At 46.1% G+C, this 71059-nt stretch overlaps 10 non-coding genes across 10 annotated transcripts; all 10 read left to right on the top strand.

The window, feature by feature from the left end:
* The first annotated feature begins 24135 nt into the window (after positions 1-24135).
* Trnai-aau (transfer RNA isoleucine (anticodon AAU)) lies at positions 24136-24207 on the top strand. The gene has a single exon. It is a non-coding gene; the product is annotated as a tRNA-Ile (tRNA).
* Positions 24208-29961: 5754 nt separating this feature from the next.
* Trnai-aau (transfer RNA isoleucine (anticodon AAU)) lies at positions 29962-30033 on the top strand. The gene has a single exon. It is a non-coding gene; the product is annotated as a tRNA-Ile (tRNA).
* Positions 30034-31206: 1173 nt separating this feature from the next.
* Trnai-aau (transfer RNA isoleucine (anticodon AAU)) lies at positions 31207-31278 on the top strand. The gene has a single exon. It is a non-coding gene; the product is annotated as a tRNA-Ile (tRNA).
* Positions 31279-32451: 1173 nt separating this feature from the next.
* Positions 32452-32523, top strand: Trnai-aau (transfer RNA isoleucine (anticodon AAU)). The gene has a single exon. It is a non-coding gene; the product is annotated as a tRNA-Ile (tRNA).
* A 1174-nt stretch (positions 32524-33697) lies between these two features.
* On the top strand, positions 33698-33769 carry Trnai-aau (transfer RNA isoleucine (anticodon AAU)). The gene has a single exon. It is a non-coding gene; the product is annotated as a tRNA-Ile (tRNA).
* Positions 33770-45627: 11858 nt separating this feature from the next.
* Positions 45628-45699, top strand: Trnai-aau (transfer RNA isoleucine (anticodon AAU)). Its single transcript has one exon. It is a non-coding gene; the product is annotated as a tRNA-Ile (tRNA).
* Positions 45700-46873: 1174 nt separating this feature from the next.
* Positions 46874-46945, top strand: Trnai-aau (transfer RNA isoleucine (anticodon AAU)). Its single transcript has one exon. It is a non-coding gene; the product is annotated as a tRNA-Ile (tRNA).
* A 10309-nt stretch (positions 46946-57254) lies between these two features.
* Positions 57255-57326, top strand: Trnai-aau (transfer RNA isoleucine (anticodon AAU)). Its single transcript has one exon. It is a non-coding gene; the product is annotated as a tRNA-Ile (tRNA).
* A 4479-nt stretch (positions 57327-61805) lies between these two features.
* Positions 61806-61877, top strand: Trnai-aau (transfer RNA isoleucine (anticodon AAU)). The gene has a single exon. It is a non-coding gene; the product is annotated as a tRNA-Ile (tRNA).
* A 4488-nt stretch (positions 61878-66365) lies between these two features.
* Positions 66366-66437, top strand: Trnai-aau (transfer RNA isoleucine (anticodon AAU)). Its single transcript has one exon. It is a non-coding gene; the product is annotated as a tRNA-Ile (tRNA).
* The last annotated feature ends 4622 nt before the right edge of the window (positions 66438-71059 follow it).

The raw sequence follows: 71059 nt of genomic DNA on the forward strand, positions 1-71059 counted from the left end.
ATTACATTTTATAGATGTATTTCCCACATATCTCAGAGCCTCTCGCGATATTCGTCGTCGTCGTCGTCGTCGTCGTCGTCGCCGCCGCCGCTTCTGCAGAAGTAGCAAATGGCAATCGTAGCAAATGCGGCGAGGGACGCCCTGCCTTCGATTCCGAATGCACAAAGTGTGTGGCTTGTTTCTCAGTCTACATTTGGTCGGTCTCGTCAGAGGTTGAATGTAACGAATGGGTGGGAAAGAGCAAGGAGCAGCGGCTGTGTAGAACGAAAGCACAAATCCTCAGGGGTGTGAGCGTTTTGAGATGAGTCGTATACATGTAAATGTTGGTCGTCAGTGATCGTGTGGCCTAATGGATAAGGCGTCGGACTTCGGATCTGAAGATTACAGGTTCGAATGCTGTCACGCTTGTGTATTTCCAGTTCTGAAAAAGAAACATAACGTTTTAATCTAGCAATTGAGCAGTACGAAACCGTCTGAATGTTGCTGTTGACCATTTTTTGCTTGGAGATGCTCTTGAGCTTGAAACACACACAACAAGACCGGTGTTAACTAGCGAAATGGTCGGCAGAATGCCGACACAGCGAGTTTTGACTATCACTTGCACATCTAAAACAACGTCGGGAAGTGACTCGTTCGGCTTTTGAGTCACATAAAGTATGTGTGTTAATTTTGACGCCACTAGCTCTGCATGTTGTCATGCAATTTCTTTACCTCTCAGAAATGATTATGACATAAAAGTGAAGTACGTGACGAGTGTGACGTTAGGAAAACATTAGGCATCATGGAGAGATTCTGTATGGGACCACCCAACCCAAACGAGTACTGTGTAACGTGCTACCCGGCAGGTATTCACCGAGGTAGCCGGCTAGCTCCGTCGGCAGAGTGTCAGACTCTTAATCCCAGGGTCGTGGGTTCGAGCCAGACGCTGGGCGGAATGGAATTTTGTTCCGCTGCAAGTGTAAATTACCGTTTTTCTCATTAACGAGATTTAATGGAAATAGCAACTTTAAACTTTGCCTACGTCTCTGTCAGTCGCAAGGAAACTGTATTTGAAGGTGAAGGTGATTTTGTAGACATGTGTGAAAGACATAATCTGAAATGCAAGTGTTGTTGTTTGGAGAGCACATCGGCTACGTGTCAGATGTGTAGCCAAGCAGTAATTTGTCGCCATAGCTGCAAATATTAGCCGGTAATATGAAGTGTTGTCAGCTAAAGTCTGATGATGCAGACGACCGTAAGGACGAAGTACCCAAGAGTACCGCTAGGCCGCGCCTCTTTAGCTCAGTGGTAGAGCACTGGTCTAATAAACCAGGGGTCGTAAGTTCCATCCCCACAGGAGAATGATGAATTTTGGAAATCAGTTGCGCGTCGTGGCCGTATAGCAAACAGTATCTGTGATGACGAACAATTAGCGACAGGCGTTTTTTTAAGAATTACTCTCAGATGCGATTAAGGCGAATGGCGCAGATAAAGCATTTGCCAAAGCGGTACAGCATAAGGTGGGACGAGGCAGTCTGAATTACATTTTATAGATGTATTTCCCACATATCTCAGAGCCTCTCGCGATATTCGTCGTCGTCGTCGTTGTCGTCGTCGTCGTCGTCGTCGTCGCCGCCGCCGCCGCTTCTGCGGAAGTAGCAAATGGCAATCCTAGCAAATGCGGCGAGGGACGCCCTGCCTTCGATTCCGAATGCACAAAGTGTGTGGTCTTGTTTCTCAGTCTATATTTGGTCGGTCTCGTCAGAGGTTGAATGTAACGAATGGGTGGGAAAGAGCAAGGAGCAGCGGCTGTGTAGAACGAAAACACAAATCCTCAGGGGTGTGAGCGTTTTGAGATGAGTCGTATACATGTAAATGTTGGTCGTCAGTGATCGTGTGGCCTAGTGGATGAGGCGTCGGACTTCGGATCTGAAGATTACAGTTTCGAATGCTGTCACGCTTGTGTTTTTCCAGTTCTGAAAAAGAAACATAACGTTTTAATCTAGCAATTGAGCAGTACGAAACCGTCTGAATGTTGCTGTTGACCATTTTTTGCTTGGAGATGCTCTTGAGCTTGAAACACACACAACAAGACCGGTGTTAACTAGCGAAATGGTCGGCAGAGTGCCGACACAGCGAGTTTTGACTATCACTTGCACATCTAAAACAACGTCGGGAAGTGACTCGTTCGGCTTTTGAGTCACATAAAGTATGTGTGTTAATTTTGACGCCACTAGCTCTGCATGTTGTCATGCAATTTCTTTACCTCTCAGAAATGATTATGACATAAAAGTGAAGTACGTGACGAGTGTGACGTTAGGAAAACATTAGGCATCATGGAGAGATTCTGTATGGGACCACCCAACCCAAACGAGTACTGTGTAACGTGCTACCCGGCAGGTATTCACCGAGGTAGCCGGCTAGCTCCGTTGCTAGAGTGTCAGACTCTTAATCCTGGGGTCTTGGATTCGAGCCAGACGCTGGGCGGAACGGAATTTTGTTCCGCTGCAGGTGTAAATTACCGTTTTTCTGATTAACGAGATTTAATGGAAATAGCAACTTTAAACTTTGCCTACGTCTCTGTCAGTCGCAAGGAAACTGTATTTGAAGGTGAAGGTGATTTTGTAGACATGTGTGAAAGACATGTTCTGAAATGCAAGTGTTGTTGTTTGGAGAGCACATCGGCTACGTGTCAGATGTGTAGCCAAGCAGTAATTTGTCGCCATAGCTGCAAATATTAGCCGGTAATATGAAGTGTTGTCAGCTAAAGTCTGATGATGCAGACGACCGTAAGGACGAAGTACCCAAGAGTACCGCTAGGCCGCGCCTCTTTAGCTCAGTGGTAGAGCACTGGTCTAATAAACCAGGGGTCGTAAGTTCCATCCTCACAGGAGAATGATGAATTTTGGAAATCAGTTGCGCGTCGTGGCCGTATAGCAAGCAGTATCTGTGATGACGAACAATTAGCGACAGGCGTTTTTTTAAGAATTACTCTCAGATGCGATTAAGGCGAATGGCGCAGATAAAGCATTTGCCAAAGCGGTACAGTATAAGGTGGGGCGAGGCAGTCTGAATTACATTTTATAGATGTATTTCCCACATATCTCAGAGCCTCTCGCGATATTCGTCGTCGTCGTCGTCGTCGTCGCCGCCGCCGCTTCTGCAGAAGTAGCAAATGGCAATCGTAGCAAATGCGGCGAGGGACGCCGTGCCTTCGATTCCGAATGCACAAAGTGTGTGGTCTTGTTTCTCAGTCTATATTTGGTCGGTCTCGTCAGAGGTTGAATGTAACGAATGGGTGGGAAAGAGCAAGGAGCAGCGGCTGTGTAGAACGAAAACACAAATCCTCAGGGGTGTGAGCGTATTGAGATGAGTCGTATACATGTAAATGTTGGTCGTCAGTGATCGTGTAGCCTAATGGATAAGGTGTCGGACTTCGGATCTGAAGATTACAGGTTCGAATGCTGTCACGCTTGTGTTTTTCCAGTTCTGAAAAAGAAACATAACGTTTTAATCTAGCAATTGAGCAGTACGAAACCGTCTGAATGTTGCTGTTGACCATTTTTTGCTTGGAGATGCTCTTGAGCTTGAAACACACACAACAAGACCGGTGTCAACTAGCGAAATGGTCGGCAGAGTGCCGACACAGCGAGTTTTGACTATCACTTGCACATCTAAAACAACGTCGGAAAGTAACTCGTTCGGCTTTTGAGTCACATAAAGTATGTGTGTTAATTTTGACGCCACTAGCTCTGCATGTTGTCATGCAATTTCTTTACCTCTCAGAAATGATTATGGCATAAAAGTGAAGTACGTGACGAGTGTGACGTTAGGAAAACATTAGGCATCATGGAGAGATTCTGTATGGGACCACCCAACCCAAACGAGTACTGTGTACCGTGCTACCCGGCAGGTATTCACCGAGGTAGCCGGTTAGCTCAGTCGGTAGAGTGTCAGACTCTTAATCCCAGGGTCGTGGGTTCGAGCCAGACGCTGGGCGGAACGGAATTTTGTTCCGCTGCAGGTGTAAATTACCATTTTTCTGATTAACGAGATTTAATGGAAATAGCAACTTTAAACTTTGCCTACGTCTCTGTCAGTCGCAAGGAAACTGTATTTGAAGGTGAAGGTGATTTTGTAGACATGTGTGAAAGACATGTTCTGAAATGCAAGTGTTGTTGTTTGGAGAGCACATCGGTTACGTGTCAGATGTGTAGCCAAGCAGTAATTTGTCGCCATAGCTGCAAATATTAGCCGGTAATATGAAGTGTTGTCAGCTAAAGTCTGATGATGCAGACGACCGTAAGGACGAAGTACCCAAGAGTACCGCTAGGCCGCGCCTCTTTAGCCCAGTGGTAGAGCACTAGTCTAATAAACCAGTTGTCGTAAGTTCCATACTCACAGGAGAAAGATGAATTTTGGAAATCAGTTGCGCGTCGTGGCCGTATACCAAACAGTATCTGTGATGACGAACAATTAGCGACAGGCGTTTTTTTAAGAATTACTCTCAAATGCGATTAAGGCGAATGGCGCAGATAAAGCATTTGCCAAAGCGGTACAGCATAAGGTGGGACGAGGCAGTCTGAATTACATTTTATAGATGTATTTCCCACATATCTCAGAGCCTCTCGCGATATTCGTCGTCGTCGTCGTCGTCGTCGTCGTCGTCGTCGTCGTCGCCGCCGCCGCTTCTGCAGAAGTAGCAAATGGCAATCGTAGCAAATGCGGCGAGGGACGCCCTGCCTTCGATTCCGAATGCACAAAGTGTGTGGTCTTGTTTCTCAGTCTATATTTGGTCGGTCTCGTCAGAGGTTGAATGTAACGAATGGGTGGGAAAGAGCAAGGAGCAGCGGCTGTGTAGAACGAAAACACAAATCCTCAGGGGTGTGAGCGTTTTGAGATGAGTCGTATACATGTAAATGTTGGTCGTCAGTGATCGTGTGGCCTAATGGATAAGGTGTCGGACTTCGGATCTGAAGATTACAGGTTCGAATGCTGTCACGCTTGTGTTTTTCCAGTTCTGAAAAAGAAACATAACGTTTTAATGTAGCAATTGAGCAGTACGAAACCGTCTGAATGTTGCTGTTGACCATTTTTTGCTTGGAGATGCTCTTGAGCTTGAAACACACACAACAAGACCGGTGTTAACTAGCGAAATGGTCGGCAGAGTGCCGACACAGCGAGTTTTGACTATCACTTGCACATCTAAAACAACGTCGGAAAGTAACTCGTTCGGCTTTTGAGTCACATAAAGTATGTGTGTTAATTTTGACGCCACTAGCTCTGCATGTTGTCATGCAATTTCTTTACCTCTCAGAAATGATTATGACATAAAAGTGAAGTACGTGACGAGTGTGACGTTAGGAAAACATTAGGCATCATGGAGAGATTCTGTATGGGACCACCCAACCCAAACGAGTACTGTGTAACGTGCTACCCGGCAAGTATTCACCGAGGTAGCCGGTTAGCTCAGTCGGTAGAGTGTCAGACTCTTAATCCTGGGGTCGTTGGTTCGAGCCAGACGCTGGGCGGAACGGAATTTTGTTCCGCTGCAGGTGTAAATTACCGTTTTTCTGATTAACGAGATTTAATGGAAATAGCAACTTTAAACTTTGCCTACGTCTCTGTCAGTCGCAAGGAAACTGTATTTGAAGGTGAAGGTGATTTTGTAGACATGTGTGAAAGACATGTTCTGAAATGCAAGTGTTGTTGTTTGGAGAGCACATCGGTTACGTGTCAGATGTGTAGCCAAGCAGTAATTTGTCGCCATGGCTGCAAATATTAGCCGGTAATATGAAGTGTTGTCAGCTAAAGTCTGATGATGCAGACGACCGTAAGGACGAAGTACCCAAGTGTACCGCTAGGCCGCGCCTCTTTAGCTCAGTGGTAGAGCACTGGTCTAATAAACCAGGGGTCGTAAGTTCCATACTCACAGGAGAAAGATGAATTTTGGAAATCAGTTGCGCGTCGTGGCCGTATAGCAAACAGTATCTGTGATGACGAACAATTAGCGACAGGCGTTTTTTTAAGAATTACTCTCAAATGCGATTAAGGCGAATGGCGCAGATAAAGCATTTGCCAAAGCGGTACAGCATAAGGTGGGACGAGGCAGTCTGAATTACATTTTATAGATGTATTTCCCACATATCTCAGAGCCTTTCGCGATATTCGTCGTCGTCGTCGTCGTCGTCGTCGTCGTCGTCGTCGCCGCCGCCGCTTCTGCAGAAGTAGCAAATGGCAATCGTTGCAAATGCGGCGAGGGACGCCCTGCCTTCGATTCCGAATGCACAAAGTGTGTGGTCTTGTTTCTCAGTCTATATTTGGTCGGTCTCGTCAGAGGTTGAATGTAACGAATGGGTGGGAAAGAGCAAGGGGCAGCGGCTGTGTAGAACGAAAACACAAATCCTCAAGGGTGTGAGCGTTTCGAGATGAGTCGTATGCATGTAAATGTTGGTCGTCAGTGACCGTGTGGCCTAATGGATAAAGCGTCGGACTTCGGATCTGAAGATTACAGGTTCGAATGCTGTCACGCTTCTGTTTTCCCAGTTCTGAAAAAGAAACATAACGTTTTAATGTAGCAATTGAGCAGTACGAAACCGTCTGAATGTTGCTGTTGACCATTTTTGGCTTGGAGATGCTCTTGAGCTTGAAACACACACAACAAGACCGGTGTTAACTAGCGAAATGGTCGGCAGAGTGCCGACACAGCGAGTTTTGACTATCACTTGCACATCTAAAACAACGTCGGGAAGTGACTCGTTCGGCTTTTGAGTCACATAAAGTATGTGTGTTAATTTTGACGCCACTAGCTCTGCATGTTGTCATGCAATTTCTTTACCTCTCAGAAATGATTATGACATAAAAGTGAAGTACGTGACGAGTGTGACGTTAGGAAAACATTAGGCATCATGGAGAGATTCTGTATGGGACCACCCAACCCAAACGAGTACTGTGTAACGTGCTACCCGGCAGGTATTCACCGAGGTAGCCGGCTAGCTCCGTCGGTAGAGTGTCAGACTCTTAATCCTGGGGTCGTGGGTTCGAGCCAGACTCTGGGCGGAACGGAATTTTGTTCCGCTGCAGGTGTAAATTACCGTTTTTCTGATTAACGAGATTTAATGGAAATAGCAACTTTAAACTTTGCCTACGTCTCTGTCAGTCGCAAGGAAACTGTATTTGAAGGTGAAGGTGATTTTGTAGACATGTGTGAAAGACATGTTCTGAAATGCAAGTGTTGTTGTTTGGAGAGCACATCGGCTACGTGTCAGATGTGTAGCCAAGCAGTAATTTGTCGCCATAGCTGCAAATATTAGCCGGTAATATGAAGTGTTGTCAGCTAAAGTCTGATGATGCAGACGACCGTAAGGACGAAGTACCCAAGAGTACCGCTAGGCCGCGCCTCTTTAGCTCAGTGGTAGAGCACTGGTCTAATAAACCAGGGGTCGTAAGTTCCATCCTCACAGGAGAATGATGAATTTTGGAAATCAGTTGCGCGTCGTGGCCGTATAGCAAGCAGTATCTGTGATGACGAACAATTAGCGACAGGCGTTTTTTTAAGAATTACTCTCAGATGCGATTAAGGCGAATGGCGCAGATAAAGCATTTGCCAAAGCGGTACAGCATAAGGTGGGGCGAGGCAGTCTGAATTACATTTTATAGATGTATTTCCCACATATCTCAGAGCCTCTCGCGATATTCGTCGTCGTCGTCGTCGTCGTCGTCGTCGCCGCCGCCGCCGCTTCTGCAGAAGTAGCAAATGGCAATCGTAGCAAATGCGGCGAGGGACGCCCTGCCTTCGATTCCGAATGCACAAAGTGTGTGGTCTTGTTTCTCAGTCTATATTTGGTCGGTCTCGTCAGAGGTTGAATGTAACGAATGGGTGGGAAAGAGCAAGGGGCAGCGGCTGTGTAGAACGAAAACACAAATCCTCAAGGGTGTGAGCGTTTCGAGATGAGTCGTATGCATGTAAATGTTGGTCGTCAGTGACCGTGTGGCCTAATGGATAAAGCGTCGTACTTCGGATCTGAAGATTACAGGTTCGAATGCTGTCACGCTTCTGTTTTTCCAGTTCTGAAAAAGAAACATAACGTTTTAATGTAGCAATTGAGCAGTATGAAACCGTCTGAATGTTGCTGTTGACCATTTTTTGCTTGGAGATGCTCTTGAGCTTGAAACACACACAACAAGACCGGTGTTAACTAGCGAAATGGTCGGCAGAGTGCCGACACAGCGAGTTTTGACTATCACTTGCACATCTAAAACAACGTCGGGAAGTGACTCGTTCGGCTTTTGAGTCACATAAAGTATGTGTGTTAATTTTGACGCCACTAGCTCTGCATGTTGTCATGCAATTTCTTTACCTCTCAGAAATGATTATGACATAAAAGTGAAGTACGTGACGAGTGTGACGTTAGGAAAACATTAGGCATCATGGAGAGATTCTGTATGGGACCTCCCAACCCAAACGAGTACTGTGTAACGTGCTACCCGGCAGGTATTCACCGAGGTAGCCGGCTAGCTCAGTCGGTAGAGTGTCAGACTCTTAATCCCTGGGTCGTGGGTTCGCGCCAGACGCTGGGCGGAATGGAATTTTGTTCCGCTGCAGGTGTAAATTACCGTTTTTCTGATTAACGAGATTTAATGGAAATAGCAACTTTAAACTTTGCCTACGTCTCTGTCAGTCGCAAGGAAACTGTATTTGAAGGTGAAGGTGATTTTGTAGACATGTGTGAAAGACATGTTCTGAAATGCAAGTGTTGTTGTTTGGAGAGCACATCGGCTACGTGTCAGATGTGTAGCCAAGCAGTAATTTGTCGCCATAGCTGCAAATATTAGCCGGTAATATGAAGTGTTGTCAGCGAAAGTCTGATGATGCAGACGACCGTAAGGACGAAGTACCCAAGAGTACCGCTAGGCCACGCCTCTTTAGCTCAGTGGTAGAGCACTGCTCTAATAAACCAGGGGTCGTAAGTTCCATCCTCACAGGAGAATGATGAATTTTGGAAATCAGTTGCGCGTCGTGGCCGTATAGCAAACTGTATCTGTGATGACGAACAATTAGCGACAGGTGTTTTTTTAAGAATTACTCTCAGATGCGATTAAGGCGAATGGCGCAGATAAAGCATTTGCCAAAGCGGTACAGTATAAGGTGGGGCGAGGCAGTCTGAATTACATTTTATAGATGTATTTCCCACATATCTCAGAGCCTCTCGCGATATTCGTCGTCGTCGTCGTCGTCGTCGCCGCCGCCGCTTCTGCAGAAGTAGCAAATGGCAATCGTAGCAAATGCGGCGAGGGACGCCCTGCCTTCGATTCCGAATGCACAAAGTGTGTGGTCTTGTTTCTCAGTCTATATTTGGTCGGTCTCGTCAGAGGTTGAATGTAACGAATGGGTGGGAAAGAGCAAGGAGCAGCGGCTGTGTAGAACGAAAACACAAATCCTCAGGGGTGTGAGCGTTTTGAGATGAGTCGTATACATGTAAATGTTGGTCGTCAGTGATCGTGTAGCCTAATGGATAAGGTGTCGGACTTCGGATCTGAAGATTACATGTTCGAATGCTGTCACGCTTGTGTTTTTCCAGTTCTGAAAAAGAAACATAACGTTTTAATCTAGCAATTGAGCAGTACGAAACCGTCTGAATGTTGCTGTTGACCATTTTTTGCTTGGAGATGCTCTTGAGCTTGAAACACACACAACAAGACCGGTGTCAACTAGCGAAATGGTCGGCAGAGTGCCGACACAGCGAGTTTTGACTATCACTTGCACATCTAAAACAACGTCGGAAAGTAACTCGTTCGGCTTTTGAGTCACATAAAGTATGTGTGTTAATTTTGACGCCACTAGCTCTGCATGTTGTCATGCAATTTCTTTACCTCTCAGAAATGATTATGACATAAAAGTGAAGTACGTGACGAGTGTGACGTTAGGAAAACATTAGGCATCATGGAGAGATTCTGTATGGGACCACCCAACCCAAACGAGTACTGTGTACCGTGCTACCCGGCAGGTATTCACCGAGGTAGCCGGTTAGCTCAGTCGGTAGAGTGTCAGACTCTTAATCCTGGGGTCGTGGGTTCGAGCCAGACGCTGGGCGGAACGGAATTTTGTTCCGCTGCAGGTGTAAATTACCGTTTTTCTGATTAACGAGATTTAATGGAAATAGCAACTTTAAACTTTGCCTACGTCTCTGTCAGTCGCAAGGAAACTGTATTTGAAGGTGAAGGTGATTTTGTAGACATGTGTGAAAGACATGTTCTGAAATGCAAGTGTTGTTGTTTGGAGAGCACATCGGTTACGTGTCAGATGTGTAGCCAAGCAGTAATTTGTCGCCATAGCTGCAAATATTAGCCGGTAATATGAAGTGTTGTCAGCTAAAGTCTGATGATGCAGACGACCGTAAGGACGAAGTACCCAAGAGTACCGCTAGGCCGCGCCTCTTTAGCCCAGTGGTAGAGCACTAGTCTAATAAACCAGTTGTCGTAAGTTCCATACTCACAGGAGAAAGATGAATTTTGGAAATCAGTTGCGCGTCGTGGCCGTATACCAAACAGTATCTGTGATGACGAACAATTAGCGACAGGCGTTTTTTTAAGAATTACTCTCAAATGCGATTAAGGCGAATGGCGCAGATAAAGCATTTGCCAAAGCGGTACAGCATAAGGTGGGACGAGGCAGTCTGAATTACATTTTATAGATGTATTTCCCACATATCTCAGAGCCTCTCGCGATATTCGTCGTCGTCGTCGTCGTCGTCGTCGTCGTCGCCGCCGCCGCTTCTGCAGAAGTAGCAAATGGCAATCGTAGCAAATGCGGCGAGGGACGCCCTGCCTTCGATTCCGAATGCACAAATTGTGTGGTCTTGTTTCTCAGTCTATATTTGGTCGGTCTCGTCAGAGGTTGAATGTAACGAATGGGTGGGAAAGAGCAAGGAGCAGCGGCTGTGTAGAACGAAAACACAAATCCTCAGGGGTGTGAGCGTTTTGAGATGAGTCGTATACATGTAAATGTTGGTCGTCAGTGATCGTGTGGCCTAATGGATAAGGTGTCGGACTTCGGATCTGAAGATTACAGGTTCGAATGCTGTCACGCTTGTGTTTTTCCAGTTCTGAAAAAGAAACATAACGTTTTAATGTAGCAATTGAGCAGTACGAAACCGTCTGAATGTTGCTGTTGACCATTTTTTGCTTGGAGATGCTCTTGAGCTTGAAACACACACAACAAGACCGGTGTTAACTAGCGAAATGGTCGGCAGAGTGCCGACACAGCGAGTTTTGACTATCACTTGCACATCTAAAACAACGTCGGAAAGTAACTCGTTCGGCTTTTGAGTCACATAAAGTATGTGTGTTAATTTTGACGCCACTAGCTCTGCATGTTGTCATGCAATTTCTTTACCTCTCAGAAATGATTATGACATAAAAGTGAAGTACGTGACGAGTGTGACGTTAGGAAAACATTAGGCATCATGGAGAGATTCTGTATGGGACCACCCAACCCAAACGAGTACTGTGTAACGTGCTACCCGGCAAGTATTCACCGAGGTAGCCGGTTAGCTCAGTCGGTAGAGTGTCAGACTCTTAATCCTGGGGTCGTTGGTTCGAGCCAGACGCTGGGCGGAACGGAATTTTGTTCCGCTGCAGGTGTAAATTACCGTTTTTCTGATTAACGAGATTTAATGGAAATAGCAACTTTAAACTTTGCCTACGTCTCTGTCAGTCGCAAGGAAACTGTATTTGAAGGTGAAGGTGATTTTGTAGACATGTGTGAAAGACATGTTCTGAAATGCAAGTGTTGTTGTTTGGAGAGCACATCGGTTACGTGTCAGATGTGTAGCCAAGCAGTAATTTGTCGCCATGGCTGCAAATATTAGCCGGTAATATGAAGTGTTGTCAGCTAAAGTCTGATGATGCAGACGACCGTAAGGACGAAGTACCCAAGTGTACCGCTAGGCCGCGCCTCTTTAGCTCAGTGGTAGAGCACTGGTCTAATAAACCAGGGGTCGTAAGTTCCATACTCACAGGAGAAAGATGAATTTTGGAAATCAGTTGCGCGTCGTGGCCGTATAGCAAACAGTATCTGTGATGACGAACAATTAGCGACAGGCGTTTTTTTAAGAATTACTCTCAAATGCGATTAAGGCGAATGGCGCAGATAAAGCATTTGCCAAAGCGGTACAGCATAAGGTGGGACGAGGCAGTCTGAATTACATTTTATAGATGTATTTCCCACATATCTCAGAGCCTTTCGCGATATTCGTCGTCGTCGTCGTCGTCGTCGTCGTCGTCGTCGCCGCCGCCGCTTCTGCAGAAGTAGCAAATGGCAATCGTTGCAAATGCGGCGAGGGACGCCCTGCCTTCGATTCCGAATGCACAAAGTGTGTGGTCTTGTTTCTCAGTCTATATTTGGTCGGTCTCGTCAGAGGTTGAATGTAACGAATGGGTGGGAAAGAGCAAGGGGCAGCGGCTGTGTAGAACGAAAACACAAATCCTCAAGGGTGTGAGCGTTTCGAGATGAGTCGTATGCATGTAAATGTTGGTCGTCAGTGACCGTGTGGCCTAATGGATAAAGCGTCGGACTTCGGATCTGAAGATTACAGGTTCGAATGCTGTCACGCTTCTGTTTTCCCAGTTCTGAAAAAGAAACATAACGTTTTAATGTAGCAATTGAGCAGTACGAAACCGTCTGAATGTTGCTGTTGACCATTTTTGGCTTGGAGATGCTCTTGAGCTTGAAACACACACAACAAGACCGGTGTTAACTAGCGAAATGGTCGGCAGAGTGCCGACACAGCGAGTTTTGACTATCACTTGCACATCTAAAACAACGTCGGGAAGTGACTCGTTCGGCTTTTGAGTCACATAAAGTATGTGTGTTAATTTTGACGCCACTAGCTCTGCATGTTGTCATGCAATTTCTTTACCTCTCAGAAATGATTATGACATAAAAGTGAAGTACGTGACGAGTGTGACGTTAGGAAAACATTAGGCATCATGGAGAGATTCTGTATGGGACCACCCAACCCAAACGAGTACTGTGTAACGTGCTACCCGGCAGGTATTCACCGAGGTAGCCGGCTAGCTCCGTCGGTAGAGTGTCAGACTCTTAATCCTGGGGTCGTGGGTTCGAGCCAGACGTTGGGCGGAACGGAATTTTGTTCCGCTGCAGGTGTAAATTACCGTTTTTCTGATTAACGAGATTTAATGGAAATAGCAACTTTAAACTTTGCCTACGTCTCTGTCAGTCGCAAGGAAACTGTATTTGAAGGTGAAGGTGATTTTGTAGACATGTGTGAAAGACATGTTCTGAAATGCAAGTGTTGTTGTTTGGAGAGCACATCGGCTACGTGTCAGATGTGTAGCCAAGCAGTAATTTGTCGCCATAGCTGCAAATATTAGCCGGTAATATGAAGTGTTGTCAGCTAAAGTCTGATGATGCAGACGACCGTAAGGACGAAGTACCCAAGAGTACCGCTAGGCCGCGCCTCTTTAGCTCAGTGGTAGAGCACTGGTCTAATAAACCAGGGGTCGTAAGTTCCATCCTCACAGGAGAATGATGAATTTTGGAAATCAGTTGCGCGTCGTGGCCGTATAGCAAGCAGTATCTGTGATGACGAACAATTAGCGACAGGCGTTTTTTTAAGAATTACTCTCAGATGCGATTAAGGCGAATGGCGCAGATAAAGCATTTGCCAAAGCGGTACAGCATAAGGTGGGGCGAGGCAGTCTGAATTACATTTTATAGATGTATTTCCCACATATCTCAGAGCCTCTCGCGATATTCGTCGTCGTCGTCGTCGTCGTCGTCGTCGTCGTCGTCGTCGCCGCCGCCGCCGCTTCTGCAGAAGTAGCAAATGGCAATCGTAGCAAATGCGGCGAGGGACGCCCTGCCTTCGATTCCGAATGCACAAAGTGTGTGGTCTTGTTTCTCAGTCTATATTTGGTCGGTCTCGTCAGAGGTTGAATGTAACGAATGGGTGGGAAAGAGCAAGGGGCAGCGGCTGTGTAGAACGAAAACACAAATCCTCAAGGGTGTGAGCGTTTCGAGATGAGTCGTATGCATGTAAATGTTGGTCGTCAGTGACCGTGTGGCCTAATGGATAAAGCGTCGTACTTCGGATCTGAAGATTACAGGTTCGAATGCTGTCACGCTTCTGTTTTTCCAGTTCTGAAAAAGAAACATAACGTTTTAATGTAGCAATTGAGCAGTATGAAACCGTCTGAATGTTGCTGTTGACCATTTTTTGCTTGGAGATGCTCTTGAGCTTGAAACACACACAACAAGACCGGTGTTAACTAGCGAAATGGTCGGCAGAGTGCCGACACAGCGAGTTTTGACTATCACTTGCACATCTAAAACAACGTCGGGAAGTGACTCGTTCGGCTTTTGAGTCACATAAAGTATGTGTGTTAATTTTGACGCCACTAGCTCTGCATGTTGTCATGCAATTTCTTTACTTCTCAGAAATGATTATGACATAAAAGTGAAGTACGTGACGAGTGTGACGTTAGGAAAACATTAGGCATCATGGAGAGATTCTGTATGGGACCTCCCAACCCAAACGAGTACTGTGTAACGTGCTACCCGGCAGGTATTCACCGAGGTAGCCGGCTAGCTCAGTCGGTAGAGTGTCAGACTCTTAATCCCTGGGTCGTGGGTTCGCGCCAGACGCTGGGCGGAATGGAATTTTGTTCCGCTGCAGGTGTAAATTACCGTTTTTCTGATTAACGAGATTTAATGGAAATAGCAACTTTAAACTTTGCCTACGTCTCTGTCAGTCGCAAGGAAACTGTATTTGAAGGTGAAGGTGATTTTGTAGACATGTGTGAAAGACATGTTCTGAAATGCAAGTGTTGTTGTTTGGAGAGCACATCGGCTACGTGTCAGATGTGTAGCCAAGCAGTAATTTGTCGCCATAGCTGCAAATATTAGCCGGTAATATGAAGTGTTGTCAGCGAAAGTCTGATGATGCAGACGACCGTAAGGACGAAGTACCCAAGAGTACCGCTAGGCCACGCCTCTTTAGCTCAGTGGTAGAGCACTGCTCTAATAAACCAGGGGTCGTAAGTTCCATCCTCACAGGAGAATGATGAATTTTGGAAATCAGTTGCGCGTCGTGGCCGTATAGCAAACTGTATCTGTGATGACGAACAATTAGCGACAGGTGTTTTTTTAAGAATTACTCTCAGATGCGATTAAGGCGAATGGCGCAGATAAAGCATTTGCCAAAGCGGTACAGCATAAGGTGGGACGAGGCAGTCTGAATTACATTTTATAGATGTATTTCCCACATATCTCAGAGCCTCTCGCGATATTCGTTGTCGTCGTCGTCGTCGTCGTCGTCGTCGTCGTCGCCGCCGCCGCCGCCGCTTCTGCAGAAGTAGCAAATGGCAATCGTAGCAAATGCGGCGAGGGACGCCCTGCCTTCGATTCCGAATGCACAAAGTGTGTGGTCTTGTTTCTCAGTCTATATTTGTTTGGTCTCGTCAGAGGTTGAATGTAACGAATGGGTGGGAAAGAGCAAGGGGCAGCGGCTGTGTAGAACGAAAACACAAATCCTCAGGGGTGTGAGCGTTTCGAGATGAGTCGTATGCATGTAAATGTTGGTCGTCAGTGACCGTGTGGCCTAATGGATAAAGCGTCGGACTTCGGATCTGAAGATTACAGGTTCGAATGCTGTCACGCTTCTGTTTTTCCAGTTCTGAAAAAGAAACATAACGTTTTAATGTAGCAATTGAGCAGTACGAAACCGTCTGAATGTTGCTGTTGACCATTTTTTGCTTGGAGATGCTCTTGAGCTTGAAACACACACAACAAGACCGGTGTTAACTAGCGAAATGGTCGGCAGAGTGCCGACACAGCGAGTTTTGACTATCACTTGCACATCTAAAACAACGTCGGGAAGTGACTCGTTCGGCTTTTGAGTCACATAAAGTATGTGTGTTAATTTTGACGCCACTAGCTCTGCATGTTGTCATGCAATTTCTTTACCTCTCAGAAATGATTATGACATAAAAGTGAAGTACGTGACGAGTGTGACGTTAGGAAAACATTAGGCATCATGGAGAGATTCTGTATGGGACCACCCAACCCAAACGAGTACTGTGTAACGTGCTACCCGGCAGGTATTCACCGAGGTAGCCGGCTAGCTCCGTTGCTAGAGTGTCAGACTCTTAATCCTGGGGTCTTGGATTCGAGCCAGACGCTGGGCGGAACGGAATTTTGTTCCGCTGCAGGTGTAAATTACCGTTTTTCTGATTAACGAGATTTAATGGAAATAGCAACTTTAAACTTTGCCTACGTCTCTGTCAGTCGCAAGGAAACTGTATTCGAAGGTGAAGGTGATTTTGTAGACATGTGTGAAAGACATGTTCTGAAATGCAAGTGTTGTTGTTTGGAGAGCACATCGGCTACGTGTCAGATGTGTAGCCAAGCAGTAATTTGTCGTCATAGCTGCAAATATTAGCCGGTAATATGAAGTGTTGTCAGCGAAAGTCTGATGATGCAGACGACCGTAAGGACGAAGTACCCAAGAGTACCGCTAGGCCACGCCTCTTTAGCTCAGTGGTAGAGCACTGCTCTAATAAACCAGGGGTCGTAAGTTCCATCCTCACAGGAGAATGATGAATTTTGGAAATCAGTTGCGCGTCGTGGCCGTATAGCAAACAGTATCTGTGATGACGAACAATTAGCGACAGGTGTTTTTTTAAGAATTACTCTCAGATGCGATTAAGGCGAATGGCGCAGATAAAGCATTTGCCAAAGCGGTACAGCATAAGGTGGGACGAGGCAGTCTGAATTACATTTTATAGATGTATTTCCCACATATCTCAGAGCCTCTCGCGATATTCGTTGTCGTCGTCGTCGTCGTCGTCGTCGTCGCCGCCGCCGCCGCTTCTGCAGAAGTAGCAAATGGCAATCGTAGCAAATGCGGCGAGGGACGCCCTGCCTTCGATTCCGAATGCACAAAGTGTGTGGTCTTGTTTCTCAGTCTATATTTGGTTGGTCTCGTCAGAGGTTGAATGTAACGAATGGGTGGGAAAGAGCAAGGGGCAGCGGCTGTGTAGAACGAAAACACAAATCCTCAGGGGTGTGAGCGTTTCGAGATGAGTCGTATGCATGTAAATGTTGGTCGTCAGTGACCGTGTGGCCTAATGGATAAAGCGTCGGACTTCGGATCTGAAGATCACAGGTTCGAATGCTGTCACGCTTCTGTTTTTCCAGTTCTGAAAAAGAAACATAACGTTTTAATGTAGCAATTGAGCAGTACGAAACCGTCTGAATGTTGCTGTTGACCATTTTTTGCTTGGAGATGCTCTTGAGCTTGAAACACACACAACAAGACCGGTGTTAACTAGCGAAATGGTCGGCAGAGTGCCGACACAGCGAGTTTTGACTATCACTTGCACATCTAAAACAACGTCGGGAAGTGACTCGTTCGTCTTTTGAGTCACATAAAGTATGTGTGTTAATTTTGACGCCACTAGCTCTGCATGTTGTCATGCAATTTCTTTACCTCTCAGAAAAGATTATGACATAAAAGTGAAGTACGTGACGAGTGTGACGTTAGGAAAACATTAGGCATCATGGAGAGATTCTGTATGGGACCACCCAACCCAAACGAGTACTGTGTGACGTGCTACCCGGCAGGAATTCAACGAGGTAGCCGGCTAGCTCAGTCGGTAGAGTGTCAGACTCTTAATCCTGGGGTCGTGGGTTCGAGCCAGACGCTGGGCGGAACGGAATTTTGTTCCGCTGCAGGTGTAAATTACCGTTTTTCTGATTAACGAGATTTAATGGAAATAGCAACTTTAAACTTTGCCTACGTCTCTGTCAGTCGCAAGGAAACTGTATTTGAAGGTGAAGGTGATTTTGTAGACATGTGTGAAAGACATGTTCTGAAATGCAAGTGTTGTTGTTTGGAGAGCACATCGGCTACGTGTCAGATGTGTAGCCAAGCAGTAATTTGTCGCCATAGCTGCAAATATTAGCCGGTAATATGAAGTGTTGTCAGCTAAAGTCTGATGATGCAGACGACCGTAAGGACGAAGTACCCAAGAGTACCGCTAGGCCGCGCCTCTTTAGCTCAGTGGTAGAGCACTGGTCTAATAAACCAGGGGTCGTAAGTTCCATCCTCACAGGAGAATGATGAATTTTGGAAATCAGTTGCGCGTCGTGGCCGTATAGCAAGCAGTATCTGTGATGACGAACAATTAGCGACAGGCGTTTTTTTAAGAATTACTCTCAGATGCGATTAAGGCGAATGGCGCAGATAAAGCATTTGCCAAAGCGGTACAGCATAAGGTGGGGCGAGGCAGTCTGAATTACATTTTATAGATGTATTTCCCACATATCTCAGAGCCTCTCGCGATATTCGTCGTCGTCGTCGTCGTCGTCGTCGTCGCCGCCGCCGCCGCTTCTGCAGAAGTAGCAAATGGCAATCGTAGCAAATGCGGCGAGGGACGCCCTGCCTTCGATTCCGAATGCACAAAGTGTGTGGTCTTGTTTCTCAGTCTATATTTGGTCGGTCTCGTCAGAGGTTGAATGTAACGAATGGGTGGGAAAGAGCAAGGAGCAGCGGCTGTGTAGAACGAAAACACAAATCCTCAGGGGTGTGAGCGTTTTGAGATGAGTCGTATACATGTAAATGTTGGGCGTCAGTGATCGTGTGGCCTAATGGATAAGGTGTCGGACTTCGGATCTGAAAATTACAGGTTCGAATGCTGTCACGCTTGTGTTTTTCCAGTTCTGAAAAAGAAACATAAAATTTTTAATGTAGCAATTGAGCAGTACGAAACCGTCTGAATGTTGCTGTTGACCATTTTTTGCTTGGAGATGCTCTTGAGCTTGAAACACACACAACAAGACCGGTGTTAACTAGCGAAATGGTCGGCAGAGTGCGGACACAGCGAGTTTTGACTATCACTTGCACATCTAAAACAACGTCGGGAAGTGACTCGTTCGGCTTTTGAGTCACATAAAGTATGTGTGTTAATTTTGACGCCACTAGCTCTGCATGTTGTCATGCAATTTCTTTACCTCTCAGAAATGATTATGACATAAAAGTGAAGTACGTGACGAGTGTGACGTTAGGAAAACATTAGGCATCATGGAGAGATTCTGTATGGGACCACCCAACCCAAACGAGTACTGTGTGACGTGCTACCCGGCAGGAATTCAACGAGGTAGCCGGCTAGCTCAGTCGGTAGAGTGTCAGACTCTTAATCCTGGGGTCGTGGGTTCGAGCCAGACGCTGGGCGTAACGGAATTTTGTTCCGCTGCAGGTGTAAATTACCGTTTTTCTGATTAACGAGATTTAATGGAAATAGCAACTTTAAACTTTGCCTACGTCTCTGTCAGTCGCAAGGAAACTGTATTTGAAGGTGAAGGTGATTTTGTAGACATGTGTGAAAGACATGTTCTGAAATGCAAGTGTTGTTGTTTGGAGAGCACATCGGCTACGTGTCAGATGTGTAGCCAAGCAGTAATTTGTCGCCATAGCTGCAAATATTAGCCGGTAATATGAAGTGTTGTCAGCGAAAGTCTGATGATGCAGACGACCGTAAGGACGAAGTACCCAAGAGTACCGCTAGGCCGCGCCTCTTTAGCTCAGTGGTAGAGCACTGGTCTAATAAACCAGGGGTCGTAAGTTCCATCCTCACAGGAGAATGATGAATTTTGGAAATCAGTTGCGCGTCGTGGCCGTATAGCAAGCAGTATCTGTGATGACGAACAATTAGCGACAGGCGTTTTTTTAAGAATTACTCTCAGATGCGATTAAGGCGAATGGCGCAGATAAAGCATTTGCCAAAGCGGTACAGCATAAGGTGGGGCGAGGCAGTCTGAATTACATTTTATAGATGTATTTCCCACATATCTCAGAGCCTCTCGCGATATTCGTCGTCGTCGTCGTCGTCGTCGTCGTCGCCGCCGCTTCTGCAGAAGTAGCAAATGGCAATCGTAGCAAATGCGGCGAGGGACGCCCTGCCTTCGATTCCGAATGCACAAAGTGTGTGGTCTTGTTTCTCAGTCTATATTTGGTCGGTCTCGTCAGAGGTTGAATGTAACGAATGGGTGGGAAAGAGCAAGGAGCAGCGGCTGTGTAGAACGAAAACACAAATCCTCAGGGGTGTGAGCGTTTTGAGATGAGTCGTATACATGTAAATGTTGGACGCCAGTGATCGTGTGGCCTAATGGATAAGGTGTCGGACCTCGGATCTGAAGATTACCGGTTCGAATGCTGTCACGTTTCTGTTTTTCCAGTTCTGAAAAAGAAACATAACGTTTTAATCTAGCAATTGAGCAGTACGAAACCGTCTGAATGTTGCTGTTGACCATTTTTTGCTTGGAGATGCTCTTGAGCTTGAAACACACACAACAAGACCGGTGTTAACTAGCGAAATGGTCGGCAGAGTGCCGACACAGCGAGTTTTGACTATCACTTGCACATCTAAAACAACGTCGGGAAGTGACTCGTTCGGCTTTTGAGTCACATAAAGTATGTGTGTTAATTTTGACGCCACTAGCTCTGCATGTTGTCATGCAATTTCTTTACCTCTCAGAAATGATTATGACATAAAAGTGAAGTACGTGACGAGTGTGACGTTAGGAAAACATTAGGCATCATGGAGAGATTCTGTATGGGACCACCCAACCCAAACGAGTACTGTGTAACGTGCTACCCGGCAGGTATTCACCGAGGTAGCCGGTTAGCTCAGTCGGTAGAGTGTCAGACTCTTAATCCTGGGGTCGTGGGTTCGAGCCAGACGCTGGGCGGAACGGAATTTTGTTCCGCTGCAGGTGTAAATTACCGTTTTTCTGATTAACGAGATTTAATGGAAATAGCAACTTTAAACTTTGCCTACGTCTCTGTCAGTCGCAAGGAAACTGTATTTGAAGGTGAAGGTGATTTTGTAGACATGTGTGAAAGACATGTTCTGAAATGCAAGTGTTGTTGTTTGGAGAGCACATCGGTTACGTGTCAGATGTGTAGCCAAGCAGTAATTTGTCGCCATAGCTGCAAATATTAGCCGGTAATATGAAGTGTTGTCAGCTAAAGTCTGATGATGCAGACGACCGTAAGGACGAAGTACCCAAGTGTACCGCTAGGCCGCGCCTCTTTAGCTCAGTGGTAGAGCACTGGTCTAATAAACCAGGGGTCGTAAGTTCCATACTCACAGGAGAAAGATGAATTTTGGAAATCAGTTGCGCGTCGTGGCCGTATAGCAAACAGTATCTGTGATGACGAACAATTAGCGACAGGCGTTTTTTTTAAGAATTACTCTCAAATGCGATTAAGGCGAATGGCGCAGATAAAGCATTTGCCAAAGCGGTACAGCATAAGGTGGGACGAGGCAGTCTGAATTACATTTTATAGATGTATTTCCCACATATCTCAGAGCCTCTCGCGATATTCGTCGTCGTCGTCGTCGTCGTCGTCGTCGTCGCCGCTTCTGCAGAAGTAGCAAATGGCAATCGTAGCAAATGCGGCGAGGGACGCCCTGCCTTCGATTCCGAATGCACAAAGTGTGTGGTCTTGTTTCTCAGTCTATATTTGGTCGGTCTCGTCAGAGGTTGAATGTAACGAATGGGTGGGAAAGAGCAAGGGGCAGCGGCTGTGTAGAACGAAAACACAAATCCTCAAGGGTGTGAGCGTTTCGAGATGAGTCGTATGCATGTAAATGTTGGTCGTCAGTGACCGTGTGGCCTAATGGATAAAGCGTCGTACTTCGGATCTGAAGATTACAGGTTCGAATGCTGTCACGCTTCTGTTTTTCCAGTTCTGAAAAAGAAACATAACGTTTTAATGTAGCAATTGAGCAGTATGAAACCGTCTGAATGTTGCTGTTGACCATTTTTTGCTTGGAGATGCTCTTGAGCTTGAAACACACACAACAAGACCGGTGTTAACTAGCGAAATGGTCGGCAGAGTGCCGACACAGCGAGTTTTGACTATCACTTGCACATCTAAAACAACGTCGGGAAGTGACTCGTTCGGCTTTTGAGTCACATAAAGTATGTGTGTTAATTTTGACGCCACTAGCTCTGCATGTTGTCATGCAATTTCTTTACCTCTCAGAAATGATTATGACATAAAAGTGAAGTACGTGACGAGTGTGACGTTAGGAAAACATTAGGCATCATGGAGAGATTCTGTATGGGACCTCCCAACCCAAACGAGTACTGTGTAACGTGCTACCCGGCAGGTATTCACCGAGGTAGCCGGCTAGCTCAGTCGGTAGAGTGTCAGACTCTTAATCCCTGGGTCGTGGGTTCGCGCCAGACGCTGGGCGGAATGGAATTTTGTTCCGCTGCAGGTGTAAATTACCGTTTTTCTGATTAACGAGATTTAATGGAAATAGCAACTTTAAACTTTGCCTACGTCTCTGTCAGTCGCAAGGAAACTGTATTTGAAGGTGAAGGTGATTTTGTAGACATGTGTGAAAGACATGTTCTGAAATGCAAGTGTTGTTGTTTGGAGAGCACATCGGCTACGTGTCAGATGTGTAGCCAAGCAGTAATTTGTCGCCATAGCTGCAAATATTAGCCGGTAATATGAAGTGTTGTCAGCGAAAGTCTGATGATGCAGACGACCGTAAGGACGAAGTACCCAAGAGTACCGCTAGGCCACGCCTCTTTAGCTCAGTGGTAGAGCACTGCTCTAATAAACCAGGGGTCGTAAGTTCCATCCTCACAGGAGAATGATGAATTTTGGAAATCAGTTGCGCGTCGTGGCCGTATAGCAAACAGTATCTGTGATGACGAACAATTAGCGACAGGTGTTTTTTTAAGAATTACTCTCAGATGCGATTAAGGCGAATGGCGCAGATAAAGCATTTGCCAAAGCGGTACAGCATAAGGTGGGACGAGGCAGTCTGAATTACATTTTATAGATGTATTTCCCACATATCTCAGAGCCTCTCGCGATATTCGTTGTCGTCGTCGTCGTCGTCGTCGTCGTCGTCGCCGCCGCCGCCGCTTCTGCAGAAGTAGCAAATGGCAATCGTAGCAAATGCGGCGAGGGACGCCCTGCCTTCGATTCCGAATGCACAAAGTGTGTGGTCTTGTTTCTCAGTCTATATTTGGTCGGTCTCGTCAGAGGTTGAATGTAACGAATGGGTGGGAAAGAGCAAGGGGCAGCGGCTGTGTAGAAAGAAAACACAAATCCTCAGGGGTGTGAGCGTTTCGAGATGAGTCGTATGCATGTAAATGTTGGTCGTCAGTGACCGTGTGGCCTAATGGATAAAGCGTCGGACTTCGGATCTGAAGATTACAGGTTCGAATGCTGTCACGCTTGTGTTTTTCCAGTTCTGAAAAAGAAACATAACGTTTTAATGTAGCAATTGAGCAGTACGAAACCGTCTGAATGTTGCTGTTGACCATTTTTTGCTTGGAGATGCTCTTGAGCTTGAAACACACACAACAAGACCGGTGTTAACTAGCGAAATGGTCGGCAGAGTGCCGACACAGCGAGTTTTGACTATCACTTGCACATCTAAAACAACGTCGGGAAGTAACTCGTTCGGCTTTTGAGTCACATAAAGTATGTGTGTTAATTTTGACGCAACTAGCTCTGCATGTTGTCATGCAATTTCTTTACCTCTCAGAAATGATTATGACATAAAAGTGAAGTACGTGACGAGTGTGACGTTAGGAAAACATTAGGCATCATGGAGAGATTCTGTATGGGACCACCCAACCCAAACGAGTACTGTGTGACGTGCTACCCGGCAAGTATTCACCGAGGTAGCCGGCTAGCTCAGTCGGTAGAGTGTCAGACTCTTAATCCCAGGGTCGTGGGTTCGAGCCAGACGCTGGGCGGAACGGAATTTTGTTCCGCTGCAAGTGTAAATTACCGTTTTTCTGATTAACGAGATTTAATGGAAATAGCAACTTCAAACTTTGCCTACGTCTCTGTCAGTCGCAAGGAAACTGTATTTGAAGGTGAAGGTGATTTTGTAGACATGTGTGAAAGACATGTTCTGAAATGCAAGTGTTGTTGTTTGGAGAGCACATCGGTTACGTGTCAGATGTGTAGCCAAGCAGTAATTTGTCGCCATAGCTGCAAATATTAGCCGGTAATATGAAGTGTTGTCAGCTAAAGTCTGATGATGCAGACGACCGTAAGGACGAAGTACCCAAGAGTACCGCTAGGCCGCGCCTCTTTAGCTCAGTGGTAGAGCACTGGTCTAATAAACCAGCGGTCGTAAGTTCCATCCTCACAGGATGCAGAAGTAGCAAATGGCAATCGTAGCAAATGCGGCGAGGGACGCCCTGCCTTCGATTCCGAATGCACAAAGTGTGTGGTCTTGTTTCTCAGTCTATATTTGGTCGGTCTCGTCAGAGGTTGAATGTAACGAATGGGTGGGAAAGAGCAAGGGGCAGCGGCTGTGTAGAACGAAAACACAAATCCTCAGGGGTGTGAGCGTTTCGATATGAGTCGTATGCATGTAAATGTTGGTCGTCAGTGACAGTGTGGCCTAATGGATAAGGCGTCGGACTTCGGATCTGAAGATTACAGGTTCGAATGCTGTCACGCTTCTGTTTTTCCAGTTCTGAAAAAGAAACATAACGTTTTAATGTAGCAATTGAGCAGTACGAAACCTTCTGAATGTTGCTGTTGACCATTTTTTGCTTGGAGATGCTCTTGAGCTTGAAACACACACAACAAGACCAGTGTTAACTAGCGAAATGGTCGGCAGAGTGCCGACACAGTGAGTTTTGACTATCACTTGCACATATAAAACAACGTCGGGAAGTGACTCGTTCGGCTTTTGAGTCACATAAAGTATGTGTGTTAATTTTGACGCCACTAGCTCTGCATGTTGTCATGCAATTTCTTTACCTCTCAGAAATGATTATGACATAAAAGTGAAGTACGTGACGAGTGTGACGTTAGGAAAACATTAGGCATCATGGAGAGATTCTGTATGGGACCACCCAACCCAAACGAGTACTGTGTGACGTGCTACCCGGCAAGTATTCACCGAGGTAGCCGGCTAGCTCAGTCGGTAGAGTGTCAGACTCTTAATCCCAGGATCGTGGGTTCGAGCCAGACGCTGGGCGGAACGGAATTTTGTTCCGCTGCAAGTGTAAATTACCGTTTTTCTGATTAACGAGATTTAATGGAAATAGCAACTTTAAACTTTGCCTACGTCTCTGTCAGTCGCAAGGAAACTGTATTTGAAGGTGAAGGTGATTTTGTAGACATGTGTGAAAGACATGTTCTGAAATGCAAGTGTTGTTGTTTGGAGAGCACATCGGTTACGTGTCAGATGTGTGGCCAAGCAGTAATTTGTCGCCATAGCTGCAAATATTAGCCGGTAATATGAAGTGTTGTCAGCTAAAGTCTGATGATGTAGACGACCGTAAGGACGAAGTACCCAAGAGTACCGCTAGGCCGCGCCTCTTTATCTCAGTGGTAGAGCACTGGTCTAATAAACCAGGGGTCGTAAGTTCCATTCTCACAGGAGAAAGATGAATTTTGGAAATCAGTTGCGCGTCGTGGCCGTATAGCAAACAGTATCTGTGATGACGAACAATTAGCGACAGGCTTTTTTTTAAGAATTACTCTCAGATGCGATTAAGGCGAATGGCGCAGATAAAGCATTTGCCAAAGCGGTACAGCATAAGGTGGGACGAGGCAGTCTGAATTACTTTTTATATATGTATTTCCCACATATCTCAGAGCCTATCGCGATATTCGTCGTCGTCGTCGTCGTCGTCGTCGTCGTCGTCGTCGTCGTCGCCGCCGCCGCTTCTGCAGAAGTAGCAAATGGCAATCGTAGCAAATGCGGCGAGGGACGCCCTGCCTTCGATTCCGAATGCACAAAGTGTGTGGTCTTGTTTCTCAGTCTATATTTGGTCGGTCTCGTCAGAGGTTGAATGTAACGAATGGGTGGGAAAGAGCAAGGGGCAGCGGCTGTGTAGAACGAAAACACAAATCCTCAGGGGTGTGAGCGTTTCGAGATGAGTCGTATGCATGTAAATGTTGGTCGTCAGTGACCGTGTGGCCTAATGGATAAGGCGTCGGACTTCGGATCTGAAGATTACAGGTTCGAATGCTGTCACGCTTCTGTTTTTCCAGTTCTGAAAAAGAAACATAACGTTTTAATGTAGCAATTGAGCAGTACGAAACCGTCTGAATGTTGCTGTTGACCATTTTTTGCTTGGAGATGCTCTTAAGCTTGAAACACACACAACAAGACCAGTGTTAACTAGCGAAATGGTCGGCAGAGTGCCGACACAGCGAGTTTTGACTATCACTTGCACATCTAAAACAACGTCGGGAAGTGACTCGTTCGGCTTTTGAGTCACATAAAGTATGTGTGTTAATTTTGACGCCACTAGCTCTGCATGTTGCCATGCAATTTCTTTACCTCTCAGAAATGATTATGACATAAAAGTGAAGTACGTGACGAGTGTGACGTTAGGAAAACATTAGGCATCATGGAGAGATTCTGTATGGGACCACCCAACCCAAACGAGTACTGTGTGACGTGCTACCCGGCAGGTATTCACCGAGGTAGCCGGCTAGCTCAGTCGGTAGAGTGTCAGACTCTTAATCCCAGGGTCGTGGGTTCGAGCCAGACGCTGGGCGGAACGGAATTTTGTTCCGCTGCAAGTGTAAATTACCGTTTTTCTGATTAACGAGATTTAATGGAAATAGCAACTTTAAACTTTGCCTACGTCTCTGTCAGTCGCAAGGAAACTGTATTTGAAAGTGAAGGTGATTTTGTAGACATGTGTGAAAGACATGTTCTGAAATGCAAGTGTTGTTGTTTGGAGAGCACATCGGTTACGTGTCAGATGTGTAGCCAAGCAGTAATTTGTCGCCATAGCTGCAAATATTAGCCGGTAATATGAAGTGTTGTCAGCTAAAGTCTGATGATGCAGACGACCGTAAGGACGAAGTACCCAAGAGTACCGCTAGGCTGCGCCTCTTTAGCTCAGTGGTAGAGCACTGGTCTAATAAACCAGCGGTCGTAAGTTCCATCCTCACAGGAGAAAGATGAATTTTGGAAATCAGTTGCGCGTCGTGGCCGTATAGCAAACAGTATCTGTGATGACGAACAATTAGCGACAGGCGTTTTTTTAAGAATTACTCTCAGATGCGAATAAGGCGAATGGCGCAGATAAAGCATTTGCCAAAGCGGTACAGCATAAGGTGGGACGAGGCAGTCTGAATTACATTTTATAGATGTATTTCCCACATATCTCAGAGCCTCTCGCGATATTCGTTGTCGTCGTCGTCGTCGTCGTCGTCGTCGTCGTCGCCGCCGCCGCCTCTGCAGAAGTAGCAAATGGCAATCGTAGCAAATGCGGCGAGGGACGCCCTGCCTTCGATTCCGAATGCACAAAGTGTGTGGTCTTGTTTCTCAGTCTATATTTGGTCGGTCTCGTCAGAGGTTGAATGCAACGAATGGGTGGGAAAGAGCAAGGGGCAGCGGCTGTGTAGAACGAAAACACAAATCCTCAGGGGTGTGAGCGTTTCGAGATGAGTCGTATGCATGTAAATGTTGGTCGTCAGTGACCGTGTGGCCTAATGGATAAGGCGTCGGACTTCGGATCTGAAGATTACAGGTTCGAATGCTGTCACGCTTCTGTTTTTCCAGTTCTGAAAAAGAAACATAACGTTTTAATGTAGCAATTGAGCAGTTCGAAACCGTCTGAAAGTTGCTGTTGACCATTTTTTGCTTGGAGATGCTCTTCAGCTTGAAACACACACAACAAGACCAGTGTTAACTAGCGAAATGGTCGGCAGAGTGCCGACACAGCGAGTTTTGACTATCACTTGCACATCTAAAACAACGTCGGGAAGTGACTCGTTCGGCTTTTGAGTCACATAAAGTATGTGTGTTAATTTTGACGCCACTAGCTCTGCATGTTGTCATGCAATTTCTTTACCTCTCAGAAATGATTATGACATAAAAGTGAAGTACGTGACGAGTGTGACGTTAGGAAAACATTAGGCATCATGGAGAGATTCTGTATGGGACCACCCAACCCAAACGAGTACTGTGTGACGTGCTACCCGGCAGGTATTCACCGAGGTAGCCGGCTAGCTCAGTCGGTAGAGTGTCAGACTCTTAATCCCAGGGTCGTGGGTTCGAGCCAGACGCTGGGCGGAAAGTAATTTTGTTCCGCTGCAAGTGTAAATTACCGTTTTTCTGATTAACGAGATTTAATGGAAATAGCAACTTTAAACTTTGCCTACGTCTCTGTTAGTCGCAAGGAAACTGTATTTGAAGGTGAAGGTGATTTTGTAGACATGTGTGAAAGACATGTTCTGAAATGCAAGTGTTGTTGTTTGGAGAGCACATCGGTTACGTGTCAGATGTGTAGCCAAGCAGTAATTTGTCGCCATAGCTGCAAATATTATCCGGTAATATGAAGTGTTGTCAGCTAAAGTCTGATGATGCAGACGACCGTAAGGACGAAGTACCCAAGAGTACCGCTAGGCCGCGCCTCTTTAGCTCAGTGGTAGAGCACTGGTCTAATAAACCAGCGGTCGTAAGTTCCATCCTCACAGGAGAAAGATGAATTTTGGAAATCAGTTGCGCGTCGTGGCCGTATAGCAAACAGTATCTGTGATGACGAACAATTAGCGACAGGCGTTTTTTTAAGAATTACTCTCAGATGCGAATAAGGCGAATGGCGCAGATAAAGCATTTGCCGAAGCGGTACAGCATAAGGTGGGACGAGGCAGTCTGAATTACATTTTATAGATGTATTTCCCACATATCTCAGAGCCTCTCGCGATATTCGTCGTCGTCGTCGTCGTCGTCGTCGTCGCCGCCGCCGCCTCTGCAGAAGTAGCAAATGGCAATCGTAGCAAATGCGGCGAGGGACGCCCTGCCTTCGATTCCGAATGCACAATGTGTGTGGTCTTGTTTCTCAGTCTATATTTGGTCGGTCTCGTCAGAGGTTGAATGTAACGAATGGGTGGGAAAGTGCAAGGGGCAGCGGCTGTGTAGAACGAAAACACAAATCCTCAGGGGTGTGAGCGTTTCGAGATGAGTCGTACGCATGTAAATGTTGGTCGTCAGTGACCGTGTGGCCTAGTGGATAAGGCGTCGGACTTCGGATCTGAAGATTACAGGTTCGAATGCTGTCACGCTTCTGTTTTTCCAGTTCTGAAAAAGAAACATAACGTTTTAATGTAGCAATTGAGCAGTACGAAACCGTCTGAATGTTGCTGTTGACCATTTCTTGCTTGGAGATGCTCTTGAGCTTGAAACACACACAACAAGACCGGTGTTAACTAGCGAAATGGTCGGCAGAGTGCCGACACAGCGAGTTTTGACTATCACTTGCACATCTAAAACAACGTCGGGAAGTAACTCGTTCGGCTTTTGAGTCACATGAAGTATGTGTGTTAATTTTGACGCCACTAGCTCTGCATGTTGTCATGCAATTTCTTTACCTCTCAGAAATGATTATGACATAAAAGTGAAGTACGTGACGAGTGTGACGTTAGGAAAACATTAGGCATCATGGAGAGATTCTGTATGGGACCACCCAACCCAAACGAGTACTGTGTGACGTGCTACCCGGCAGGTATTCACCGAGGTAGCCGGCTAGCTCAATCGGTAGAGTGTCAGACTCTTAATCCCAAGGTCGTGGGTTCGAGCCAGACGCTGGGCGGAACGGAATTTTGTTCCGCTGCAAGTGTAAATTACCGTTTTTCTGATTAACGAGATTTAATGGAAATAGCAACTTTAAACTTTGCCTACGTCTCTGTCAGTCGCAAGGAAACTGTATTTGAAGGTGAAGGTGATTTTGTAGACATGTGTGAAAGACATGTTCTGAAATGCAAGTGTTGTTGTTTGGAGAGCACATCGGTTACGTGTCAGATGTGTAGCCAAGCAGTAATTTGTCGCCATAGCTGCAAATAATAGCCGGTAATATGAAGTGTTGTCAGCTAAAGTCTGATGATGCAGACGACCGTAAGGACGAAGTACCCAAGAGTACCGCTAGGCCGCGCCTCTTTAGCTCAGTGGTAGAGCACTGGTCTAATAAACCAGCGGTCGTAAGTTCCATCCTCACAGGATGCAGAAGTAGCAAATGGCAATCGTAGCAAATGCGGCGAGGGACGCCCTGCCTTCGATTCCGAATGCACAAAGTGTGTGGTCTTGTTTCTCAGTCTATATTTGGTCGGTCTCGTCAGAGGTTGAATGTAACGAATGGGTGGGAAAGAGCAAGGGGCAGCGGCTGTGTAGAACGAAAACACAAATCCTCAGGGGTGTGAGCGTTTCGAGATGAGTCGTATGCATGTAAATGTTGGTCGTCAGTGACCGTGTGGCCTAATGGATAAGGCGTCGGACTTCGGATCTGAAGATTACAGGTTCGAATGCTGTCACGCTTCTGTTTTTCCAGTTCTGAAAAAGAAACATAACGTTTTAATGTAGCAATTGAGCAGTTCGAAACCGTCTGAATGTTGCTGTTGACCATTTTTTGCTTGGAGATGCTCTTGAGCTTGAAACACACACAACAAGACCAGTGTTAACTAGCGAAATGGTCGGCAGAGTGCCGACACAGCGAGTTTTGACTATCACTTGCACATCTAAAACAACGTAGGGAAGTGACTCGTTCGGCTTTTGAGTCACATAAAGTATGTGTGTTAATTTTGACGCCACTAGCTCTGCATGTTGTCATGCAATTTCTTTACCTCTCAGAAATGATTATGACATAAAAATGAAGTACGTGACGAGTGTGACGTTAGGAAAACATTAGGCATCATGGAGAGATTCTGTATGGGACCACCCAACCCAAACGAGTACTGTGTGACGTGCTACCCGGCAGGTATTCACCGAGGTAGCCGGCTAGCTCAGTCGGTAGAGTGTCAGACTCTTAATCCCAGGGTCGTGGGTTCGAGCCAGACGCTGGGCGGAAAGGAATTTTGTTCCGCTGCAAGTGTAAATTACCGTTTTTCTGATTAACGAGATTTAATGGAAATAGCAACTTTAAACTTTGCCTACGTCTCTGTCAGTCGCAAGGAAACTGTATTTGAAGGTGAAGGTGATTTTGTAGACATGTGTGAAAGACATGTTCTGAAATGCAAGTGTTGTTGTTTGGAGAGCACATCGGTTACGTATCAGATGTGTAGCCAAGCAGTAATTTGTCGCCATAGCTGCAAATATTAGCCGGTAATATGAAGTGTTGTCAGCTAAAGTCTGATGATGCAGACGACCGTAAGGACGAAGTACCCAAGAGTACCGCTAGGCCGCGCCTCTTTAGCTCAGTGGTAGAGCACTGGTCTAATAAACCAGCGGTCGTAAGTTCCATCCTCACAGGATGCAGAAGTAGCAAATGGCAATCGTAGCAAATGCGGCGAGGGACGCCCTGCCTTCGATTCCGAATGCACAAAGTGTGTGGTCTTGTTTCTCAGTCTATATTTGGTCGGTCTCGTCACAGGTTGAATGTAACGAATGGGTGGGAAAGAGCAAGGGGCAGCGGCTGTGTAGAACGAAAACACAAATCCTCAGGGGTGTGAGCGTTTCGAGATGAGTCGTATGCATGTAAATGTTGGTCGTCAGTGACCGTGTGCCCTAATGGATAAGGCGTCGGACTTCGGATCTGAAGATTACAGGTTCGAATGCTGTCACGCTTCTGTTTTTCCAGTTCTGAAAAAGAAACATAACGTTTTAATGTAGCAATTGAGCAGTTCGAAACCGTCTGAATGTTGCTGTTGAGCATTTTTTGCTTGGAGATGCTCTTGAGCTTGAAACACACAAAACAAGACCAGTGATAACTAGCAATATGGTCGGCAGAGTGCCGACACAGCGAGTTTTGACTATCACTTGCACATCTAAAACAACGTCGGGAAGTGACTCGTTCGGCTTTTGAGTCACATAAAGTATGTGTGTTAATTTTGACGCCACTAGCTCTGCATGTTGTCATGCAATTTCTTTACCTCTCAGAAATGATTATGACATAAAAGTGAAGTACGTGACGAGTGTGACGTTAGGAAAACATTAGGCATCATGGAGAGATTCTGTATGGGACCACCCAACCCAAACGAGTACTGTGTGACGTGCTACCCGGCAGGTATTCACCGAGGTAGCCGGCTAGCTCAGTCGGTAGAGTGTCAGACTCTTAATCCCAGGGTCGTGGGTTCGAGCCAGACGCTGGGCGGAAAGGAATTTTGTTCCGCTGCAAGTGTAAATTACCGTTCTTCAGATTAACAAGATTTAATGGAAATAGCAACTTTAAACTTTGCCTACGTCTCTGTCAGTCGCAAGGAAACTGTATTTGAAGGTGAAGGTGATTTTGTAGACATGTGTGAAAGACATGTTCTGAAATGCAAGTGTTGTTGTTTGGAGAGCACATCGGTTACGTGTCAGATGTGTAGCCAAGCAGTAATTTGTCGCCATAGCTGCAAATATTAGCCGGTAATATGAAGTGTTGTCAGCTAAAGTCTGATGATGCAGACGACCGTAAGGACGAAGTACCCAAGAGTACCGCTAGGCCGCGCCTCTTTAGCTCAGTGGTAGAGCACTGGTCTAATAAACCAGCGGTCGTAAGTTCCATCCTCACAGGATGCAGAAGTAGCAAATGGCAATCGTAGCAAATGCGGCGAGGGACGCCCTGCCTTCGATTCCGAATGCACAAAGTGTGTGGTCTTGTTTCTCAGTCTATATTTGGTCGGTCTCGTCAGAGGTTGAATGTAACGAATGGGTGGGAAAGAGCAAGGGGCAGCGGCTGTGTAGAACGAAAACACAAATCCTCAGGGGTGTGAGCGTTCCGAGATGAGTCGTATGCATGTAAATGTTAGTCGTCAGTGACCGTGTGGCCTAATGGATAAAGGCGTCGGACTTCGGATCTGAAGATTACAGGTTCGAATGCTGTCACGCTTGTGTTTTTCCAGTTCTGAAAAAGAAACATAACGTTTTAATGTAGCAATTGAGCAGTACGAAACCGTCTGAATGTTGCTGTTGACCATTTTTTGCTTGGAGATGCTCTTGAGCTTGAAACACACACAACAAGACCGGTGTTAACTAGCGAAATGGTCGGCAGAGTGCCGACACAGCGAGTTTTGACTATCACTTGCACATCTAAAACAACGTAGGGAAGTGACTCGTTCGGCTTTTGAGTCACATAAAGTATGTGTGTTAATTTTGACGCCACTAGCTCTGCATGTTGTCATGCAATTTCTTTACCTCTCAGAAATGATTATGACATAAAAGTGAAGTACGTGACGAGTGTGACGTTAGGAAAACATTAGGCATCATGGAGAGATTCTGTATGGGACCACCCAACCCAAACGAGTACTGTGTGACGTGCTACACGGCAGGTATTCACCGAGGTAGCCGGCTAGCTCAGTCGGTAGAGTGTCAGACTCTTAATCCCAGGGTCGTGGGTTCGAGCCAGACGCTGGGCGGAACGGAATTTTGTTCCGCTGCAAGTGTAAATTACCGTTTTTCTGATTAACGAGATTTAATGGAAATAGCAACTTTAAACTTTGACTACGTCTCTGTCAGTCGCAAGGAAACTGTATTTGAAGGTGAAGGTGATTTTGTAGACATGTGTGAAAGACATGTTCTGAAATGCAAGTGTTGTTGTTTGGAGAGCACATCGGTTACGTGTCAGATGTGTAGCCAAGCAGTAATTTGTCGCCATAGCTGCAAATATTAGCCGGTAATATGAAGTGTTGTCAGCTAAAGTCTGATGATGCAGACGACCGTAAGGACGAAGTACCCAAGAGTACCGCTAGGCCGCGCCTCTTTAGCTCAGTGGTAGAGCACTGGTCTAATAAACCAGCGGTCGTAAGTTCCATCCTCACAGGATGCAGAAGTAGCAAATGGCAATCGTAGCAAATGCTGCGAGGGACGCCCTGCCTTCGATTCCGAATGCACAAAGTGTGTGGTCTTGTTTCTCAGTCTATATTTGGTCGGTCTCGTCAGAGGTTGAATGTAACGAATGGGTGGGAAAGAGCAAGGGGCAGCGGCTGTGTAGAACGAAAACACAAATCCTCAGGGGTGTGAGCGTTTCGAGATGAGTCGTATGCATGTAAATGTTGGTCGTCAGTGACCGTGTGGCCTAATGGATAAGGCGTCGGACTTCGGATCTGAAGATTACAGGTTCGAATGCTGTCACGCTTCTGTTTTTCCAGTTCTGAAAAAGAAACATAACGTTTTAATGTAGCAATTGAGCAGTACGAAACCGTCTGAATGTTGCTGTTGACCATTTTTTGCTTGGAGATGCTCTTGAGCTTGAAACACACACAACAAGACCGGTGTTAACTAGCGAAATGGTCGGCAGAGTGCCGACACAGCGAGTTTTGACTATCACTTGCACATCTAAAACAACGTCGGGAAGTAACTTGTTCGGCTTTTGAGTCACATAAAGTAAGTGTGTTAATTTTGACGCCACTAGCTCTGCATGTTGTCATGCAATTTCTTTACCTCTCAGAAATGATTATGACATAAAAGTGAAGTACGTGACGAGTGTGACGTTAGGAAAACATTAGGCATCATGGAGAGATTCTGTATGGGACCACCCAACCCAAACGAGTACTGTGTGACGTGCTACCCGGCAGGCATTCACCGAGGTAGCCGGCTAGCTCAGTCGGTAGAGTGTCAGACTCTTAATCCCAGGGTCGTGGGTTCGAGCCAGACGCTGGGCGGAACGGAATTTTGTTCCGTTGCAAGTGTAAATTACCGTTTTTCTGATTAACGAGATTTAATGGAAATAGCAACTTTAAACTTTGCCTACGTCTCTGTCAGTCGCAAGGAAACTGTATTTGAAGGTGAAGGTGATTTTGTAGACATGTGTGAAAGACATGTTCTGAAATGCAAGTGTTGTTGTTTGGAGAGCACATCGGTTACGTGTCAGATGTGTAGCCAAGCAGTAATTTGTCGCCATAGCTGCAAATATTAGCCGGTAATATGAAGTGTTGTCAGCTAAAGTCTGATGATGCAGACGACCGTAAGGACGAAGTACCCAAGAGTACCGCTAGGCCGCGCCTCTGTAGCTCAGTGGTAGAGCACTGGTCTAATAAACCAGCGGTCGTAAGTTCCATCCTCACAGGAGGAAGATGAATTTTGGAAATCAGTTGCGCGTCGTGGCCGTATAGCAAACAGTATCTGTGATGACGAACAATTAGCGACAGGCGTTTTTTTAAGAATTACTCTCAGATGCGAATAAGGCGAATGGCGCAGATAAAGCATTTGCCAAAGCGGTACAGCATAAGGTGGGACGAGGCAGTCTGAATTACATTTTATAGATGTATTTCCCACATATCTCAGAGCCTCTCGCGATATTCGTCGTCGTCGTCGTCGTCGTCGTCGTCGTCGTCGTCGTCGTCGTCGCCGCCGCCGCTTCTGCAGAAGTAGCAAATGGCAATCGTAGCAAATGCGGCGAGGGACGCCCTGCCTTCGATTCCGAATGCACAAAGTGTGTGGTCTTGTTTCTCAGTCTATATTTGGTCGGTCTCGTCAGAGGTTGAATGTAACGAATGGGTGGGAAAGAGCAAGGGGCAGCGGCTGTGTAGAACGAAAACACAAATCCTCAGGGGTGTGAGCGTTTCGAGATGAGTCGTATGCATGTAAATGTTGATCGTCAGTGACCGTGTGGCCTAATAGATAAGGCGTCGGACTTCGGATCTGAAGATTACTGGTTCGAATGCTGTCACGCTTGTGTTTTTCCAGTTCTGAAAAAGAAACATAACGTTTTAATGTAGCAATTGAGCAGTACGAAACCGTCTGAATGTTGCTGTTGACCATTTTTTGCTTGGAGATGCTCTTGAGCTTGAAACACACACAACAAGACCGGTGTTAACTAGCGAAATGGTCGGCAGAGTGCCGACACAGCGAGTTTTGACTATCACTTGCACATCTAAAACAACGTCGGGAAGTAACTCGTTCGGCTTTTGAGTCACATAAAGTATGTGTGTTAATTTTGACGCCACTAGCTCTGCATGTTGTCATGCAATTTCTTTACCTCTCAGAAATGATTATGACATAAAAGTGAAGTACGTGACGAGTGTGACGTTAGGAAAACATTAGGCATCATGGAGAGATTCTGTATGGGACCACCCAACCCAAACGAGTACTTTGTGACGTGCTACCCGGCATGTATTCACCGAGGTAGCCGGCTAGCTCAGTCGGTAGAGTGTCAGACTCTTAATCCCTGGGTCGTGGGTTCCAGCAAGACGCTGGGCGGAACGGAATTTTGTTCCGCTGCAAGTGTAAATTACCGTTTTTCTGATTAACGAAATTTAATGGAAATAGCAACTTTAAACTTTGCCTACGTCTCTGTCAGTCGCAAGGAAACTGTATTTGAAGGTGAAGGTGATTTTGTAGACATGTGTGAAAGACATGTTCTGAAATGAAAGTGTTGTTGTTTGGAGAGCACATCGGTTACGTGTCAGATGTGTAGCCAAGCAGTAATTTGTCGCCATAGCTGCAAATATTAGCCGGTAATATGAAGTGTTGTCAGCTAAAGTCTGATGATGCAGACGACCGTAAGGACGAAGTACCCAAGAGTACCGCTAGGCCGCGCCTCTGTAGCTCAGTGGTAGAGCACTGGTCTAATAAACCAGCGGTCGTAAGTTCCATCCTCACAGGAGAAAGATGAATTTTGGAAATCAGTTGCGCGTCGTGGCCGTATAGCAAACAGTATCTGTGATGACGAACAATTAGCGACAGGCGTTTTTTTAAGAATTACTCTCAGATGCGAATAAGGCGAATGGCGCAGATAAAGCATTTGCCAAAGCGGTACAGCATAAGGTGGGACGAGGCAGTCTGAATTACATTTTATAGATGTATTTCCCACATATCTCAGAGCCTCTCGCGATATTCGTCGTCGTCGTCGTCGTCGTCGTCGTCGTCGTCGTCGTCGCCGCCGCCGCTTCTGCAGAAGTAGCAAATGGCAATCGTAGCAAATGCGGCGAGGGACGCCCTGCCTTCGATTCCGAATGCACAAAGTGTGTGGTCTTGTTTCTCAGTCTATATTTGGTCGGTCTCGTCAGAGGTTGAATGTAACGAATGGGTGGGAAAGAGCAAGGGGCAGCGGCTGTGTACAACGAAAACACAAATCCTCAGGGGTGTGAGCGTTTCGAGATGAGTCGTATGCATGTAAATGTTGGTCGTCAGTGACCGTGTGGCCTAATGGATAAGGCGTCGGACTTCGGATCTGAAGATTACAGGTTCGAATGCTGTCACGCTTGTGTTTTTCCAGTTCTGAAAAAGAAACATAACGTTTTAATGTAGCAATTGAGCAGTACGAAACCGTCTGAATGTTGCTGTTGACCATTTTTTGCTTGGAGATGCTCTTGAGCTTGAAACACACACAACAAGACCGGTGTTAACTAGCGAAATGGTCGGCAGAGTGCCGACACAGCGAGTTTTGACTATCACTTGCACATCTAAAACAACGTCGGGAAGTAACTCGTTCGGCTTTTGAGTCACATAAAGTATGTGTGTTAATTTTGACGCCACTAGCTCTGCATGTTGTCATGCAATTTCTTTACCTCTCGGAAATGATTATGACATAAAAGTGAAGTACGTGACGAGTGTGACGTTAGGAAAACATTAGGCATCATGGAGAGATTCTGTATGGGACCACCCAACCCAAACGAGTACTGTGTGACGTGCTACCCGGCAGGTATTCACCGAGGTAGCCGGCTAGCTCAGTCGGTAGAGTGTCAGACTCTTAATCCCAGGGTCGTGGGTTCGAGCCAGACGCTGGGCGGAACGGAATTTTGTTCCGCTGCAAGTGTAAATTACCGTTTTTCTGATTAACGAGATTTAATGGAAATAGCAACTTTAAACTTTGCCTACGTCTCTGTCAGTCGCAAGGAAACTGTATTTGAAGGTGAAGGTGATTTTGTAGACATGTGTGAAAGACATGTTCTGAAATGCAAGTGTTGTTGTTTGGAGAGCACATCGGTTACGTGTCAGATGTGTAGCCAAGCAGTAATTTGTCGCCATAGCTGCAAATATTAGCCGGTAATATGAAGTGTTGTCAGCTAAAGTCTGATGATGCAGACGACCGTAAGGACGAAGTACCCAAGATTACCGCTAGGCCGCGCCTCTTTAGCTCAGTGGTAGAGCACTGGTCTAATAAACCAGCGATCGTAAGTTCCATCCTCACAGGAGAAAGATGAATTTTGGAAATCAGTTGCGCGTCGTGGCCGTATAGCAAACAGTATCTGTGATGACGAACAATTAGCGACAGGCGTTTTTTTAAGAATTACTCTCAGATGCGAATAAGGCGAATGGCGCAGATAAAGCATTTGCCAAAGCGGTACAGCATAAGGTGGGACGAGGCAGTCTGAATTACATTTTATAGATGTATTTCCCACATATCTCAGAGCCTCTCGCGATATTCGTCGTCGTCGTCGTCGTCGTCGTCGCCGCCGCCGCTTCTGCAGAAGTAGCAAATGGCAATCGTAGCAAATGCGGCGAGGGACGCCCTGCCTTCGATTCCGAATGCACAAAGTGTGTGGTCTTGTTTCTCAGTCTATATTTGGTCGGTCTCGTCAGAGGTTGAATGTAACGAATGGGTGGGAAAGAGCAAGGGGCAGCGGCTGTGTAGAACGAAAACACAAATCCTCAGGGGTGTGAGCGTTTCGAGATGAGTCGTATGCATGTAAATGTTGATCGTCAGTGACCGTGTGGCCTAATAGATAAGGCGTCGGACTTCGGATCTGAAGATTACTGGTTCGAATGCTGTCACGCTTGTGTTTTTCCAGTTCTGAAAAAGAAACATAACGTTTTAATGTAGCAATTGAGCAGTACGAAACCGTCTGAATGTTGCTGTTGACCATTTTTTGCTTGGAGATGCTCTTGAGCTTGAAACACACACAACAAGACCGGTGTTAACTAGCGAAATGGTCGGCAGAGTGCCGACACAGCGAGTTTTGACTATCACTTGCACATCTAAAACAACGTCGGGAAGTAACTCGTTCGGCTTTTGAGTCACATAAAGTATGTGTGTTAATTTTGACGCCACTAGCTCTGCATGTTGTCATGCAATTTCTTTACCTCTCAGAAATGATTATGACATAAAAGTGAAGTACGTGACGAGTGTGACGTTAGGAAAACATTAGGCATCATGGAGAGATTCTGTATGGGACCACCCAACCCAAACGAGTACTTTGTGACGTGCTACCCGGCATGTATTCACCGAGGTAGCCGGCTAGCTCAGTCGGTAGAGTGTCAGACTCTTAATCCCTGGGTCGTGGGTTCCAGCAAGACGCTGGGCGGAACGGAATTTTGTTCCGCTGCAAGTGTAAATTACCGTTTTTCTGATTAACGAAATTTAATGGAAATAGCAACTTTAAACTTTGCCTACGTCTCTGTCAGTCGCAAGGAAACTGTATTTGAAGGTGAAGGTGATTTTGTAGACATGTGTGAAAGACATGTTCTGAAATGAAAGTGTTGTTGTTTGGAGAGCACATCGGTTACGTGTCAGATGTGTAGCCAAGCAGTAATTTGTCGCCATAGCTGCAAATATTAGCCGGTAATATGAAGTGTTGTCAGCTAAAGTCTGATGATGCAGACGACCGTAAGGACGAAGTACCCAAGAGTACCGCTAGGCCGCGCCTCTGTAGCTCAGTGGTAGAGCACTGGTCTAATAAACCAGCGGTCGTAAGTTCCATCCTCACAGGAGAAAGATGAATTTTGGAAATCAGTTGCGCGTCGTGGCCGTATAGCAAACAGTATCTGTGATGACGAACAATTAGCGACAGGCGTTTTTTTAAGAATTACTCTCAGATGCGAATAAGGCGAATGGCGCAGATAAAGCATTTGCCAAAGCGGTACAGCATAAGGTGGGACGAGGCAGCCTGAATTACATTTTATAGATGTATTTCCCACATATCTCAGAGCCTCTCGCGATATTCGTCGTCGTCGTCGTCGTCGTCGTCGTCGTCGTCGTCGTCGTCGTCGTCGTCGCCGCCGCCGCTTCTGCAGAAGTAGCAAATGGCAATCGTAGCAAATGCGGCGAGGGACGCCCTGCCTTCGATTCCGAATGCACAAAGTGTGTGGTCTTGTTTCTCAGTCTATATTTGGTCGGTCTCGTCAGAGGTTGAATGTAACGAATGGGTGGGAAAGAGCAAGGGGCAGCGGCTGTGTACAACGAAAACACAAATCCTCAGGGGTGTGAGCGTTTCGAGATGAGTCGTATGCATGTAAATGTTGGTCGTCAGTGACCGTGTGGCCTAATGGATAAGGCGTCGGACTTCGGATCTGAAGATTACAGGTTCGAATGCTGTCACGCTTGTGTTTTTCCAGTTCTGAAAAAGAAACATAACGTTTTAATGTAGCAATTGAGCAGTACGAAACCGTCTGAATGTTGCTGTTGACCATTTTTTGCTTGGAGATGCTCTTGAGCTTGAAACACACACAACAAGACCGGTGTTAACTAGCGAAATGGTCGGCAGAGTGCCGACACAGCGAGTTTTGACTATCACTTGCACATCTAAAACAACGTCGGGAAGTAACTCGTTCGGCTTTTGAGTCACATAAAGTATGTGTGTTAATTTTGACGCCACTAGCTCTGCATGTTGTCATGCAATTTCTTTACCTCTCGGAAATGATTATGACATAAAAGTGAAGTACGTGACGAGTGTGACGTTAGGAAAACATTAGGCATCATGGAGAGATTCTGTATGGGACCACCCAACCCAAACGAGTACTGTGTGACGTGCTACCCGGCAGGTATTCACCGAGGTAGCCGGCTAGCTCAGTCGGTAGAGTGTCAGACTCTTAATCCCAGGGTCGTGGGTTCGAGCCAGACGCTGGGCGGAACGGAATTTTGTTCCGCTGCAAGTGTAAATTACCGTTTTTCTGATTAACGAGATTTAATGGAAATAGCAACTTTAAACTTTGCCTACGTCTCTGTCAGTCGCAAGGAAACTGTATTTGAAGGTGAAGGTGATTTTGTAGACATGTGTGAAAGACATGTTCTGAAATGCAAGTGTTGTTGTTTGGAGAGCACATCGGTTACGTGTCAGATGTGTAGCCAAGCAGTAATTTGTCGCCATAGCTGCAAATATTAGCCGGTAATATGAAGTGTTGTCAGCTAAAGTCTGATGATGCAGACGACCGTAAGGACGAAGTACCCAAGATTACCGCTAGGCCGCGCCTCTTTAGCTCAGTGGTAGAGCACTGGTCTAATAAACCAGCGATCGTAAGTTCCATCCTCACAGGAGAAAGATGAATTTTGGAAATCAGTTGCGCGTCGTGGCCGTATAGCAAACAGTATCTGTGATGACGAACAATTAGCGACAGGCGTTTTTTTAAGAATTACTCTCAGATGCGAATAAGGCGAATGGCGCAGATAAAGCATTTGCCAAAGCGGTACAGCATAAGGTGGGACGAGGCAGTCTGAATTACATTTTATAGATGTATTTCCCACATATCTCAGAGCCTCTCGCGATATTCGTCGTCGTCGTCGTCGTCGTCGTCGCCGCCGCCGCTTCTGCAGAAGTAGCAAATGGCAATCGTAGCAAATGCGGCGAGGGACGCCCTGCCTTCGATTCCGAATGCACAAAGTGTGTGGTCTTGTTTCTCAGTCTATATTTGGTCGGTCTCGTCAGAGGTTGAATGTAACGAATGGGTGGGAAAGAGCAAGGGGCAGCGGCTGTGTAGAACGAAAACACAAATCCTCAGGGGTGTGAGCGTTTCGAGATGAGTCGTATGCATGTAAATGTTGGTCGTCAGTGACAGTGTGGCCTAATGGATAAGGCGTCGGACTTCGGATCTGAAGATTACAGGTTCGAATGCTGTCACGCTTGTGTTTTTCCAGTTCTGAAAAAGAAACATAACGTTTTAATGTAGCAATTGAGCAGTACGAAACCGTCTGAATGTTGCTGTTGACCATTTTTTGCTTGGAGATGCTCTTGAGCTTGAAACACACACAACAAGACCGGTGTTAACTAGCGAAATGGTCGGCAGAGTGCCGACACAGCGAGTTTTGACTATCACTTGCACATCTAAAACAACGTCGGGAAGTAACTCGTTCGGCTTTTGAGTCAGATAAAGTATGTGTGTTAATTTTGACGCCACTAGCTCTGCATGTTGTCATGCAATTTCTTTACCTCTCAGAAATGATTATGACATAAAAGTGAAGTACGTGACGAGTGTGACGTTAGGAAAACATTAGGCATCATGGAGAGATTCTGTATGAGACCACCCAACCCAAACGAGTACTGTGTGACGTGCTACCCGGCAGGTATTCACCGAGGTAGCCGGCTAGCTCAGTCGGTAGAGTGTCAGACACTTAATCCCAGGGTCGTGGGTTCGAGCCAGACGCTGGGCGGAACGGAATTTTGTTCCGCTGCAAGTGTAAATTACCGTTTTTCTGATTAACGAGATTTAATGGAAATAGCAACTTTAAACTTTGCCTACGTCTCTGTCAGTCGCAAGGAAACTGTATTTGAAGGTGAAGGTGATTTTGTAGACATGTGTGAAAGACATGTTCTGAAATGCAAGTGTTGTTGTTTGGAGAGCACATCGGTTACGTGTCAGATGTGTAGCCAAGCAGTAATTTGTCGCCATAGCTGCAAATATTAGCCGGTAATATGAAGTTTTGTCAGCTAAAGTCTGATGATGCAGACGACCGTAAGGACGAAGTACCCAAGAGTACCGCTAGGCCGCGCCTCTTTAGCTCAGTGGTAGAGCACTGGTCTAATAAAACCAGCGATCGTAAGTTCCATCCTCACAGGAGGAAGATGAATTTTGGAAATCAGTTGCGCGTCGTGGCCGTATAGCAAACAGTATCTGTGATGACGAACAATTAGCGACAGGCGTTTTTTTAAGAATTACTCTCAGATGCGAATAAGGCGAATGGCGCAGATAAAGCATTTGCCAAAGCGGTACAGCATAAGGTGGGACGAGGCAGTCTGAATTACATTTTATAGATGTATTTCCCACATATCTCAGAGCCTCTCGCGATATTCGTCGTCGTCGTCGTCGTCGTCGTCGTCGCCGCCGCCGCTTCTGCAGAAGTAGCAAATGGCAATCGTAGCAAATGCGGCGAGGGACGCCCTGCCTTCGATTCCGAATGCACAAAGTGTGTGGTCTTGTTTCTCAGTCTATATTTGGTCGGTCTCGTCAGAGGTTGAATGTAACGAATGGGTGGGAAAGAGCAAGGGGCAGCGGCTGTGTAGAACGAAAACACAAATCCTCAGGGGTGTGAGCGTTTCGAGATGAGTCGTATGCATGTAAATGTTGGTCGTCAGTGACCGTGTGGCCTAATGGATAAGGCGTCGGACTTCGGATGTGAAGATTACAGGTTCGAATGCTGTCACGCTTGTGTTTTTCCAGTTCTGAAAAAGAAACATAACGTTTTAATGTAGCAATTGAGCAGTACGAAACCGTCTGAATGTTGCTGTTGACCATTTTTTGCTTGGAGATGCTCTTGAGCTTGAAACACACACAACAAGACCGGTGTTAACTAGCGAAATGGTCGGCAGAGTGCCGACACAGCGAGTTTTGACTATCACTTGCACATCTAAAACAACGTCGGGAAGTAACTCGTTCGGCTTTTGAGTCAGATAAAGTATGTGTGTTAATTTTGACGCCACTAGCTCTGCATGTTGTCATGCAATTTCTTTACCTCTCAGAAATGATTATGACATAAAAGTGAAGTACGTGACGAGTGTGACGTTAGGAAAACATTAGGCATCATGGAGAGATTCTGTATGAGACCACCAAACCCAAACGAGTACTGTGTGACGTGCTACCCGGCAGGTATTCACCGAGGTAGCCGGCTAGCTCAGTCGGTAGAGTGTCAGACTCTTAATCCCAGGGTCGTGGGTTCGAGCCAGACGCTGGGCGGAACGGAATTTTGTTCCGCTGCAAGTGTAAATTACCGTTTTTCTGATTAACGAGATTTAATGGAAATAGCAACTTTAAACTTTGCCTACGTCTCTGTCAGTCGCAAGGAAACTGTATTTGAAGGTGAAGGTGATTTTGTAGACATGTGTGAAAGACATGTTCTGAAATGCAAGTGTTGTTGTTTGGAGAGCACATCGGTTACGTGTCAGATGTGTAGCCAAGCAGTAATTTGTCGCCATAGCTGCAAATATTAGCCGGTAATATGAAGTGTTGTCAGCTAAAGTCTGATGATGCAGACGACCGTAAGGACGAAGTACCCAAGAGTACCGCTAGGCCGCGCCTCTTTAGCTCAGTGGTAGAGCACTGGTCTAATAAACCAGCGATCGTAAGTTCCATCCTCACAGGAGGAAGATGAATTTTGGAAATCAGTTGCGTGTCGTGGCCGTATAGCAAACAGTATCTGTGATGACGAACAATTAGCGACAGGCGTTTTTTTAAGAATTACTCTCAGATGTGAATAAGGCGAATGGCGCAGATAAAGCATTTGCCAAAGCGGTACAGCATAAGGTGGGACGAGGCAGTCTGAATTACATTTTATAGATGTATTTCCCACATATCTCAGAGCCTCTCGCGATATTCGTCGTCGTCGTCGTCGTCGTCGTCGTCGTCGCCGCCGCCGCTTCTGCAGAAGTAGCAAATGGCAATCGTAGCAAATGCGGCGAGGGACGCCCTGCCTTCGATTCCGAATGCACAAAGTGTGTGGTCTTGTTTCTCAGTCTATATTTGGTCGGTCTCGTCAGAGGTTGAATGTAACGAATGGGTGGGAAAGAGCAAGGGGCAGCGGCTGTGTAGAACGAAAACACAAATCCTCAGGGGTGTGAGCGTTTCGAGATGAGTCGTATGCATGTAAATGTTGATCGTCAGTGACCGTGTGGCCTAATAGATAAGGCGTCGGACTTCGGATCTGAAGATTACTGGTTCGAATGCTGTCACGCTTGTGTTTTTCCAGTTCTGAAAAAGAAACATAACGTTTTACTGTAGCAATTGAGCAGTACGAAACCGTCTGAATGTTGCTGTTGACCATTTTTTGCTTGGAGATGCTCTTGAGCTTGAAACACACACAACAAGACCGGTGTTAACTAGCGAAATGGTCGGCAGAGTGCCGACACAGCGAGTTTTGACTATCACTTGCACATCTAAAACAACGTCGGGAAGTAACTCGTTCGGCTTTTGAGTCACATAAAGTATGTGTGTTAATTTTGACGCCACTAGCTCTGCATGTTGTCATGCAATTTCTTTACCTCTCAGAAATGATTATGACATAAAACTGAAGTACGTGACGAGTGTGACGTTAGGAAAACATTAGGCATCATGGAGAGATTCTGTATGAGACCACCCAACCCAAACGAGTACTGTGTGACGTGCTACCCGGCAGGTATTCACCGAGGTAGCCGGCTAGCTCAGTCGGTAGAGTGTCAGACACTTAATCCCAGGGTCGTGGGTTCGAGCCAGACGCTGGGCGGAACGGAATTTTGTTCCGCTGCAAGTGTAAATTACCGTTTTTCTGATTAACGAGATTTAATGGAAATAGCAACTTTAAACTTTGCCTACGTCTCTGTCAGTCGCAAGGAAACTGTATTTGAAGGTGAAGGTGATTTTGTAGACATGTGTGAAAGACATGTTCTGAAATGCAAGTGTTGTTGTTTGGAGAGCACATCGGTTACGTGTCAGATGTGTAGCCAAGCAGTAATTTGTCGCCATAGCTGCAAATATTAGCCGGTAATATGAAGTGTTGTCAGCTAAAGTCTGATGATGCAGACGACCGTAAGGACGAAGTACCCAAGAGTACCGCTAGGCCGCGCCTCTTTAGCTCAGTGGTAGAGCACTGGTCTAATAAACCAGCGGTCGTAAGTTCCATCCTCACAGGATGCAGAAGTAGCAAATGGCAATCGTAGCAAATGCGGCGAGGGACGCCCTGCCTTCGATTCCGAATGCACAAAGTGTGTGGTCTTGTTTCTCAGTCTATATTTGGTCGGTCTCGTCAGAGGTTGAATGTAACGAATGGGTGGGAAAGAGCAAGGGGCAGCGGCTGTGTAGAACGAAAACACAAATCCTCAGGGGTGTGAGCGTTCCGAGATGAGTCGTATGCATGTAAATGTTAGTCGTCAGTGACCGTGTGGCCTAATGGATAAAGGCGTCGGACTTCGGATCTGAAGATTACAGGTTCGAATGCTGTCACGCTTGTGTTTTTCCAGTTCTGAAAAAGAAACATAACGTTTTAATGTAGCAATTGAGCAGTACGAAACCGTCTGAATGTTGCTGTTGACCATTTTTTGCTTGGAGATGCTCTTGAGCTTGAAACACACACAACAAGACCGGTGTTAACTAGCGAAATGGTCGGCAGAGTGCCGACACAGCGAGTTTTGACTATCACTTGCACATCTAAAACAACGTAGGGAAGTGACTCGTTCGGCTTTTGAGTCACATAAAGTATGTGTGTTAATTTTGACGCCACTAGCTCTGCATGTTGTCATGCAATTTCTTTACCTCTCAGAAATGATTATGACATAAAAGTGAAGTACGTGACGAGTGTGACGTTAGGGAAACATTAGGCATCATGGAGAGATTCTGTATGGGACCACCCAACCCAAACGAGTACTGTGTGACGTGCTACACGGCAGGTATTCACCGAGGTAGCCGGCTAGCTCAGTCGGTAGAGTGTCAGACTCTTAATCCCAGGGTCGTGGGTTCGAGCCAGACGCTGGGCGGAACGGAATTTTGTTCCGCTGCAAGTGTAAATTACCGTTTTTCTGATTAACGAGATTTAATGGAAATAGCAACTTTAAACTTTGACTACGTCTCTGTCAGTCGCAAGGAAACTGTATTTGAAGGTGAAGGTGATTTTGTAGACATGTGTGAAAGACATGTTCTGAAATGCAAGTGTTGTTGTTTGGAGAGCACATCGGTTACGTGTCAGATGTGTAGCCAAGCAGTAATTTGTCGCCATAGCTGCAAATATTAGCCGGTAATATGAAGTGTTGTCAGCTAAAGTCTGATGATGCAGACGACCGTAAGGACGAAGTACCCAAGAGTACCGCTAGGCCGCGCCTCTTTAGCTCAGTGGTAGAGCACTGGTCTAATAAACCAGCGGTCGTAAGTTCCATCCTCACAGGATGCAGAAGTAGCAAATGGCAATCGTAGCAAATGCTGCGAGGGACGCCCTGCCTTCGATTCCGAATGCACAAAGTGTGTGGTCTTGTTTCTCAGTCTATATTTGGTCGGTCTCGTCAGAGGTTGAATGTAACGAATGGGTGGGAAAGAGCAAGGGGCAGCGGCTGTGTAGAACGAAAACACAAATCCTCAGGGTGTGAGCGTTTCGAGATGAGTCGTATGCATGTAAATGTTGGTCGTCAGTGACCGTGTGGCCTAATGGATAAGGCGTCGGACTTCGGATCTGAAGATTACAGGTTCGAATGCTGTCACGCTTCTGTTTTTCCAGTTCTGAAAAAGAAACATAACGTTTTAATGTAGCAATTGAGCAGTACGAAACCGTCTGAATGTTGCTGTTGACCATTTTTTGCTTGGAGATGCTCTTGAGCTTGAAACACACACAACAAGACCGGTGTTAACTAGCGAAATGGTCGGCAGAGTGCCGACACAGCGAGTTTTGACTATCACTTGCACATCTAAAACAACGTCGGGAAGTAACTTGTTCGGCTTTTGAGTCACATAAAGTAAGTGTGTTAATTTTGACGCCACTAGCTCTGCATGTTGTCATGCAATTTCTTTACCTCTCAGAAATGATTATGACATAAAAGTGAAGTACGTGACGAGTGTGACGTTAGGAAAACATTAGGCATCATGGAGAGATTCTGTATGGGACCACCCAACCCAAACGAGTACTGTGTGACGTGCTACCCGGCAGGCATTCACCGAGGTAGCCGGCTAGCTCAGTCGGTAGAGTGTCAGACTCTTAATCCCAGGGTCGTGGGTTCGAGCCAGACGCTGGGCGGAACGGAATTTTGTTCCGTTGCAAGTGTAAATTACCGTTTTTCTGATTAACGAGATTTAATGGAAATAGCAACTTTAAACTTTGCCTACGTCTCTGTCAGTCGCAAGGAAACTGTATTTGAAGGTGAAGGTGATTTTGTAGACATGTGTGAAAGACATGTTCTGAAATGCAAGTGTTGTTGTTTGGAGAGCACATCGGTTACGTGTCAGATGTGTAGCCAAGCAGTAATTTGTCGCCATAGCTGCAAATATTAGCCGGTAATATGAAGTGTTGTCAGCTAAAGTCTGATGATGCAGACGACCGTAAGGACGAAGTACCCAAGAGTACCGCTAGGCCGCGCCTCTGTAGCTCAGTGGTAGAGCACTGGTCTAATAAACCAGCGGTCGTAAGTTCCATCCTCACAGGAGGAAGATGAATTTTGGAAATCAGTTGCGCGTCGTGGCCGTATAGCAAACAGTATCTGTGATGACGAACAATTAGCGACAGGCGTTTTTTTAAGAATTACTCTCAGATGCGAATAAGGCGAATGGCGCAGATAAAGCATTTGCCAAAGCGGTACAGCATAAGGTGGGACGAGGCAGTCTGAATTACATTTTATAGATGTATTTCCCACATATCTCAGAGCCTCTCGCGATATTCGTCGTCGTCGTCGTCGTCGTCGTCGTCGTCGTCGTCGTCGTCGCCGCCGCCGCTTCTGCAGAAGTAGCAAATGGCAATCGTAGCAAATGCGGCGAGGGACGCCCTGCCTTCGATTCCGAATGCACAAAGTGTGTGGTCTTGTTTCTCAGTCTATATTTGGTCGGTCTCGTCAGAGGTTGAATGTAACGAATGGGTGGGAAAGAGCAAGGGGCAGCGGCTGTGTAGAACGAAAACACAAATCCTCAGGGGTGTGAGCGTTTCGAGATGAGTCGTATGCATGTAAATGTTGATCGTCAGTGACCGTGTGGCCTAATAGATAAGGCGTCGGACTTCGGATCTGAAGATTACTGGTTCGAATGCTGTCACGCTTGTGTTTTTCCAGTTCTGAAAAAGAAACATAACGTTTTAATGTAGCAATTGAGCAGTACGAAACCGTCTGAATGTTGCTGTTGACCATTTTTTGCTTGGAGATGCTCTTGAGCTTGAAACACACACAACAAGACCGGTTTTAACTAGCGAAATGGTCGGCAGAGTGCCGACACAGCGAGTTTTGACTATCACTTGCACATCTAAAACAACGTCGGGAAGTAACTCGTTCGGCTTTTGAGTCACATAAAGTATGTGTGTTAATTTTGACGCCACTAGCTCTGCATGTTGTCATGCAATTTCTTTACCTCTCAGAAATGATTATGACATAAAAGTGAAGTACGTGACGAGTGTGACGTTAGGAAAACATTAGGCATCATGGAGAGATTCTGTATGGGACCACCCAACCCAAACGAGTACTTTGTGACGTGCTACCCGGCATGTATTCACCGAGGTAGCCGGCTAGCTCAGTCGGTAGAGTGTCAGACTCTTAATCCCTGGGTCGTGGGTTCCAGCAAGACGCTGGGCGGAACGGAATTTTGTTCCGCTGCAAGTGTAAATTACCGTTTTTCTGATTAACGAAATTTAATGGAAATAGCAACTTTAAACTTTGCCTACGTCTCTGTCAGTCGCAAGGAAACTGTATTTGAAGGTGAAGGTGATTTTGTAGACATGTGTGAAAGACATGTTCTGAAATGCAAGTGTTGTTGTTTGGAGAGCACATCGGTTACGTGTCAGATGTGTAGCCAAGCAGTAATTTGTCGCCATAGCTGCAAATATTAGCCGGTAATATGAAGTGTTGTCAGCTAAAGTCTGATGATGCAGACGACCGTAAGGACGAAGTACCCAAGAGTACCGCTAGGCCGCGCCTCTGTAGCTCAGTGGTAGAGCACTGGTCTAATAAAACCAGCGGTCGTAAGTTCCATCCTCACAGGAGAAAGATGAATTTTGGAAATCAGTTGCGCGTCGTGGCCGTATAGCAAACAGTATCTGTGATGACGAACAATTAGCGACAGGCGTTTTTTTAAGAATTACTCTCAGATGCGAATAAGGCGAATGGCGCAGATAAAGCATTTGCCAAAGCGGTACAGCATAAGGTGGGACGAGGCAGTCTGAATTACATTTTATAGATGTATTTCCCACATATCTCAGAGCCTCTCGCGATATTCGTCGTCGTCGTCGTCGTCGTCGTCGTCGCCGCCGCCGCTTCTGCAGAAGTAGCAAATGGCAATCGTAGCAAATGCGGCGAGGGACGCCCTGCCTTCGATTCCGAATGCACAAAGTGTGTGGTCTTGTTTCTCAGTCTATATTTGGTCGGTCTCGTCAGAGGTTGAATGTAACGAATGGGTGGGAAAGAGCAAGGGGCAGCGGCTGTGTAGAACGAAAACACAAATCCTCAGGGGTGTGAGCGTTTCGAGATGAGTCGTATGCATGTAAATGTTGGTCGTCAGTGACCGTGTGGCCTAATGGATAAGGCGTCGGACTTCGGATCTGAAGATTACTGGTTCGAATGCTGTCACGCTTGTGTTTTTCCAGTTCTGAAAAAGAAACATAACGTTTTAATGTAGCAATTGAGCAGTACGAAACCGTCTGAATGTTGCTGTTGACCATTTTTTGCTTGGAGATGCTCTTGAGCTTGAAACACACACAACAAGACCGGTGTTAACTAGCGAAATGGTCGGCAGAGTGCCGACACAGCGAGTTTTGACTATCACTTGCACATCTAAAACAACGTCGGGAAGTAACTCGTTCGGCTTTTGAGTCACATAAAGTATGTGTGTTAATTTTGACGCCACTAGCTCTGCATGTTGTCATGCAATTTCTTTACCTCTCAGAAATGATTATGACATAAAAGTGAAGTACGTGACGAGTGTGACGTTAGGAAAACATTAGGCATCATGGAGAGATTCTGTATGGGACCACCCAACCCAAACGAGTACTTTGTGACGTGCTACCCGGCATGTATTCACCGAGGTAGCCGGCTAGCTCAGTCGGTAGAGTGTCAGACTCTTAATCCCTGGGTCGTGGGTTCCAGCAAGACGCTGGGCGGAACGGAATTTTGTTCCGCTGCAAGTGTAAATTACCGTTTTTCTGATTAACGAAATTTAATGGAAATAGCAACTTTAAACTTTGCCTACGTCTCTGTCAGTCGCAAGGAAACTGTATTTGAAGGTGAAGGTGATTTTGTAGACATGTGTGAAAGACATGTTCTGAAATGCAAGTGTTGTTGTTTGGAGAGCACATCGGTTACGTGTCAGATGTGTAGCCAAGCAGTAATTTGTCGCCATAGCTGCAAATATTAGCCGGTAATATGAAGTGTTGTCAGCTAAAGTCTGATGATGCAGACGACCGTAAGGACGAAGTACCCAAGAGTACCGCTAGGCCGCGCCTCTGTAGCTCAGTGGTAGAGCACTGGTCTAATAAAACCAGCGGTCGTAAGTTCCATCCTCACAGGAGAAAGATGAATTTTGGAAATCAGTTGCGCGTCGTGGCCGTATAGCAAACAGTATCTGTGATGACGAACAATTAGCGACAGGCGTTTTTTTAAGAATTACTCTCAGATGCGAATAAGGCGAATGGCGCAGATAAAGCATTTGCCAAAGCGGTACAGCATAAGGTGGGACGAGGCAGTCTGAATTACATTTTATAGATGTATTTCCCACATATCTCAGAGCCTCTCGCGATATTCGTCGTCGTCGTCGTCGTCGTCGTCGTCGCCGCCGCCGCTTCTGCAGAAGTAGCAAATGGCAATCGTAGCAAATGCGGCGAGGGACGCCCTGCCTTCGATTCCGAATGCACAAAGTGTGTGGTCTTGTTTCTCAGTCTATATTTGGTCGGTCTCGTCAGAGGTTGAATGTAACGAATGGGTGGGAAAGAGCAAGGGGCAGCGGCTGTGTAGAACGAAAACACAAATCCTCAGGGGTGTGAGCGTTTCGAGATGAGTCGTATGCATGTAAATGTTGGTCGTCAGTGACCGTGTGGCCTAATGGATAAGGCGTCGGACTTCGGATCTGAAGATTACAGGTTCGAATGCTGTCACGCTTGTGTTTTTCCAGTTCTGAAAAAGAAACATAACGTTTTAATGTAGCAATTGAGCAGTACGAAACCGTCTGAATGTTGCTGTTGACCATTTTTTGCTTGGAGATGCTCTTGAGCTTGAAACACACACAACAAGACCGGTGTTAACTAGCGAAATGGTCGGCAGAGTGCCGACACAGCGAGTTTTGACTATCACTTGCACATCTAAAACAACGTCGGGAAGTAACTCGTTCGGCTTTTGAGTCAGATAAAGTATGTGTGTTAATTTTGACGCCACTAGCTCTGCATGTTGTCATGCAATTTCTTTACCTCTCAGAAATGATTATGACATAAAAGTGAAGTACGTGACGAGTGTGACGTTAGGAAAACATTAGGCATCATGGAGAGATTCTGTATGAGACCACCAAACCCAAACGAGTACTGTGTGACGTGCTACCCGGCAGGTATTCACCGAGGTAGCCGGCTAGCTCAGTCGGTAGAGTGTCAGACTCTTAATCCCAGGGTCGTGGGTTCGAGCCAGACGCTGGGCGGAACGGAATTTTGTTCCGCTGCAAGTGTAAATTACCGTTTTTCTGATTAACGAGATTTAATGGAAATAGCAACTTTAAACTTTGCCTACGTCTCTGTCAGTCGCAAGGAAACTGTATTTGAAGGTGAAGGTGATTTTGTAGACATGTGTGAAAGACATGTTCTGAAATGCAAGTGTTGTTGTTTGGAGAGCACATCGGTTACGTGTCAGATGTGTAGCCAAGCAGTAATTTGTCGCCATAGCTGCAAATATTAGCCGGTAATATGAAGTGTTGTCAGCTAAAGTCTGATGATGCAGACGACCGTAAGGACGAAGTACCCAAGAGTACCGCTAGGCCGCGCCTCTTTAGCTCAGTGGTAGAGCACTGGTCTAATAAACCAGCGATCGTAAGTTCCATCCTCACAGGAGGAAGATGAATTTTGGAAATCAGTTGCGTGTCGTGGCCGTATAGCAAACAGTATCTGTGATGACGAACAATTAGCGACAGGCGTTTTTTTAAGAATTACTCTCAGATGTGAATAAGGCGAATGGCGCAGATAAAGCATTTGCCAAAGCGGTACAGCATAAGGTGGGACGAGGCAGTCTGAATTACATTTTATAGATGTATTTCCCACATATCTCAGAGCCTCTCGCGATATTCGTCGTCGTCGTCGTCGTCGTCGTCGTCGCCGCCGCCGCTTCTGCAGAAGTAGCAAATGGCAATCGTAGCAAATGCGGCGAGGGACGCCCTGCCTTCGATTCCGAATGCACAAAGTGTGTGGTCTTGTTTCTCAGTCTATATTTGGTCGGTCTCGTCAGAGGTTGAATGTAACGAATGGGTGGGAAAGAGCAAGGGGCAGCGGCTGTGTAGAACGAAAACACAAATCCTCAGGGGTGTGAGCGTTTCGAGATGAGTCGTATGCATGTAAATGTTGATCGTCAGTGACCGTGTGGCCTAATAGATAAGGCGTCGGACTTCGGATCTGAAGATTACTGGTTCGAATGCTGTCACGCTTGTGTTTTTCCAGTTCTGAAAAAGAAACATAACGTTTTAATGTAGCAATTGAGCAGTACGAAACCGTCTGAATGTTGCTGTTGACCATTTTTTGCTTGGAGATGCTCTTGAGCTTGAAACACACACAACAAGACCGGTGTTAACTAGCGAAATGGTCGGCAGAGTGCCGACACAGCGAGTTTTGACTATCACTTGCACATCTAAAACAACGTCGGGAAGTAACTCGTTCGGCTTTTGAGTCACATAAAGTATGTGTGTTAATTTTGACGCCACTAGCTCTGCATGTTGTCATGCAATTTCTTTACCTCTCAGAAATGATTATGACATAAAAGTGAAGTACGTGACGAGTGTGACGTTAGGAAAACATTAGGCATCATGGAGAGATTCTGTATGAGACCACCCAACCCAAACGAGTACTGTGTGACGTGCTACCCGGCAGGTATTCACCGAGGTAGCCGGCTAGCTCAGTCGGTAGAGTGTCAGACACTTAATCCCAGGGTCGTGGGTTCGAGCCAGACGCTGGGCGGAACGGAATTTTGTTCCGCTGCAAGTGTAAATTACCGTTTTTCTGATTAACGAGATTTAATGGAAATAGCAACTTTAAACTTTGCCTACGTCTCTGTCAGTCGCAAGGAAACTGTATTTGAAGGTGAAGGTGATTTTGTAGACATGTGTGAAAGACATGTTCTGAAATGCAAGTGTTGTTGTTTGGAGAGCACATCGGTTACGTGTCAGATGTGTAGCCAAGCAGTAATTTGTCGCCATAGCTGCAAATATTAGCCGGTAATATGAAGTGTTGTCAGCTAAAGTCTGATGATGCAGACGACCGTAAGGACGAAGTACCCAAGAGTACCGCTAGGCCGCGCCTCTTTAGCTCAGTGGTAGAGCACTGGTCTAATAAAACCAGCGATCGTAAGTTCCATCCTCACAGGAGGAAGATGAATTTTGGAAATCAGTTGCGCGTCGTGGCCGTATAGCAAACAGTATCTGTGATGACGAACAATTAGCGACAGGCGTTTTTTTAAGAATTACTCTCAGATGCGAATAAGGCGAATGGCGCAGATAAAGCATTTGCCAAAGCGGTACAGCATAAGGTGGGACGAGGCAGTCTGAATTACATTTTATAGATGTATTTCCCACATATCTCAGAGCCTCTCGCGATATTCGTCGTCGTCGTCGTCGTCGTCGTCGTCGCCGCCGCCGCTTCTGCAGAAGTAGCAAATGGCAATCGTAGCAAATGCGGCGAGGGACGCCCTGCCTTCGATTCCGAATGCACAAAGTGTGTGGTCTTGTTTCTCAGTCATATTTGGTCGGTCTCGTCAGAGGTTGAATGTAACGAATGGGTGGGAAAGAGCAAGGGGCAGCGGCTGTGTAGAACGAAAACACAAATCCTCAGGGGTGTGAGCGTTTCGAGATGAGTCGTATGCATGTAAATGTTGGTCGTCAGTGACCGTGTGGCCTAATGGATAAGGCGTCGGACTTCGGATCTGAAGATTACAGGTTCGAATGCTGTCACGCTTGTGTTTTTCCAGTTCTGAAAAAGAAACATAACGTTTTAATGTAGCAATTGAGCAGTACGAAACCGTCTGAATGTTGCTGTTGACCATTTTTTGCTTGGAGATGCTCTTGAGCTTGAAACACACACAACAAGACCGGTGTTAACTAGCGAAATGGTCGGCAGAGTGCCGACACAGCGAGTTTTGACTATCACTTGCACAACTAAAACAACGTCGGGAAGTAACTCGTTCGGCTTTTGAGTCAGATAAAGTATGTGTGTTAATTTTGACGCCACTAGCTCTGCATGTTGTCATGCAATTTCTTTACCTCTCAGAAATGATTATGACATAAAAGTGAAGTACGTGACGAGTGTGACGTTAGGAAAACATTAGGCATCATGGAGAGATTCTGTATGAGACCACCAAACCCAAACGAGTACTGTGTGACGTGCTACCCGGCATGTATTCACCGAGGTAGCCGGCTAGCTCAGTCGGTAGAGTGTCAGACTCTTAATCCCAGGGTCGTGGGTTCGAGCCAGACGCTGGGCGGAACGGAATTTTGTTCCGCTGCAAGTGTAAATTACCGTTTTTCTGATTAACGAGATTTAATGGAAATAGCAACTTTAAACTTTGCCTACGTCTCTGTCAGTCGCAAGGAAACTGTATTTGAAGGTGAAGGTGATTTTGTAGACATGTGTGAAAGACATGTTCTGAAATGCAAGTGTTGTTGTTTGGAGAGCACATCGGTTACGTGTCAGATGTGTAGCCAAGCAGTAATTTGTCGCCATAGCTGCAAATATTAGCCGGTAATATGAAGTGTTGTCAGCTAAAGTCTGATGATGCAGACGACCGTAAGGACGAAGTACCCAAGAGTACCGCTAGGCCGCGCCTCTTTAGCTCAGTGGTAGAGCACTGGTCTAATAAACCAGCGATCGTAAGTTCCATCCTCACAGGAGGAAGATGAATTTTGGAAATCAGTTGCGCGTCGTGGCCGTATAGCAAACAGTATCTGTGATGACGAACAATTAGCGTTAGGCGTTTTTTTAAGAATTACTCTCAGATGCGAATAAGGCGAATGGCGCAGATAAAGCATTTGCCAAAGCGGTACAGCATAAGGTGGGACGAGGCAGTCTGAATTACATTTTATAGATGTATTTCCCACATATCTCAGAGCCTCTCGCGATATTCGTCGTCGTCGTCGTCGTCGTCGTCGTCGTCGTCGCCGCCGCCGCTTCTGCAGAAGTAGCAAATGGCAATCGTAGCAAATGCGGCGAGGGACGCCCTGCCTTCGATTCCGAATGCACAAAGTGTGTGGTCTTGTTTCTCAGTCTATATTTGGTCGGTCTCGTCAGAGGTTGAATGTAACGAATGGGTGGGAAAGAGCAAGGGGCAGCGGCTGTGTAGAACGAAAACACAAATCCTCAGGGGTGTGAGCGTTTCGAGATGAGTCGTATGCATGTAAATGTTGATCGTCAGTGACCGTGTGGCCTAATAGATAAGGCGTCGGACTTCGGATCTGAAGATTACTGGTTCGAATGCTGTCACGCTTGTGTTTTTCCAGTTCTGAAAAAGAAACATAACGTTTTAATGTAGCAATTGAGCAGTACGAAACCGTCTGAATGTTGCTGTTGACCATTTTTTGCTTGGAGATGCTCTTGAGCTTGAAACACACACAACAAGACCGGTGTTAACTAGCGAAATGGTCGGCAGAGTGCCGACACAGCGAGTTTTGACTATCACTTGCACATCTAAAACAACGTCGGGAAGTAACTCGTTCGGCTTTTGAGTCACATAAAGTATGTGTGTTAATTTTGACGCAACTAGCTCTGCATGTTGTCATGCAATTTCTTTACCTCTCAGAAATGATTATGACATAAAAGTGAAGTACGTGACGAGTGTGACGTTAGGAAAACATTAGGCATCATGGAGAGATTCTGTATGGGACCACCCAACCCAAACGAGTACTTTGTGACGTGCTACCCGGCATGTATTCACCGATGTAGCCGGCTAGCTCAGTCGGTAGAGTGTCAGACTCTTAATCCCTGGGTCGTGGGTTCCAGCAAGACGCTGGGCGGAACGGAATTTTGTTCCGCTGCAAGTGTAAATTACCGTTTTTCTGATTAACGAAATTTAATGGAAATAGCAACTTTAAACTTTGCCTACGTCTCTGTCAGTCGCAAGGAAACTGTATTTGAAGGTGAAGGTGATTTTGTAGACATGTGTGAAAGACATGTTCTGAAATGAAAGTGTTGTTGTTTGGAGAGCACATCGGTTACGTGTCAGATGTGTAGCCAAGCAGTAATTTGTCGCCATAGCTGCAAATATTAGCCGGTAATATGAAGTGTTGTCAGCTAAAGTCTGATGATGCAGACGACCGTAAGGACGAAGTACCCAAGAGTACCACTAGGACGCGCCTCTTTAGCTCAGTGGTAGAGCACTGGTCTAATAAACCAGCGGTCGTAAGTTCCATCCTCACAGGAGGAAGATGAATTTTGGAAATCAGTTGCGCGTCGTGGCCGTATAGCAAACAGTATCTGTGATGACGAACAATTAGCGACAGGCGTTTTTTTAAGAATTACTCTCAGATGCGAATAAGGCGAATGGCGCAGATAAAGCATTTGCCAAAGCGGTACAGCATAAGGTGGGACGAGGCAGTCTGAATTACATTTTATAGATGTATTTCCCACATATCTCAGAGCCTCTCGCGATATTCGTCGTCGTCGTCGTCGTCGTCGTCGCCGCCGCCGCTTCTGCAGAAGTAGCAAATGGCAATCGTAGCAAATGCGGCGAGGGACGCCCTGCCTTCGATTCCGAATGCATAAAGTGTGTGGTCTTGTTTCTCAGTCTATATTTGGTCGGTCTCGTCAGAGGTTGAATGTAACGAATGGGTGGGAAAGAGCAAGGGGCAGCGGCTGTGTAGAACGAAAACACAAATCCTCAGGGGTGTGAGCGTTTCGAGATGAGTCGTATGCATGTAAATGTTGTTCGTCAGTGACCGTGTGGCCTAATGGATAAGGCGTCGGACTTCGGATCTGAAGATTACTGGTTCGAATGCTGTCACGCTTATGTTTTTCCAGTTCTGAAAAAGAAACATAACGTTTTAATGTAGCAATTGACCAGTACGAAACCGTCTGAATGTTGCTGTTGACCATTTTTTGCTTGGAGATGCTCTTGAGCTTGAAACACATACAACAAGACCGGTGTTAACTAGCGAAATGGTCGGCAGAGTGCCGACACAGCGAGTTTTGACTATCACTTGCACATCTAAAACAACGTCGGGAAGTAACTCGTTCGGCTTTTGAGTCACATAAAGTATGTGTGTTAATTTTGACGCCACTAGCTCTGCATGTTGTCATGCAATTTCTTTACCTCTCAGAAATGATTATGACATAAAAGTGAAGTACGTGACGAGTGTGACGTTAGGAAAACATTAGGCATCATGGAGAGATTCTGTATGGGACCACCCAACCCAAACGAGTACTGTGTGACGTGTTGCCCGGCAGGTATTCACCGAGGTAGCTGGCTAGCTCAGTCGGTAGAGTGTCAGACTCTTAATCCCAGGGTCGTGGGTTCGAGCCAGACGCTGGGCGGAACGGAATTTTGTTCCGCTGCAAGTGTAAATTACCGTTTTTCTGATTAACGAGATTTAATGGAAATAGCAACTTTAAACTTTGCCTACGTCTCTGTCAGTCGCAAGGAAACTGTATTTGAAGGTGAAGGTGATTTTGTAGACATGTGTGAAAGACATGTTCTGAAATGCAAGTGTTGTTGTTTGGAGAGCACATCGGTTACGTGTCAGATGTGTAGCCAAGCAGTAATTTGTCGCCATAGCTGCAAATATTAGCCGGTAATATGAAGTGTTGTCAGCTAAAGTCTGATGATGCAGACGACCGTAAGGACGAAGTACCCAAGAGTACCGCTAGGCCGCGCCTCTTTAGCTCAGTGGTAGAGCACTGGTCTAATAAACCAGCGATCGTAAGTTCCATCCTCACAGGAGAAAGATGAATTTTGGAAATCAGTTGCGCGTCGTGGCCGTATAGCAAACAGTATCTGTGATGACGAACAATTAGCGACAGGCGTTTTTTTAAGAATTACTCTCAGATGCGAATAAGGCGAATGGCGCAGATAAAGCATTTGCCAAAGCGGTACAGCATAAGGTGGGACGAGGCAGTCTGAACTACATTTTATAGATGTATTTCCCACATATCTCAGAGCCTCTCGCGATATTCGTCGTCGTCGTCGTCGTCGTAGCCGCCGCCGCTTCTGCAGAAGTAGCAAATGGCAATCGTAGCAAATGCGGCGAGGGACGCCCTGCCTTCGATTCCGAATGCACAAAGTGTGTGGTCTTGTTTCTCAGTCTATATTTGGTCGGTCTCGTCAGAGGTTGAATGTAACGAATGGGTGGGAAAGAGGAAGGGGCAGCGGCTGTGTAGAACGAAAACACAAATCCTCAGGGGTGTGAGCGTTTCGAGATGAGTCGTATGCATGTAAATGTTGGTCGTCAGTGACCGTGTGGCCTAATAGATAAGGCGTCGGACTTCGGATCTGAAGATTACTGGTTCGAATGCTGTCACGCTTGTGTTTTTCCAGTTCTGAAAAAGAAACATAACGTTTTAATGTAGCAATTGAGGAGTACGAAACCGTCTGAATGTTGCTGTTGACCATTTTTTGCTTGGAGATGCTCTTGAGCTTGAAACACACACAACAAGACCGGTGTTAACTAGCGAAATGGTCGGCAGAGTGCCGACACAGCGAGTTTTGACTATCACTTGCACATCTAAAACAACGTCGGGAAGTAACTCGTTCGGCTTTTGAGTCACATAAAGTATGTGTGTTAATTTTGACGCCACTAGCTCTGCATGTTGTCATGCAATTTCTTTACCTCTCAGAAATGATTATGACATAAAAGTGAAGTACGTGACGAGTGTGACGTTAGGAAAACATTAGGCATCATGGAGAGATTCTGTATGGGACCACCCAACCCAAACGAGTACTTTGTGACGTGCTACCCGGCAGGTATTCACCGAGGTAGCCGGCTAGCTCAGTCGGTAGAGTGTCAGACTCTTAATCCCTGGGTCGTGGGTTCCAGCCAGACGCTGGGCGGAACGGAATTTTGTTCCGCTGCAAGTGTAAATTACCGTTTTTCTGATTAACGAGATTTAATGGAAATAGCAACTTTAAACTTTGCCTACGTCTCTGTCAGTCGCAAGGAAACTGTATTTGAAGGTGAAGGTGATTTTGTAGACATGTGTGAAAGACATGTTCTGAAATGAAAGTGTTGTTGTTTGGAGAGCACATCGGTTACGTGTCAGATGTGTAGCCAAGCAGTAATTTGTCGCCATAGCTGCAAATATTAGCCGGTAATATGAAGTGTTGTCAGCTAAAGTCTGATGATGCAGACGACCGTAAGGACGAAGTACCCAAGAGTACCGCTAGGCCGCGCCTCTTTAGCTCAGTGGTAGAGCACTGGTCTAATAAACCAGCGATCGTAAGTTCCATCCTCACAGGAGGAAGATGAATTTTGGAAATCAGTTGCGCGTCGTGGCCGTATAGCAAACAGTATCTGTGATGACGAACAATTAGCGACAGGCGTTTTTTTAAGAATTACTCTCAGATGCGAATAAGGCGAATGGCGCAGATAAAGCATTTGCCAAAGCGGTACAGCATAAGGTGGGACGAGGCAGTCTGAATTACATTTTATAGATGTATTTCCCACATATCTCAGAGCCTCTCGCGATATTCGTCGTCGTCGTCGTCGTCGTCGTCGTCGCCGCCGCCGCCGCTTCTGCAGAAGTAGCAAATGGCAATCGTAGCAAATGCGGCGAGGGACGCCCTGCCTTCGATTCCGAATGCACAAAGTGTGTGGTCTTGTTTCTCAGTCTATATTTGGTCGGTCTCGTCAGAGGTTGAATGTAACGAATGGGTGGGAAAGAGCAAGGGGCAGCGGCTGTGTAGAACGAAAACACAAATCCTCAGGGGTGTGAGCGTTTCGAGATGAGTCGTATGCATGTAAATGTTGATCGTCAGTGACCGTGTGGCCTAATAGATAAGGCGTCGGACTTCGGATCTGAAGATTACTGGTTCGAATGCTGTCACGCTTGTGTTTTTCCAGTTCTGAAAAAGAAACATAACGTTTTAATGTAGCAATTGAGCAGTACGAAACCGTCTGAATGTTGCTGTTGACCATTTTTTGCTTGGAGATGCTCTTGAGCTTGAAACACACACAACAAGACCGGTGTTAACTAGCGAAATGGTCGGCAGAGTGCCGACACAGCGAGTTTTGACTATCACTTGCACATCTAAAACAACGTCGGGAAGTAACTCGTTCGGCTTTTGAGTCACATAAAGTATGTGTGTTAATTTTGACGCAACTAGCTCTGCATGTTGTCATGCAATTTCTTTACCTCTCAGAAATGATTATGACATAAAAGTGAAGTACGTGACGAGTGTGACGTTAGGAAAACATTAGGCATCATGGAGAGATTCTGTATGGGACCACCCAACCCAAACGAGTACTTTGTGACGTGCTACCCGGCATGTATTCACCGAGGTAGCCGGCTAGCTCAGTCGGTAGAGTGTCAGACTCTTAATCCCTGGGTCGTGGGTTCCAGCAAGACGCTGGGCGGAACGGAATTTTGTTCCGCTGCAAGTGTAAATTACCGTTTTTCTGATTAACGAAATTTAATGGAAATAGCAACTTTAAACTTTGCCTACGTCTCTGTCAGTCGCAAGGAAACTGTATTTGAAGGTGAAGGTGATTTTGTAGACATGTGTGAAAGACATGTTCTGAAATGAAAGTGTTGTTGTTTGGAGAGCACATCGGTTACGTGTCAGATGTGTAGCCAAGCAGTAATTTGTCGCCATAGCTGCAAATATTAGCCGGTAATATGAAGTGTTGTCAGCTAAAGTCTGATGATGCAGACGACCGTAAGGACGAAGTACCCAAGAGTACCACTAGGTCGCGCCTCTTTAGCTCAGTGGTAGAGCACTGGTCTAATAAACCAGCGGTCGTAAGTTCCATCCTCACAGGAGGAAGATGAATTTTGGAAATCAGTTGCGCGTCGTGGCCGTATAGCAAACAGTATCTGTGATGACGAACAATTAGCGACAGGCGTTTTTTTAAGAATTACTCTCAGATGCGAATAAGGCGAATGGCGCAGATAAAGCATTTGCCAAAGCGGTACAGCATAAGGTGGGACGAGGCAGTCTGAATTACATTTTATAGATGTATTTCCCACATATCTCAGAGCCTCTCGCGATATTCGTCGTCGTCGTCGTCGTCGTCGTCGCCGCCGCCGCTTCTGCAGAAGTAGCAAATGGCAATCGTAGCAAATGCGGCGAGGGACGCCCTGCCTTCGATTCCGAATGCATAAAGTGTGTGGTCTTGTTTCTCAGTCTATATTTGGTCGGTCTCGTCAGAGGTTGAATGTAACGAATGGGTGGGAAAGAGCAAGGGGCAGCGGCTGTGTAGAACGAAAACACAAATCCTCAGGGGTGTGAGCGTTTCGAGATGAGTCGTATGCATGTAAATGTTGTTCGTCAGTGACCGTGTGGCCTAATGGATAAGGCGTCGGACTTCGGATCTGAAGATTACTGGTTCGAATGCTGTCACGCTTATGTTTTTCCAGTTCTGAAAAAGAAACATAACGTTTTAATGTAGCAATTGACCAGTACGAAACCGTCTGAATGTTGCTGTTGACCATTTTTTGCTTGGAGATGCTCTTGAGCTTGAAACACATACAACAAGACCGGTGTTAACTAGCGAAATGGTCGGCAGAGTGCCGACACAGCGAGTTTTGACTATCACTTGCACATCTAAAACAACGTCGGGAAGTAACTCGTTCGGCTTTTGAGTCACATAAAGTATGTGTGTTAATTTTGACGCCACTAGCTCTGCATGTTGTCATGCAATTTCTTTACCTCTCAGAAATGATTATGACATAAAAGTGAAGTACGTGACGAGTGTGACGTTAGGAAAACATTAGGCATCATGGAGAGATTCTGTATGGGACCACCCAACCCAAACGAGTACTGTGTGACGTGTTGCCCGGCAGGTATTCACCGAGGTAGCTGGCTAGCTCAGTCGGTAGAGTGTCAGACTCTTAATCCCAGGGTCGTGGGTTCGAGCCAGACGCTGGGCGGAACGGAATTTTGTTCCGCTGCAAGTGTAAATTACCGTTTTTCTGATTAACGAGATTTAATGGAAATAGCAACTTTAAACTTTGCCTACGTCTCTGTCAGTCGCAAGGAAACTGTATTTGAAGGTGAAGGTGATTTTGTAGACATGTGTGAAAGACATGTTCTGAAATGCAAGTGTTGTTGTTTGGAGAGCACATCGGTTACGTGTCAGATGTGTAGCCAAGCAGTAATTTGTCGCCACAGCTGCAAATATTAGCCGGTAATATGAAGTGTTGTCAGCTAAAGTCTGATGATGCAGACGACCGTAAGGACGAAGTACCCAAGAGTACCGCTAGGCCGCGCCTCTTTAGCTCAGTGGTAGAGCACTGGTCTAATAAACCAGCGATCGTAAGTTCCATCCTCACAGGAGAAAGATGAATTTTGGAAATCAGTTGCGCGTCGTGGCCGTATAGCAAACAGTATCTGTGATGACGAACAATTAGCGACAGGCGTTTTTTTAAGAATTACTCTCAGATGCGAATAAGGCGAATGGCGCAGATAAAGCATTTGCCAAAGCGGTACAGCATAAGGTGGGACGAGGCAGTCTGAACTACATTTTATAGATGTATTTCCCACATATCTCAGAGCCTCTCGCGATATTCGTCGTCGTCGTCGTCGTCGTCGTCGTAGCCGCCGCCGCTTCTGCAGAAGTAGCAAATGGCAATCGTAGCAAATGCGGCGAGGGACGCCCTGCCTTCGATTCCGAATGCACAAAGTGTGTGGTCTTGTTTCTCAGTCTATATTTGGTCGGTCTCGTCAGAGGTTGAATGTAACGAATGGGTGGGAAAGAGGAAGGGGCAGCGGCTGTGTAGACCGAAAACACAAATCCTCAGGGGTGTGAGCGTTTCGAGATGAGTCGTATGCATGTAAATGTTGGTCGTCAGTGACCGTGTGGCCTAATAGATAAGGCGTCGGACTTCGGATCTGAAGATTACTGGTTCGAATGCTGTCACGCTTGTGTTTTTCCAGTTCTGAAAAAGAAACATAACGTTTTAATGTAGCAATTGAGGAGTACGAAACCGTCTGAATGTTGCTGTTGACCATTTTTTGCTTGGAGATGCTCTTGAGCTTGAAACACACACAACAAGACCGGTGTTAACTAGCGAAATGGTCGGCAGAGTGCCGACACAGCGAGTTTTGACTATCACTTGCACATCTAAAACAACGTCGGGAAGTAACTCGTTCGGCTTTTGAGTCACATAAAGTATGTGTGTTAATTTTGACGCCACTAGCTCTGCATGTTGTCATGCAATTTCTTTACCTCTCAGAAATGATTATGACATAAAAGTGAAGTACGTGACGAGTGTGACGTTAGGAAAACATTAGGCATCATGGAGAGATTCTGTATGGGACCACCCAACCCAAACGAGTACTTTGTGACGTGCTACCCGGCAGGTATTCACCGAGGTAGCCGGCTAGCTCAGTCGGTAGAGTGTCAGACTCTTAATCCCTGGGTCGTGGGTTCCAGCCAGACGCTGGGCGGAACGGAATTTTGTTCCGCTGCAAGTGTAAATTACCGTTTTTCTGATTAACGAGATTTAATGGAAATAGCAACTTTAAACTTTGCCTACGTCTCTGTCAGTCGCAAGGAAACTGTATTTGAAGGTGAAGGTGATTTTGTAGACATGTGTGAAAGACATGTTCTGAAATGAAAGTGTTGTTGTTTGGAGAGCACATCGGTTACGTGTCAGATGTGTAGCCAAGCAGTAATTTGTCGCCATAGCTGCAAATATTAGCCGGTAATATGAAGTGTTGTCAGCTAAAGTCTGATGATGCAGACGACCGTAAGGACGAAGTACCCAAGAGTACCGCTAGGCCGTGCCTCTTTAGCTCAGTGGTAGAGCACTGGTCTAATAAACCAGCGATCGTAAGTTCCATCCTCACAGGAGGAAGATGAATTTTGGAAATCAGTTGCGCGTCGTGGCCGTATAGCAAACAGTATCTGTGATGACGAACAATTAGCGACAGGCGTTTTTTTAAGAATTACTCTCAGATGCGAATAAGGCGAATGGCGCAGATAAAGCATTTGCCAAAGCGGTACAGCATAAGGTGGGACGAGGCAGTCTGAATTACATTTTATAGATGTATTTCCCACATATCTCAGAGCCTCTCGCGATATTCGTCGTCGTCGTCGTCGTCGTCGTCGTCGTCGTCGCCGCCGCCGCTTCTGCAGAAGTAGCAAATGGCAATCGTAGCAAATGCAGCGAGGGACGCCCTGCCTTCGATTCCGAATGCACAAAGTGTGTGGTCTTGTTTCTCAGTCTATATTTGGTCGGTCTCGTCAGAGGTTGAATGTAACGAATGGGTGGGAAAGAGCAAGGGGCAGCGGCTGTGTAGAACGAAAACACAAATCCTCAGGGGTGTGAGCGTTTCGAGATGAGTCGTATGCATGTAAATGTTGGTCGTCAGTGACCGTCTGGCCTAATAGATAAGGCGTCGGACTTCGGATCTGAAGATTACTGGATCGAATGCTGTCACGCTTGTGTTTTTCCAGTTCTGAAAAAGAAACATAACGTTTTAATGTAGCAATTGAGCAGTACGAAACCGTCTGAATGTTGCTGTTGACCATTTTTTGCTTGGAGATGCTCTTGAGCTTGAAACACACACAACAAGACCGGTGTTAACTAGCGAAATGGTCGGCAGAGTGCCGACACAGCGAGTTTTGACTATCACTTGCACATCTAAAACAACGTCGGGAAGTAACTCGTTCGGCTTTTGAGTCACATAAAGTATGTGTGTTAATTTTGACGCCACTAGCTCTGCATGTTGTCATGCAATTTCTTTACCTCTCAGAAATGATTATGACATAAAAGTGAAGTACGTGACGAGTGTGACGTTAGGAAAACATTAGGCATCATGGAGAGATTCTGTATGGGACCACCCAACCCAAACGAGTACTTTGTGACGTGCTACCCGGCATGTATTCACCGAGGTAGCCGGCTAGCTCAGTCGGTAGAGTGTCAGACTCTTAATCCCTGGGTCGTGGGTTCCAGCAAGACGCTGGGCGGAACGGAATTTTGTTCCGCTGCAAGTGTAAATTACCGTTTTTCTGATTAACGAAATTTAATGGAAATAGCAACTTTAAACTTTGCCTACGTCTCTGTCAGTCGCAAGGAAACTGTATTTGAAGGTGAAGGTGATTTTGTAGACATGTGTGAAAGACATGTTCTGAAATGAAAGTGTTGTTGTTTGGAGAGCACATCGGTTACGTGTCAGATGTGTAGCCAAGCAGTAATTTGTCGCCATAGCTGCAAATATTAGCCGGTAATATGAAGTGTTGTCAGCTAAAGTCTGATGATGCAGACGACCGTAAGGACGAAGTACCCAAGAGTACCACTAGGTCGCGCCTCTTTAGCTCAGTGGTAGAGCACTGGTCTAATAAACCAGCGGTCGTAAGTTCCATCCTCACAGGAGGAAGATGAATTTTGGAAATCAGTTGCGCGTCGTGGCCGTATAGCAAACAGTATCTGTGATGACGAACAATTAGCGACAGGCGTTTTTTTAAGAATTACTCTCAGATGCGAATAAGGCGAATGGCGCAGATAAAGCATTTGCCAAAGCGGTACAGCATAAGGTGGGACGAGGCAGTCTGAATTACATTTTATAGATGTATTTCCCACATATCTCAGAGCCTCTCGCGATATTCGTCGTCGTCGTCGTCGTCGTCGTCGCCGCCGCCGCTTCTGCAGAAGTAGCAAATGGCAATCGTAGCAAATGCGGCGAGGGACGCCCTGCCTTCGATTCCGAATGCATAAAGTGTGTGGTCTTGTTTCTCAGTCTATATTTGGTCGGTCTCGTCAGAGGTTGAATGTAACGAATGGGTGGGAAAGAGCAAGGGGCAGCGGCTGTGTAGAACGAAAACACAAATCCTCAGGGGTGTGAGCGTTTCGAGATGAGTCGTATGCATGTAAATGTTGTTCGTCAGTGACCGTGTGGCCTAATGGATAAGGCGTCGGACTTCGGATCTGAAGATTACTGGTTCGAATGCTGTCACGCTTATGTTTTTCCAGTTCTGAAAAAGAAACATAACGTTTTAATGTAGCAATTGACCAGTACGAAACCGTCTGAATGTTGCTGTTGACCATTTTTTGCTTGGAGATGCTCTTGAGCTTGAAACACATACAACAAGACCGGTGTTAACTAGCGAAATGGTCGGCAGAGTGCCGACACAGCGAGTTTTGACTATCACTTGCACATCTAAAACAACGTCGGGAAGTAACTCGTTCGGCTTTTGAGTCACATAAAGTATGTGTGTTAATTTTGACGCCACTAGCTCTGCATGTTGTCATGCAATTTCTTTACCTCTCAGAAATGATTATGACATAAAAGTGAAGTACGTGACGAGTGTGACGTTAGGAAAACATTAGGCATCATGGAGAGATTCTGTATGGGACCACCCAACCCAAACGAGTACTGTGTGACGTGTTGCCCGGCAGGCATTCACCGAGGTAGCTGGCTAGCTCAGTCGGTAGAGTGTCAGACTCTTAATCCCAGGGTCGTGGGTTCGAGCCAGACGCTGGGCGGAACGGAATTTTGTTCCGCTGCAAGTGTAAATTACCGTTTTTCTGATTAACGAGATTTAATGGAAATAGCAACTTTAAACTTTGCCTACGTCTCTGTCAGTCGCAAGGAAACTGTATTTGAAGGTGAAGGTGATTTTGTAGACATGTGTGAAAGACATGTTCTGAAATGCAAGTGTTGTTGTTTGGAGAGCACATCGGTTACGTGTCAGATGTGTAGCCAAGCAGTAATTTGTCGCCATAGCTGCAAATATTAGCCGGTAATATGAAGTGTTGTCAGCTAAAGTCTGATGATGCAGACGACCGTAAGGACGAAGTACCCAAGAGTACCGCTAGGCCGCGCCTCTTTAGCTCAGTGGTAGAGCACTGGTCTAATAAACCAGCGATCGTAAGTTCCATCCTCACAGGAGAAAGATGAATTTTGGAAATCAGTTGCGCGTCGTGGCCGTATAGCAAACAGTATCTGTGATGACGAACAATTAGCGACAGGCGTTTTTTTAAGAATTACTCTCAGATGCGAATAAGGCGAATGGCGCAGATAAAGCATTTGCCAAAGCGGTACAGCATAAGGTGGGACGAGGCAGTCTGAACTACATTTTATAGATGTATTTCCCACATATCTCAGAGCCTCTCGCGATATTCGTCGTCGTCGTCGTCGTCGTCGTCGTAGCCGCCGCCGCTTCTGCAGAAGTAGCAAATGGCAATCGTAGCAAATGCGGCGAGGGACGCCCTGCCTTCGATTCCGAATGCACAAAGTGTGTGGTCTTGTTTCTCAGTCTATATTTGGTCGGTCTCGTCAGAGGTTGAATGTAACGAATGGGTGGGAAAGAGGAAGGGGCAGCGGCTGTGTAGAACGAAAACACAAATCCTCAGGGGTGTGAGCGTTTCGAGATGAGTCGTATGCATGTAAATGTTGGTCGTCAGTGACCGTGTGGCCTAATAGATAAGGCGTCGGACTTCGGATCTGAAGATTACTGGTTCGAATGCTGTCACGCTTGTGTTTTTCCAGTTCTGAAAAAGAAACATAACGTTTTAATGTAGCAATTGAGGAGTACGAAACCGTCTGAATGTTGCTGTTGACCATTTTTTGCTTGGAGATGCTCTTGAGCTTGAAACACACACAACGAGACCGGTGTTAACTAGCGAAATGGTCGGCAGAGTGCCGACACAGCGAGTTTTGACTATCACTTGCACATCTAAAACAACGTCGGGAAGTAACTCGTTCGGCTTTTGAGTCACATAAAGTATGTGTGTTAATTTTGACGCCACTAGCTCTGCATGTTGTCATGCAATTTCTTTACCTCTCAGAAATGATTATGACATAAAAGTGAAGTACGTGACGAGTGTGACGTTAGGAAAACATTAGGCATCATGGAGAGATTCTGTATGGGACCACCCAACCCAAACGAGTACTTTGTGACGTGCTACCCGGCAGGTATTCACCGAGGTAGCCGGCTAGCTCAGTCGGTAGAGTGTCAGACTCTTAATCCCTGGGTCGTGGGTTCCAGCCAGACGCTGGGCGGAACGGAATTTTGTTCCGCTGCAAGTGTAAATTACCATTTTTCTGATTAACGAGATTTAATGGAAATAGCAACTTTAAACTTTGCCTACGTCTCTGTCAGTCGCAAGGAAACTGTATTTGAAGGTGAAGGTGATTTTGTAGACATGTGTGAAAGACATGTTCTGAAATGAAAGTGTTGTTGTTTGGAGAGCACATCGGTTACGTGTCAGATGTGTAGCCAAGCAGTAATTTGTCGCCATAGCTGCAAATATTAGCCGGTAATATGAAGTGTTGTCAGCTAAAGTCTGATGATGCAGACGACCGTAAGGACGAAGTACCCAAGAGTACCGCTAGGCCGCGCCTCTTTAGCTCAGTGGTAGAGCACTGGTCTAATAAACCAGCGATCGTAAGTTCCATCCTCACAGGAGGAAGATGAATTTTGGAAATCAGTTGCGCGTCGTGGCCGTATAGCAAACAGTATCTGTGATGACGAACAATTAGCGACAGGCGTTTTTTTAAGAATTACTCTCAGATGCGAATAAGGCGAATGGCGCAGATAAAGCATTTGCCAAAGCGGTACAGCATAAGGTGGGACGAGGCAGTCTGAATTACATTTTATAGATGTATTTCCCACATATCTCAGAGCCTCTCGCGATATTCGTCGTCGTCGTCGTCGTCGTCGTCGTCGTCGTCGCCGCCGCCGCTTCTGCAGAAGTAGCAAATGGCAATCGTAGCAAATGCAGCGAGGGACGCCCTGCCTTCGATTCCGAATGCACAAAGTGTGTGGTCTTGTTTCTCAGTCTATATTTGGTCGGTCTCGTCAGAGGTTGAATGTAACGAATGGGTGGGAAAGAGCAAGGGGCAGCGGCTGTGTAGAACGAAAACACAAATCCTCAGGGGTGTGAGCGTTTCGAGATGAGTCGTATGCATGTAAATGTTGGTCGTCAGTGACCGTCTGGCCTAATAGATAAGGCGTCGGACTTCGGATCTGAAGATTACTGGATCGAATGCTGTCACGCTTGTGTTTTTCCAGTTCTGAAAAAGAAACATAACGTTTTAATGTAGCAATTGAGCAGTACGAAACCGTCTGAATGTTGCTGTTGACCATTTTTTGCTTGGAGATGCTCTTCAGCTTGAAACACACACAACAAAACCGGTGTTAACTAGCGAAATGGTCGGCAGAGTGCCGACACAGCGAGTTTTGACTATCACTTGCACATCTAAAACAACGTCGGGAAGTAACTCGTTCGGCTTTTGAGTCACATAAAGTATGTGTGTTAATTTTGACGCCACTAGCTCTGCATGTTGTCATGCAATTTCTTTACCTCTCAGAAATGATTATGACATAAAAGTGAAGTACGTGGCGAGTGTGACGTTAGGAAAACATTAGGCATCATGGAGAGATTCTGTATGGGACCACCCAACCCAAACGAGTACTGTGTGACGTGCTACCCGGCAGGTATTCACCGAGGTAGCCGGCTAGCTCAGTCGGTAGAGTGTCAGATTCTTAATCCGTGGGTTCCAGCCAGACGCTGGGCGGATCGGAATTTTGTTCCGCTGCAAGTGTAAATTACCGTTTTTCTGATTAACGAGATTTAATGGAAATAGCAACTTTAAACTTTGCCTACGTCTCTGTCAGTCGCAAGGAAACTGTATTTGAAGGTGAAGGTGATTTTGTAGACATGTGTGAAAGACATGTTCTGAAATGCAAGTGTTGTTGTTTGGAGAGCACATCGGCTACGTGTCAGATGTGTAGCCAAGCAGTAATTTGTCGCCATAGCTGCAAATATTAGCCGGTAATATGAAGTGTTGTCAGCTAAAGTCTGATGATGCAGACGACCGTAAGGACGAAGTAACCAAGAGTACCGCTAGGCCGCGCCTCTTTAGCTCAGTGGTAGAGCACTGGTCTAATAAACCAGCGGTCGTAAGTTCCATCCTCACAGGAGAAAGACGAATTTTGGAAATCAGTTGCGCGTCGTGGCCGTATAGCAAACAGTATCTGTGATGACGAACAATTA

Source organism: Schistocerca gregaria, chromosome 8 (assembly GCF_023897955.1).
Source record: "Schistocerca gregaria isolate iqSchGreg1 chromosome 8, iqSchGreg1.2, whole genome shotgun sequence".
NCBI lineage: Eukaryota > Metazoa > Arthropoda > Insecta > Orthoptera > Acrididae > Schistocerca > Schistocerca gregaria.